Raw genomic sequence first — 70,896 nt, forward strand, 5'->3', positions numbered from 1 at the left:
CCGCTCCATACCGACGTGTTTGTCAAATTTGGGGAGTTTTGAAGCATGTTAAGGGGGTCAAATTAGGGTGCGAAGGTGCGAGCGCGCCTTGGGTTGCTGTCCCCGAGCCCCATGGTCGAAGAAGCCTTGCTGCCACTATTTAATGCATTGTGAAAGTAATGCAGTTGTTGTATTGAAGTGAAAATATCAAGCTCCCTGTTGATTTTTGCCAAAGTATGTTAATTATTCAAATGTAGGTCTAAGTCAGACCTACATAGTGGTTTTTGTTTCATGTCTCTCTGACATTCCTACCGGAAGTTACAAGCAGTTTTGTCTTTGTTTTCTTCCTAGGAGTAGTTTGTCTGTGTTGTATTCCTAGGGGGCGCTAGAGCACAATTTTGAGTTTTGGGGTTTGGTTTTTTCATCAGCTCGCAATTGTTGCCAGTCCTGATGTGTGTGCCAAGTTTGGTGAGTTTTGAAGCATTTTAAGGGGGTCAAATTACAGCTCAAAGAGGTAAAAATTATCTTTTTTAGGAAAATTTGCGCAGGGGATCTTTGAAGGCGCGTAAAATCAAAACCTTAAAACTTATCAAAATTTTGATCTATACTTTTAATCAGAAGGGTTCAAACTCTCTCCTGTGCGAGTTTGAAGCCGAAACAACAAACGCGCTCAGAGGAGATAACTTTTGAAGAAAGGTGACGGGTTTTCACAAAACTTTTATTTTGAAGGGGTAATTGCCAACTTCCTGTTGATTATTTCTGCTAGCTGTCAATTACTAAAATGTAGGTTTAAGTGAGACCTACATAGAAGTTTTTGTTTCATGTCTTTCCGGCATTCCTACCCGAAGTTACAAGCAGTTTTGTCTGTGTTTTCTTCCTGGAAGCAGTTTTTTCTGTGTTTTATTAAAAAATTGCGCTAGAGCGCATTTTTTGATTCTTTTTTTTTTTTTTTTCATTAGAACGCAATTTCTGCCAGTCCAGATGTGTGTGCCAAGTTTGGTGAGTTTTGAAGCATTTTAAGGGGGTCAAATTACAGCTCAAAGAGGCAAAAATAGCATTTTTTTGCGAAAAATTTGCTTTGAATGGGTTTTTGCAAAATTTTTGTTGATTTTTGCCCCAGAAGGTACAATTATGAAATCTAGGTCTAAGTCAGCCCTACATAGAGGTTTTTGTTTCATGTCTCTACGACATTGCTAGCGGAAGTTACAAGCTGTCTGTTTTTTTTTTCTTCCTAGGGGGCGCTAGCGCGCAATTTTTATTTTTGGGGTTTGGTTGCTTAATAAGTTGGGAAGGCCCACCGTACCAACGTGTGTGTCAAATTTGGTGAGTTTTGAAGCATGTTCAGGGGGTCAAATTAGGGTGCGAAGGAGCGGAATAAACAATAATAATAATAAAACGCAGCAGATTCAATAGGGTCCTTGCATGGCAAAGGACATGGATGTCCTTTGCCATTGCAGGGCGGACCCTAATAATAAGAAAACGTTACAGATTCAATAGGGTCCTTGCATGGCAAAGGACATGGATGTCCTTTGCCATTGCAGGGCGGACCCTAATTAAAGCTGCAAGCAGCGTTGGTCGGGTCCGCCGTTGGCCGCCGCCGCCGCCGCCGTGTCCCGAGTCCCGATCTTAGTCAGACCAACATAGAGGTCTTTGTTTCATGTCTCTACGACATTCCTAACAGAAGTTACAAGCAGTTTTGTCTGGAAAAAGGTGACGGCTTTTTACAAAACTTTTATTTTGAAGGGGTAATTGCCAACTTCCTGTTGATTTTAACTGAAAGATGCCACCTATCAAAATGTAGGTCTACAGACCTACACAGAAGTTTTTGTTTCATGTCTCTACGACATTCGTAACGGAAGTTACAAGCAGTCTGTTTTTTGTCTCTTCCTAGGGGGCGCTAGCGCGCAATTTTCCTTTTTGGAGTTTGGTTGCTTAATAAGTTGGTCTGCCGCTCCATACCGATGTGTGTGTCAATTTTGGTGAGTTTTGAAGCAAGTTAAGGGGGTCAAATTAGGGTGCGAAGGTGCGAGCGCGCCTTGGGTTGCTGTCCCCGAGCCCCAGGGCTTAAGACGCCTTCGTCCCACTATTTAATGCATTGTGAAAGTAATGCAGTTGTTGTATTGAAGTGAAAATATCAAGCTCCCTGTTGATTTTTGCCAAAGTATGTTAATTATTCAAATGTAGGTCTAAGTCAGACCTACATAGTGGTTTTTGTTTCATGTCTCTACGACATTCCTACCGGAAGGTACAAGCAGTTTTGTCTTTGTTTTCTTCCTAGGAGTAGTTTGTCTGTGTTGTATTCCTAGGGGGCGCTAGAGCACAGTTTTTAGTTTTGGGGTTTGGTTTTTTCATTAGCTCGCAATTGTTGCCAGTCCTGATGTGTGTGCCAAGTTTGGTGAGTTTTGAAGCATTTTAAGGGGGTCAAATTACAGCTCAAATAGGCAAAAATGACATTTTTTAGGAAACTTTGCGCAGGGCGTCTTTGAAGGCGCGAAAAATCAAAACCTTAAAACTTATCACAACTTTGATCTATACTTTTAATCAGAAGGGTCCAAACTCTCTCCTGAGCGAGTTTGAAGCCGAAACGACAAACGCGCTCAGAGGAGATAACTTTTGAAGAAAGGTGACGGGTTTTCACAAAACTTTTATTTTGAAGGGGTAATTGCCAACTTCCTGTTGATTATTTCTGCTAGCTGTCAATTACTAAAATGTAGGTCTTAATGAGACCTACATAGAAGTTTTTGTTTCATGTCTTTCCGGCATTCCTACCCGAAGTTACAAGCAGTTTTGTCTGTGGTTACTTCCTGGAAGCAGTTTTTTCTGTGTTTTATTGAAAAATTGCGCTAGAGCACAATTTTGAGATTTTTTTTTTTTTTTTTTCATTAGATCACAATTTCTGCCAGTCCTGATGTGTGTTCCAAGTTTGGTGAGTTTTGAAGCATTTTAAGGGGGTCAAATTGCAGCTCAAAGAGGCAAAAATAGTATTTTTTGGCGAAAATTTTGCTTTGAAAGGGTTTTGCAAAATTTCTGTTGATTTTAGGTATAGGAGTTTCTGATGGGGAATTTAGGTCTAGGTCAGTTCTACATAGAGGATTTTGTTTCATGTCTCTACGACATTCCTACCGGAAGTTACAAGCAGTCTGTTTTTTTTTTTTCGTAGGGGGCGCTAGCGCGCATTTTTCATTTTTGGGGTTTGGTTGCTTAATACGTGTTTTTGGCAAGCCTTACCGATGTGTGTGCCAAATTTGGTGAGTTTTGGAGCATGGTCAGTGGGTCAAATTAGGGTTCGAAGTTGCGGAAAAATAATAATAATAATTAAAGCTGCAAGCAGCGTTGGTCGGGTCCGCCGTTGGCCGCCGCCGCCGCCGTGTCCCGAGTCCCGATCTTAGTCAGACCAACATAGAGGTATTTGTTTCATGTCTCTACGACATTCCTAACAGAAGTTACAAGCAGTTTTGTCTGGAAAAAGGTGACGGCTTTTTACAAAACTTTTATTTTGAAGGGGTAATTGCCAACTTCCTGTTGATTTTAACTGAAAGATGCCACCTATCAAAATGTAGGTCTAAGTGAGACCTACACAGAGGTTTTTGTTTCATGTCTGTCCGACGTTCCTACCAGAAGTTACAAGCAGTTTTATCCGTTTCCTCTTCATAGGAGCAGTTTTTCTTTGTTTTTTTCAAAAATTGCAATAGAGCGCAATTTTGAGGTTTAAGGTTTGGTTTTTTCACTAGATCGCAATTTCTGCCAGTCCTGATGTGTGTGCCAAGTTTGGTGAGTTTTGAAGCATTTTAAGGGGGTCAAATTACAGCTCAAAGAGGCAAAAATAGCATTTTTTGCGTAAATGTTGCTTTGAATGAGTTTTTGCAAAATTTCTGTTGATTTTGGGTATAGACCTTTTTAATTGGAAATGTAGGTCTTAGTCAGACCTACACAGAGGTTTACGTTTCATGTCTCTACGACATTCCTAACGGAAGTTACAAGCAGTCTCTTTTTTGTCTCTTCCTAGGGGGCGCTAGCTTGCAATTTTAATTTTTGGGGTTTGGTTGCTTAATAAGTTGGTCTGCCGCTCCATACCGATGTGTGGGTCAATTTTGGTGAGTTTTGAAGCATGTTAAGGGGGTCAAATTAGGGTGCGAAGGTGCGAGTGCGCCTTGGGTTGCTGTCCCCGAGCCCCAGGGCTTAAGACGCCTTCGTCCCACTATTTAATGCATTGTGAAAGTAATGCAGTTGTTGTATTGAAGTGAAAATATCTAGCTTCCTGTTGATTTTTGCCAAAGTATGTCAATTATTCAAATGTAGGTCTAAGTCAGACCTACATAGTGGTTTTCGTTTCATGTCTCTACGACATTCCTACCGGAAGTTACAAGCAGTTTTGTCTTTGTTTTCTTCCTAGGAGTAGTTTGTCTGTGTTGTATTCCTAGGGGGCGCTAGAGCACAATTTTGAGTTTTGGGGTTTGGTTTTTTTATCAGCTCGCAATTTCTGCCAGTCCTGATGTGTGTGCCAAGTTTGGTGAGTTTTGAAGCATTTTAAGGGGGTCAAATTACAGCTCAAAGAGGCAAAAATGAAATTTTTTAGGAAACTTTGCGCAGGGGATCTTTGAAGGCGCGTAAAATCAAAACCTTAAAACTTATCACAACTTTGATCTATACTTTTAATCAGAAGGGTTCAAACTCTCTCCTGTGCGAGTTTGAAGCCGAAACGACAAACGCACTGGGAGGAGTATCGATTTGAAAAAGGTGACGGGTTTTTACAAAAACTTTTATTTTGAAGGGGTAATTGTCAACTTCCTGTTGATTTTTTCTGCTAGCTGTCATTATTAAAATGTAGGTCTAAGTGAGACCTACATAGAAGTTTTTGTTTCATGTCCTTCCGGCATTCCTACCGGAAGTTACAAGCAGTTTTGTCTGTGCTTTCCTCCTGGAAGCAGTTTTTTCTTTGTTTTATTCAAAAATTGCCCTAGAGCGCAATTTTGAGTTTTATTAATTTTTTTTTCATTAGATTGAAATTTCTATTAGTTCTGATGTGTCTGCCAAGTTTGGTGAGTTTTGAAGCATTTTAAGGGGGTCAAATTACAGCTCAAAGAGGCAAAAATAGCATTTTTTAAGGAAAATTTTGCTTTTAACGAGTTTTTGCAAAATTTCTGTTGATTTTGGGTATAGGCATTTCTAATGGGGAATTGAGGTCTAAGTCAGTTCTACATAGAGGATTTTGTTTCATGTCTCTACGACATTCCTAACGGAAGTTACAAGCAGTCTGTTTTCAATCTCTTCCTAGGGGGCGCTAGCGCGCAATTTTCATTTTTGGGGTTTGGTTGCTTAATATGTTGTGGTGTCACGGTAGACCGACGTGTGTGTCAACTTTGGTGAGTTTTGAAGCATGCTAAGGGGGTGAAATTGGGGTGCGACGGTGCGGAATAATAATAAAGATTAAAGCTGCAAGCAGCGTTGGTCGGGTCCGCCGCCGCCGCCGCCGTGTCCCGTATCCCGATCTTAGTCAGACCAACATAGAGGTCTTTGTTTCATGTCTCTACGACATTCTTAACAGAAGTTACAAGCAGTTTTGTCTGGAAAAAGGTGACGGCTTTTTACAAAACTTTTATTTTGAAGGGGTAATTGCCAACTTCCTGTTGATTTTAACTGAAAGATGCCACCTATCAAAATGTAGGTCTAAGTGAGACCTACATAGAGGTTTTTGTTTCATGTCTGTCCGGCGTTCCTACCAGAAGTTACAAGCAGTTTTATCCGTTTCCTCTTCCTAGGAGCAGTTTTTCTGTGTTTTTGTCAAAAATTGCAATAGAGCGCAATTTTGAGTTTTAAGGTTTGGTTTTTTCACTAGATCGCAATTTCTGCCAGTCCTGATGTGTGTGCCAAGTTTGGTGAGTTTTGAAGCATTTTAAGGGGGTCAAATTGCAGCTCAAAGAGGCAAAAATAGCATTTTTTTGCGAAAATTTTGCTTTGAATGAGTTTTTGCAAGATTTCTGTTGATTTTGGGTATAGACATTTTTTATTGGAAATGTAGGTCTTAGTCGGACCTACACAGAGGTTTTTGTTTCATGTCTCTACGACATTCCTAACGGAAGTTACAAGCGGTTTGTTTTTGTTTTTTGCTAGGGGGCGCTAGCGCGCAATTTTCATTTTTGGGGTTTGGTTACCTAATATGTTGGTCTGCCGCTCCATACCGATGTGTGTGTCAAATTAGGTGAGTTTTGAAGCATGTTAAGGGGGTCAAATTAGGGTATTGTCTGTGTTGTATTCATAGGGGGCGCTAGAGCACAATTTTGAGTTTTGGGGTTTGGTTTTTTCACTAGATCGCAATTTTTGCCAGTCCTGATGTGTGTGCCAAGTTTGGTGAGTTTTGAAGCATTTTAAGGGGGTCAAATTACAGCTCAAAGAGGTAAAAATGATATTTTTTGGGAAAATTTGCGCAGGGGTTCTTTGAAGGCGCGTAAAAGCCAACCCTTAAAACTTATCACAACTTTGATCTATACTTTTAATCAGAAGGGTCCAAACTCTCTCCTGAGCGAGTTTGAAGCCGAAACGACAAACGCGCTCAGAGGAGATAACTTTTGAAGAAAGGTGACGGGTTTTCCCAAAACTTTTATTTTGAAGGGGTAATTGCCAACTTCCTGTTGATTATTTCTGATAGCTGTCAATTATTAAAATGTAGGTCTAAGTGAGACCTACATAGAAGTTTTTGTTTCATGTCTTTCCAACATTCCTACCGGAAGTTACAAGCAGTTTTGTCTGTGGTTTCTTCCTGGAAGCAGTTTTTTCTGTGTTTTATTGAAAAATTGCGCTAGAGCGCAATTTTGAGTTTTTTTTTTATTTTTTTTCATTAGATTGCAATTTCTGCAAGTCCTGATGTGTCTGCCAAGTTTGGTGAGTTTTGAAGCATTTTAAGGGGGTCAAATTACAGCTCAAAGAGGCAAAAATAGCATTTGTTTGTAAAAATTTTGCTTTGAATGGGTTTTTGCAAAATTTCTGTTCATTTTTGCCCGAGAACATACTATTATGAAATGTAGGTCTAAGTCAGACCTACACAGAGGTTTTCGTTTCATGTTTCTACGACATTCCTAACGGAAGTTACAAGCAGTATGGTTTTTTTTTTTCATAGGGGGCGCTAGCGCGCAATTTTGATTTTTCTGGTTTGGCTCCCTAATATGTTGGGAAGGCATGAAAGACCGACGTGTGTGTCAAATTTGGTGAGTTTTGAAATATGTTAAGAGGGTGAAATTGGGGCGCGACGGTGCAGAAGAAAGAAAGAAAGAAAGAAAGAATAATAATTAAAGCTGCAAGCAGCGTTGGTCGGGTCCGCCGTTGGCCGCCGCCGCCGCTGCCGTGTCCCGAGTCCCGATCTTAGTCAGACCTACATAGAAGTTTTTGTTTCATCACTCTACGACATTCCTAACAGAAGTTACAAGCAGTTTTGTCTGGAAAAAGGAGACGGCTTTTTACAAAACTTTTATTTTGAAGGGGTAATTGGCAACTTCCTGTTGATTTTAACTGAAAGATGCCAATTATCAAAATGTAGGTCTAAGTCAGACCTACACAGAGGTTTTTGTTTCATGTCTCTACGACATTCCTAACGGAAGTTACAAGCAGTCTGTTTTTTGTATCTTCCTAGGGGGCGCTAGCGCGCAATTTTCATTTTTGGGGTTTGGTTACCTAATATGTTGGTCTGCCGCTCCATACCGATGTGTGTGTCAAATTTGGTGAGTTTTGAAGCATGTTAAGGGGGTCAAATTAGGGTATTGTCTGTGTTGTATTCATAGGGGGCGCTAGAGCACAATTTTGAGTTTTGGGGTTTGGTTTTTTCACTAGATCGCAATTTTTGCCAGTCCTGATGTGTGTGCCAAGTTTGGTGAGTTTTGAAGCATTTTAAGGGGGTCAAATTACAGCTCAAAGAGGTAAAAATGATATTTTTTTGGAAAATTTGCGCAGGGGTTCTTTGAAGGCGCGTAAAATCAAAACCTTAAAACTTATCACAACTTTGATCTATACTTTTAATCAGAAGGGTCCAAACTCTCTCCTGTGCGAGTTTGAAGCCGAAACGACAAACGCGCTCAGAGGAGATAACTTTTGAAGAAAGGTGACGGGTTTTCACAAAACTTTTATTTTGAAGGGGTAATTGCCAACTTCCTGTTGATTTTTTCTGCTAGCTGTCAATTATTAAAATGTAGGTCTAAGTGAGACCTACATAGAAGTTTTTGTTTCATGTCTTTCCGGCATTCCTACCCGAAGTTACAAGCAGTTTTGTCTGTGTTTTCTTCCTGGAAGCAGTTTTTTCTGTGTTTTATTGAAAAATTGCGTTAAAGCGCAATTTTGAGTTTTTTTTTTTTTTTTTTCATTAGATTGCAATTTCTGCCAGTCCTGATGTGTCTTCCAAGTTTGGTGAGTTTTGAAGCATGTTAAGGGGGTCAAATTACAGCTCAAAGGGGCAAAAATAGCATTTTTTAGCGAAAATTTTGCTTTGAATGGGTTTTTGCCAAATTTCTGTTGATTTTAGGTATAGGCATTTCTAATGGGGAATTTAGGTCTAAGTCAGACCTACATAGAGGTTTTTGTTCGATGTCTTTACGACATTCCTAACGGAAGTTACAAGCAGTCTGGTTTTTTTTTTTCGTAGGGGGCGCTAGCGCGCATTTTTCATTTTTGGGGTTTGGTTGCTTAATATGTGTTTTTGCCAAGCCTTACCGATGTGTGTGCCAAATTTGGTGAGTTTTGGAGCATGGTCAGTGGGTCAAATTAGGGTTCAAAGTTGCGGAAGAATAATAATAATAATTAAAGCTGCAAGCAGCGTTGGTCGGGTCCGCCGTTGGCCGCCGCCGCCGTGTCCCGAGTCCCGATCTTAGTCAGACCTCCATAGAAGTTTTTGTTTCATCACTCTACGACATTCCTAATAGAATTTACAAGCAGTTTTATCAGTTTATTTTCCTAGGGGGCGCTAGAGCACAATTTTCATTTTTGGGGTTTGGTTTTTTATTGGATCGCAATTTTCACCATTCCTGATGTGTGTGTAAAATTTGGTGAGTTTTGAAGCATGTTAAGGGGGTCAAATTATAGATTTGCGTTTCTGGATGTTGTTGATAAATGGCTTTCGCTTGGCATTGTATAGCTCTAACTTGCACTTTGAAGCATTTTAAGGGGGTCAAATTTCAGTTCAAAGAGGCAAAAAAGGCATATTTTGCGAAAATTTTGTTTTGAAGGGGTTTTTGCCAACTTCCTGTTGATTTTAGGTACAGAAGTGTTTATTGGAAATGTAGGTCTAAGTCAGACCTACACAGAGGTTTTTGTTTCATGTCTCTACGACATTCCTAACGGAAGTTACAAGCAGTCTGTTTTTTGTCTCTTCCTAGGGGGCGCTAGCGGGCAATTTTCATTTTTGGGGTTTGGTTGCTTAATAAGTTGGTCTGCCGCTCCATACCGATGTGTGTGTCAATTTTGGTGAGTTTTGAAGCATGTTAAGGGGGTCAAATTAGGGTGCGAAGGTGCGAGCGCGCCTTGGGTTGCTGTCCCCGAGCCCCACGGCAGGAGAAGCCTTGCTGCCACTATTTAATGCATTGTGAAAGTAATGCAGTTGTTGTATTGAAGTGAAAATATCAAGCTCCCTGTTGATTTTTGCCAAAGTATGTTAATTATTCAAATGTAGGTCTAAGTCAGACCTACATAGTGGTTTTCGTTTCATGTCTCTACGACATTCCTACCGGAAGTTACAAGCAGTTTTGTCTTTGTTTTCTTCCTAGGAGTAGTTTGTCTGTGTTGTATTCCTAGGGGGCGCTAGAGCGCAATTTTGAGTTTTGGAGTTTGGTTTTTTCATCAGCTCGCAATTGTTGCCAGTCCTGATGTGTGTGCCAAGTTTGGTGAGTTTCGAAGCATTTTAAGGGGGTCAAATTACAGCTCAAAGAGGCAAAAATTTTCTTTTTTAGGAAAATTTGCGCAGGGGATCTTTGAAGGCGCGTAAAATCAAACCCTTAAAACTTATCAAAATTTTGATCTATACTTTTAATCAGAAGGGTTCAAACTCTCTCCTGTGCGAGTTTGAAGCCGAAACGACAAACTCGCTCAGAGGAGATAACTTTTGAAAAAAGGTGACGGGTTTTCACAAAACTTTTATTTTGAAGGGGTAATTGCCAACTTCCTGTTGATTTTTTCTGCTAGCTGTCAATTATTAAAATGTAGGTCTAAGCGAGACCTACATAGAAGTTTTTGTTTCATGTCTTTCCGACATTCATACCGGAAGTTACAAGCAGTTTTGTCTGTGTCTTCTTCCTAGAAGCAGTTTTTTCTGTGTTTCATTCCAAAAATTTTGTAGAACGCAATTTTGAGTTTTAGAATTTTTTTTTTTCATTAGATCACAATTTCTGCCAGTCCTAATGTGTCTGCCAAGTTTGGTGAGTTTTGAAGCATTTTAAGGGGGTCAAATTACAGCTCAAAGAGGCAAAAATAGCATTTTTGGTGAAAATTTTGCTTTGAAAGGGTTTTGCAAAATTTCTGTTGATTTTGGGTATAGGAGTTTCTGATGGGGAATTTAGGTCTAGGTCAGTTCTACATAGAGGATTTTGTTTCATGTCTCTACGACATTCCTACCGGAAGTTACAAGCAATCCATTTTTTGTCTTTTCCTAGGGGGCGCTATTGCGCAATTTTGATTTTTCTGGTTCGGGTCCCTAATATGTTGGGAAGAAACTCCTCACCGACGCGTGTGTCAAATTTGGTGTGCTTTGAGGCATGGTCAGTGGGTCAAAATACAGCGCATATGCGAGTATCGGTGCGGAAGAAAGAAAGAATAATAATAAGAATAATAAAACGCTACAGATTCAATAGGGTCCTTGCATGGCAAAGGACATGGATGTCCTTTGCCATTGCAGGGCGGACCCTAATAAAACGCAGCAGATTCAATAGGGTCCTTGCATGGCAAAGGACATGGATGTCCTTTGCCATTGCAGGGCGGACCCTAATAATAATAAAACGCAGCAGATTCAATAGGGTCCTTGCATGGCAAAGGACATGGATGTCCTTTGCCATTGCAGGGCGGACCCTAATAATAAAACAAAGCAGATTCAATAGGGTCCTTGCCATGGCAAAGGACAGAGTCCTTTGCTGGCAGTGCGGACCCTAATTAAAGCTGCAAGCAGCGTTGGTCGGGTCCGCCGTTGGCCGCCGCCGCCGTGTCCCGAGTCCCGATCTTAGTCAGACCAACATAGAGGTCTTTGTTTCATCACTCTACGACATTCCTAACGGAAGTTACAAGCAGTCTGTTTTTTGTCTCTTCCTAGGGGGCGCTAGCGCGCAATTTTCATTTTTGGAGTTTGGTTGCTTAATAAGTTGGTCTGCCGCTCCATACCGATGTGTGTGTCAAATTTGGTGAGTTTTGAAGCATGTTAAGGGGGTCAAATTAGGGTGCGAAGGTGCGAGCGCGCCTTGGGTTGCTGTCCCCGAGCCCCAGGGCTTAAGACGCCTTCGTCCCACTATTTAATGCATTGTGAAAGTAATGCAGTTGTTGTATTGAAGTGAAAATATCAAGCTCCCTGTTGATTTTTGCCAAAGTATGTTAATTATTCAAATGTAGGTCTAAGTCAGACCTACATAGTGGTTTTTGTTTCATGTCTCTACGACATTCCTACCGGAAGTTACAAGCAGTTTTGTCTTTGTTTTCTTCCTAGGAGCAGTTTGTCTGTGTTGTATTCCTAGGGGGCGCTAGAGCACAATTTTGAGTTTTGGAGTTTGGTTTTTTTATCAGCTCGCAATTGTTGCCAGTCCTGATGTGTGTGCCAAGTTTGGTGAGTTTTGAAGCATTTTAAGGGGGTCAAATTACAGCTCAAATAGGCAAAAATGACATTTTTTAGGAAACTTTGCGCAGGGCGTCTTTGAAGGCGCGAAAAATCAAAACCTTAAAACTTATCACAACTTTGATCTATACTTTTAATCGGAAGGGTCCAAACTCTCTCCTGAGCGAGTTTGAAGCCGAAACGACAAACGCGCTCAGAGGAGATAACTTTTGAAGAAAGGTGACGGGTTTTCACAAAACTTTTATTTTGAAGGGGTAATTGCCAACTTCCTGTTGATTATTTCTGCTAGCTGTCAATTACTAAAATGTAGGTCTTAATGAGACCTACATAGAAGTTTTTGTTTCATGTCTTTCCGGCATTCCTACCCGAAGTTACAAGCAGTTTTGTCTGTGGTTTCTTCCTGGAAGCAGTTTTTTCTGTGTTTTATTGAAAAATTGCGCTAGAGCACAATTTTGAGATTTTTTTTTTTTTTTTTTCATTAGATCACAATTTCTGCCAGTCCTGATGTGTGTGCCAAGTTTGGTGAGTTTTGAAGCATTTTAAGGGGGTCAAATTGCAGCTCAAAGAGGCAAAAATAGCGTTTTTTGGCGAAAATTTTGCTTTGAAAGGGTTTTGCAAAATTTCTGTTGATTTTAGGTATAGGAGTTTCTGATGGGGAATTTAGGTCTAGGTCAGTTCTACATAGAGGATTTTGTTTCATGTCTCTACGACATTCCTACCGGAAGTTACAAGCAGTCTGTTTTTTTTTTTTCGTAGGGGGCGCTAGCGCGCATTTTTCATTTTTGGGGTTTGGTTGCTTAATACGTGTTTTTGGCAAGCCTTACCGATGTGTGTGCCAAATTTGGTGAGTTTTGGAGCATGGTCAGTGGGTCAAATTAGGGTTCGAAGTTGCGGAAAAATAATAATAATTAAAGCTGCAAGCAGCGTTGGTCGGGTCCGCCGTTGGCCGCCGCCGCCGCCGCCGTGTCCCGAGTCCCGATCTTAGTCAGACCAACATAGAGGTCTTTGTTTCATGTCTCTACGACATTCCTAACAGAAGTTACAAGCAGTTTTGTCTGGAAAAAGGTGACGGCTTTTTACAAAACTTTTATTTTGAAGGGGTAATTGCCAACTTCCTGTTGATTTTAACTGAAAGATGCCACCTATCAAAATGTAGGTCTACAGACCTACACAGAAGTTTTTGTTTCATGTCTCTACGACATTCCTAACGGAAGTTACAAGCAGTCTGTTTTTTGTCTCTTCCTAGGGGGCGCTAGCGCGCAATTTTCATTTTTGGAGTTTGGTTGCTTAATAAGTTGGTCTGCCGCTCCATACCGATGTGTGTGTCAATTTTGGTGAGTTTTGAAGCATGTTAAGGGGGTCAAATTAGGGTGCGAAGGTGCGAGCGCGCCTTGGGTTGCTGTCCCCGAGCCCCACGGCAGGAGAAGCCTTGCTGCCACTATTTAATGCATTGTGAAAGTAATGCAGTTGTTGTATTGAAGTGAAAATATCAAGCTCCCTGTTGATTTTTGCCAAAGTATGTTAATCATTCAAATGTAGGTCTAAGTCAGACCTACATAGTGGTTTTTGTTTCATGTCTCTACGACATTCCTACCGGAAGTTACAAGCAGTTTTGTCTTTGTTTTCTTCCTAGGAGCAGTTTGTCTGTGTTGTATTCCTAGGGGGCGCTAGAGCACAATTTTGAGTTTTGGAGTTTGGTTTTTTCATCAGCTCGCAATGGTTGCCAGTCCTGATGTGTGTGCCAAGTTTGGTGAGTTTTGAAGCATTTTAAGGGGGTCAAATTACAGCTCAAATAGGCAAAAATGACATTTTTTAGGAAACTTTGCGCAGGGCGTCTTTGAAGGCGCGAAAAATCAAAACCTGAAAACTTATCACAACTTTGATCTATACTTTTAATCAGAAGGGTCCAAACTCTCTCCTGAGCGAGTTTGAAGCCGAAACGACAAACGCGCTCAGAGGAGATAACTTTTGAAGAAAGGTGACGGGTTTTCACAAAACTTTTATTTTGAAGGGGTAATTGCCAACTTCCTGTTGATTATTTCTGCTAGCTGTCAATTACTAAAATGTAGGTCCAAGTGAGACCTACATAGAAGTTTTTGTTTCATGTCTTTCCGGCATTCCTACCCGAAGTTACAAGCAGTTTTGTCTGTGGTTTCTTCCTGGAAGCAGTTTTTTCTGTGTTTTATTGAAAAATTGCGCTAGAGCACAATTTTGAGATTTTTTTTTTTTTTTTTTCATTAGATCACAATTTCTGCCAGTCCTGATGTGTGTGCCAAGTTTGGTGAGTTTTGAAGCATTTTAAGGGGGTCAAATTGCAGCTCAAAGAGGCAAAAATAGCGTTTTTTGGCGAAAATTTTGCTTTGAAAGGGTTTTGCAAAATTTCTGTTGGTTTTAGGTATAGGAGTTTCTGATGGGGAATTTAGGTCTAGGTCAGTTCTACATAGAGGATTTTGTTTCATGTCTCTACGACATTCCTACCGGAAGTTACAAGCAGTCTGTTTTTTTTTTTTCGTAGGGGGCGCTAGCGCGCATTTTTCATTTTTGGGGTTTGGTTGCTTAATACGTGTTTTTGGCAAGCCTTACCGATGTGTGTGCCAAATTTGGTGAGTTTTGGAGCATGGTCAGTGGGTCAAATTAGGGTTCAAAGTTGCGGAAAAATAATAATAATAATTAAAGCTGCAAGCAGCGTTGGTCGGGTCCGCCGTTGGCCGCCGCCGCCGTGTCCCGAGTCCCGATTTTAGTCAGACCTCCATAGACGTTTTTATTTCATCACTCTACGACATTCCTAACAGAATTTACAAGCAGTTATGTCAGTTTTTTTTCCTAGGGGGAGCTAGAGCACAATTTTCCTTTTTGGGGTTTGGTTTTTTATTGGATCGCAATTTTCACCATTCCAGATGTGTGTGTAAAATTTGGTGAGTTTTGAAGCATGTTAAGGGGGTCAAATTATAGATTTGCGTTTCTGGATGTTGTTGATAAATGGCTTTCGCTTGGCATTGTATAGCTTTAACTTGCACTTTGAAGCATTTTAAGGGGGTCAAATTTCAGTTCAAAGAGGCAAAAAAGGCATATTTTGCAAAAAATTTGTTTTGAAGGGGTTTTTGCCAACTTCCTGTTGATTGTAGGTATAGAAGTGTTTATTGGAAATGTAGGTCTAAGTCAGACCTACACAGAGGTTTTTGTTTCATGTCTCTACGACATTCCTAACGGAAGTTACAAGCAGTCTGTTTTTTGTGTCTTCCTAGGGGGCGCTAGCGCGCAATTTTCATTTTCGGGGTTTGGTTGCTTAATAAGTTGGTCTGCCGCTCCATACCGATGTGAGTGTCAAATTTGGTGAGTTTTGAAGCATGTTAAGGGGGTCAAATTAGGGTGCGAAGGTGGGAGCGCGCCTCTGTTTCCTCTTCCTAGGAGCAGTTTTTTCTGTGTTTTATTCAAAAATTGCAATAGAGCGCAATTTTGAGTTTTAAGGTTTGGTTTTTTCACTAGATCACAATTTCTGCCAGTCCTGATGTGTGTGCCAAGTTTGGTGAGTTTTGAAGCATTTTAAGGGGGTCAAATTAAAGCTCAAAGAGGCAAAAATAGCGTTTTTTGCGAAAATGTTGCTTTGAATGAGTTTTTGCTAAATTTCTGTTGATTTTGGGTATAGACATTTTTTATTGGAAATGTAGGTCTAAGTCAGACCTACACAGAGGTTTTTGTTTCATGTCTCTACGACATTCCTAACGGAAGTTACAAGCAGTCTGTTTTTTGTCTCTTCCTAGGGGGCGCTAGCGCGCAATTTTAATTTTTGGGGTTTGGTTGCTTAATAAGTTGGTCTGCCGCTCCATACCAACGTGTGTGTCAATTTTGGTGAGTTTTGAAGCATGTTAAGGGGGTCAAATTAGGGTGCGAAGATGCGAGCGCGCCTTGGGTTGCTGTCCCCGAGCCCCACGGCAGGAGAAGCCTTGCTGCCACTATTTAATGCATTGTGAAAGTAATGCAGTTGTTGTATTGAAGTGAAAATATCAAGCTCCCTGTTGATTTTTGCCAAAGTATGTTAATTATTCAAATGTAGGTCTAAGTCAGACCTACATAGTGGTTTTTGTTTCATGTCTCTACGACATTCCTACCGGAAGTTACAAGCAGTTTTGTCTTTGTTTTCTTCCTAGGAGCAGTTTGTCTGTGTTGTATTCCTAGGGGGCGCTAGAGCACAATTTTGAGTTTTGGGGTTTGGTTTTTTCACTAGCTCGCAATTGTTGCCAGTCCTGATGTGTGTGCCAAGTTTGGTGAGTTTTGAAGCATTTTAAGGGGGTCAAATTACAGCTCAAAGAGGTAAAAATTATCTTTTTTAGGAAAATTTGCGCAGGGGATCTTTGAAGGCGCGTAAAATCAAACCCTTAAAACTTATCAAAATTTTGATCTATACTTTTAATCAGAAGGGTTCAAACTCTCTCCTGTGCGAGTTTGAAGCCGAAACGACAAACTCGCTCAGAGGAGATAACTTTTGAAAAAAGGTGACGGGTTTTCACAAAACTTTTATTTTGAAGGGGTAATTGCCAACTTCCTGTTGATTTTTTCTGCTAGCTGTCGGTTATTAAAATGTAGGTCTAAGCGAGACCTACATAGAAGTTTTTGTTTCATGTCTTTCCGACATTCATACCGGAAGTTACAAGCAGTTTTGTCTATGTTTTCTTCCTAGAAGCAGTTTTTTCTGTGTTTCATTCCAAAAATTTTGTAGAGCGCAATTTTGAGTTTTAGAATTTTTTTTTTTCATTAGATCACAATTTCTGCCAGTCCTGATGTGTGTGCCAAGTTTGGTGAGTTTTGAAGCATTTTAAGGGGGTCAAATTACAGCTCAAAGAGGCAAAAGTAGCATTTTTGGTGAAAATTTTGCTTTGAAAGGGTTTTGCAAAATTTCTGTTGATTTTAGGTATAGGACTTTCTAATGGGGAATTTAGGTCTAGGTCAGGTCTACATAGAGGATTTCGTTTCATGTCTCTACGACATTCCTACCGGAAGTTACAAGCAATCCATTTTTTGTCTTTTCCTAGGGGGCGCTAGCGCGCAATTTTGATTTTTCTGGTTCGGCTCCCTAATATGTTGGGGGGAATTTCCTCACCGACGCGTGTGTCAAATTTGGTGTGCTTTGAGGCATGGTCAGTGGGTCAAAATACAGCGCATAGGCGAGTATCCGTGCGGAAGAAAGAAAGAATAATAATAATAAAACGGACCAGATTCAATAGGGTCCTTGCCTATGGCAAAGGACTCCTGTGGAGTCCTTTGCCATAGGCAGGGCGGACCCTAATAATAAGAAACGTTACAGATTCAATAGGGTCCTTGCATGGCAAAGGACATGGATGTCCTTTGCCATTGCAGGGCGGACCCTAATAATTAAAGCTGCAAGCAGCGTTGGTCGGGTCCGCCGTTGGCCGCCGCCGCCGCCGCCGTGTCCCGAGTCCCGATCTTAGTCAGACCTCCATAGAAGTTTTTGTTTCATCACTCTACGACATTCCTAACAGAATTTACAAGCAGTTTTATCAGTTTATTTTCCTAGGGGGCGCTAGAGCACAATTTTCATTTTTGGGGTTTGGTTTTTTTATTGGATGGCAATTTTCACCAGTCCTGATGTGTGTGTAAAATTTGGTGAGTTTTGAAGCATGTTAAGGGGGTCAAATTATAGATTTGCGTTTCTGGATGTTGTTGATAAATGGCTTTCGCTTGGCATTGTATAGCTTTAACTTGCAATTTGAAGCATTTTAAGGGGGTCAAATTTCAGTTCAAAGAGGCAAAAAAGGCATATTTTGCGAAAATTTTGTTTTGAAGGGGTTTTTGCCAACTTCCTGTTGATTTAGGTATAGAAGTGTTTATTGGAAATGTAGGTCTAAGTCAGACCTACACAGAGGTTTTTGTTTCATGTCTCTACGACATTCCTAACGGAAGTTACAAGCAGTCTGTTTTTTGTCTCTTCCTAGGGGGCGCTAGCGGGCAATTTTCATTTTCGGGGTTTGGTTGCTTAATAAATTGGTCTGCCGCTCCATACCGATGTGTGTGTCAAATTTGGGGAGTTTTGAAGCATGTTAAGGGGGTCAAATTAGGGTGCGAAGGTGCCAGCGCGCCTCTGTTTCCTCTTCCTAGGAGCAGTTTTTTCTGTGTTTTATTCAAAAATTGCAATAGAGCGCAATTTTGAGTTTTAAGGTTTGGTTTTTTTAACTAGATCGCAATTTCTGCCAGTCCTGATGTGTGTGCCAAGTTTGGTGAGTTTTGAAGCATGTTAAGGGGGTCAAATTAGGGTGCGAAGGTGCGAGCGCGCCTTGGGTTGCTGTCCCCGAGCCCCACGGCAGGAGAAGCCTTGCTGCCACTATTTAATGCATTGTGAAAGTAATGCAGTTGTTGTATTGAAGTGAAAATATCAAGCTTCCTGTTGATTTTTGCCAAAGTATGTTAATTATTCAAATGTAGGTCTAAGTCAGACCTACATAGTGGTTTTTGTTTCATGTCTCTACGACATTCCTACCGGAAGTTACAAGCAGTTTTGTCTTTGTTTTCTTCCTAGGAGTAGTTTGTCTGTGTTGTATTCCTAGGGGGCGCTAGAGCACAATTTTGAGTTTTGGAGTTTGGTTTTTTCATCAGCTCGCAATTGTTGCCAGTCCTGATGTGTGTGCCAAGTTTGGTGTGTTTTGAAGCATTTTAAGGGGGTCAAATTACAGCTCAAAGAGGTAAAAATTATCTTTTTTAGGAAAATTTGCGCAGGGGATCTTTGAAGGCGCGTAAAATCAAACCCTTAAAACTTATCAAAATTTTGATCTATACTTTTAATCAGAAGGGTTCAAACTCTCTCCTGTGCGAGTTTGAAGCCGAAACGACAAACTCGCTCAGAGGAGATAACTTTTGAAAAAAGGTGACGGGTTTTCACAAAACCTTTATTTTGAAGGGGTAATTGCCAACTTCCTGTTGATTTTTTCTGCTAGCTGTCAATTATTAAAATGTAGGTCTAAGTGAGACCTACATAGAAGTTTTTGTTTCATGTCTTTCCGACATTCATACCGGAAGTTACAAGCAGTTTTGTCTGTGTTTTCTTCCTAGAAGCAGTTTTTTCTGTGTTTCATTCCAAAAATTTTGTAGAGCGCAATTTTGAGTTTTAGAATTTTTTTTTTTCATTAGATCACAATTTCTGCCAGTCCTGATGTGTGTGCCAAGTTTGGTGAGTTTTGAAGCATTTTAAGGGGGTCAAATTACAGCTCAAAGAGGCAAAAATAGCATTTTTGGTGAAAATTTTGCTTTGAAAGGGTTTTGCAAAATTTCTGTTGATTTTAGGTATAGGACTTTCTGATGGGGAATTTAGATCTAGGTCAGGTCTACGTAGAGGATTTTGTTTCATGTCTCTACGACATTCCTACCGGAAGTTACACGCAATCCATTTTTTGTCTTTTCCTAGGGGGCGCTATTGCGCAATTTTGATTTTTCTGGTTCGGCTCCCTAATATGTTGGGGAGAAACTCCTCACCGACGCGTGTGTCAAATTTGGTGTGCTTTGAGGCATGGTCAGTGGGTCAAAATACAGCGCATATGCGAGTATCGGTGCGGAAGAAAGAAAGAATAATAATTAAAGCTGCAAGCAGCGTTGGTCGGGTCCGCCGTTGGCCGCCGCCGCCGCCGCCGTGTCCCGAGTCCCGATCTTAGTCAGACCAACATAGAGGTCTTTGTTTCATGTCTCTACGACATTCCTAACAGAAGTTACAAGCAGTTTTGTCTGGAAAAAGGTGACGGCTTTTTACAAAACTTTTATTTTGAAGGGGTAATTGCCAACTTCCTGTTGATTTCAACTGAAAGATGCCAATCATCAAAATGTAGGTGTAAGTGAGACCTACGTAGAGTTTTTTGTTTCATGTCTGTCCGACGTTCCTACCAGAAGTTACAAGCAGTTTTATCCGTTTCCTCTTCCTAGGAGCAGTTTTTCTGTGTTTTTTTCAAAAATTGCAATAGAGCGCAATATTGAGTTTTAAGGTTTGGTTTTTTCACTAGATCGCAATTTCTGCCAGTCCTGATGTGTGTGCCAAGTTTGGTGAGTTTTGAAGCATTTTAAGGGGGTCAAATTGCAGCTCAAAGAGGCAAAAATAGCATTTTTTTGCGAAAATTTTGCTTTGAATGAGTTTTTGCAAGATTTCTGTTGATTTTGGGTATAGACATTTTTTATTGGAAATGTAGGTCTAAGTCAGACCTACACAGAGGTTTTTGTTTCATGTCTCTACGACATTCCTGACGGAAGTTACAAGCGATTTGTTTTTGTTTTTTGCTAGGGGGCGCTAGCGCGCAATTTTCATTTTTGGGGTTTGGTTGCTTAATATGTTGGGGAGGGACACCGTACCGACGTGTGTGTCAACTTTGGTGAGTTTTGAAGCATGTTAAGGGGGTCAAATTAGGGTATTGTTTGTGTTGTATTCCTAGGGGGCGCTAGAGCACAATTTTGAGTTTTTGGGTTTGGTTTTTTCATTAGCTCGCAATTGTTGCCAGTCCTGATGTGTGTGCCAAGTTTGGTGAGTTTTGAAGCATTTTAAGGGGGTCAAATTACAGCTCAAAGAGGTAAAAATGATATTTTTTTGGAAAATTTGCGCAGGGGTTCTTTGAAGGCGCGTAAAATCAAAACCTGAAAACTTATCACAACTTTGATCTATACTTTTAATCAGAAGGGTCCAAACTCTCTCCTGAGCGAGTTTGAAGCCGAAACGACAAACGCGCTCAGAGGAGATAACTTTTGAAGAAAGGTGACGGGTTTTCACAAAACTTTTATTTTGAAGGGGTAATTGCCAACTTCCTGTTGATTTTTTCTGCTAGCTGTCAATTATTAAAATGTAGGTCTAAGTGAGACCTACATAGAAGTTTTTGTTTCATGTCTTTCCGGCATTCCTACCCGAAGTTACAAGCAGTTTTGTCTGTGTTTTCTTCCTGGAAGCAGTTTTTTCTGTGTTTTATTGAAAAATTGCGCTAAAGCGCAATTTTGAGTTTTTTTTTTTTTTTTTTTCATTAGATTGCAATTTCTGCCAGTCCTGATGTGTCTTCCAAGTTTGGTGAGTTTTGAAGCATGTTAAGGGGGTCAAATTACAGCTCAAAGGGGCAAAAATAGCATTTTTTTGCGAAAATTTTGCTTTGAATGGGTTTTTGCAAAATTTCTGTTGATTTTAGGTATAGGCATTTCTAATGGGGAATCTAGGTCTAAGTCAGACCTACATAGAGGTTTTTGTTCCATGTCTTTACGACATTCCTAACGGAAGTTACAAGCAGTCTTTTTTTTTTTTTTCGTAGGGGGCGCTAGCGCGCATTTTTCATTTTTGGGGTTTGGTTGCTTAATATGTGTTTTTGCCAAGCCTTACCGATGTGTGTGCCAAATTTGGTGAGTTTTGGAGCATGGTCAGTGGGTCAAATTAGGGTTCAAAGTTGCGGAAGAATAATAATAATAATAATTAAAGCTGCAAGCAGCGTTGGTCGGGTCCGCCGTTGGCCGCCGCCGCCGTGTCCCGAGTCCCGATCTTAGTCAGACCTACATAGAGGTCTTTGTTTCATGTCTCTACGACATTCCTAACAGAAGTTACAAGCAGTTTTGTCTGGAAAAAGGTGACGGCTTTTTACAAAACTTTTATTTTGAAGGGGTAATTGCCAACTTCCTGTTGATTTCAACTGAAAGATGCCAATCATCAAAATGTAGGTCTAAGTGAGACCTACATAGAGGTTTTTGTTTCATGTCTGTCCGACGTTCCTACCAGAAGTTACAAGCAGTTTTATCTGTTTCCTCTTCCTAGGAGCAGTTTTTCTGTGTTTTTTTCAAAAATTGCAATAGAGCGCAATTTTGAGTTTTAAGGTTTGGTTTTTTCACTAGATCGCAATTTCTGCCAGTCCTGATGTGTGTGCCAAGTTTGGTGAGTTTTGAAGCATTTTAAGGGGGTCAAATTGCAGCTCAAAGAGGCAAAAATAGCATTTTTTTGCGAAAATTTTGCTTTGAATGAGTTTTTGCAAGATTTCTGTTGATTTTGGGTATAGACATTTTTTATTGGAAATGTAGGTCTTAGTCAGACCTACACAGAGGTTTTTGTTTCATGTCTCTACGACATTCCTGACGGAAGTTACAAGCGGTTTGTTTTTGTTTTTTGCTAGGGGGCGCTAGCGCGCAATTTAAATTTTTGGGGTTTGGTTGCTTAATATGTTGGGGAGGGACACCGTACCGACGTGTGTGTCAACTTTGGTGAGTTTTGAAGCATGTTAAGGGGGTCAAATTAGGGTATTGTCTGTGTTGTATTCCTAGGGGGCGCTAGAGCACAATTTTGAGTTTTGGGGTTTGGTTTTTTCACTAGATCGCAATTTTTGCCAGTCCTGATGTGTGTGCCAAGTTTGGTGAGTTTTGAAGCATTTTAAGGGGGTCAAATTACAGCTCAAAGAGGTAAAAATGATATTTTTTGGGAAAATTTGCGCAGGGGTTCTTTGAAGGCGCGTAAAATCAAAACCTTAGAACTTATCACAACTTTGTCCGACCACTTTTTTTAAAAGGGTTCAATCTCTCTCCTGTGCGAGTTTGAAGCCGAAACGACAAACGCACTGGGAGGAGTTTCGATTTGAAAAAGGTGACGGGTTTTTACAAAACTTTTATTTTGAAGGGGTAATTGCCAACTTCCTGTTGATTATTTCTGCTAGCTGTCAATTACTAAAATGTAGGTCTTAATGAGACCTACATAGAAGTTTTTGTTTCATGTCTTTCCGGCATTCCTACCCGAAGTTACAAGCAGTTTTGTCTGTGGTTTCTTCCTGGAAGCAGTTTTTTCTGTGTTTTATTGAAAAATTGCGCTAGAGCACAATTTTGAGATTTTTTTTTTTTTTTTTTCATTAGATCACAATTTCTGCCAGTCCTGATGTGTGTTCCAAGTTTGGTGAGTTTTGAAGCATTTTAAGGGGGTCAAATTGCAGCTCAAAGAGGCAAAAATAGCGTTTTTTGGCGAAAATTTTGCTTTGAAAGGGTTTTGCAAAATTTCTGTTGATTTTAGGTATAGGAGTTTCTGATGGGGAATTTAGGTCTAGGTCAGTTCTACATAGAGGATTTTGTTTCATGTCTCTACGACATTCCTACCGGAAGTTACAAGCAATTCTTTTTTTTTTTTTCGTAGGGGGCGCTAGCGCGCATTTTTCATTTTTGGGGTTTGGTTGCTTAATACGTGTTTTTGGCAAGCCTTACCGATGTGTGTGCCAAATTTGGTGAGTTTTGGAGCATGGTCAGTGGGTCAAATTAGGGTTCAAAGCTGCGGAAGAATAATAATAATTAAAGCTGCAAGCAGCGTTGGTCGGGTCCGCCGTTGGCCGCCGCCGCCGTGTCCCGAGTCCCGATCTTAGTCAAACCAACATAGAGGTTTTTATTTCATGTCTCTACGACATTTCTAACAGAAGTTACATGCAGTTTTGTCTGGGTTTTTTCCTAGGGGGCGCTAAGCGCAATTTAGATTTTTGGGGTTTGGTTTTTTATTAGATGGCAGTTTTTGCCAGTCCTGATATGTGTGTAAAATTTGGTGAGTTTTGAATAATGTTAAGGGGGTGAAATTACAGATCGGCGATTCTGGATGTTGTTGATAAATGGCTTTCGGTCTGCATAACAGAGCTTTAACTAGCACTTTGAAGCATTTTAAGTGGGTCAAATTACAGCTCAAAGAGGCAAAAACGTCATTTTTTAGGAAAAGTTGCGCAGGGGTTTTTTGAAGGCGCGTAAAATCAAAACCTTAAAACTTATGAAAACTTTGATCTATACTTTTGATCAAAAGGGTTCAAAGTCTCCCCTGTGCGAGTTTGAAGCCGAAACGACAAACGGGCTCAGAGGAGATAACTTTTGAAGAAAGGTGACGGGTTTTCACAAAACTTTTATTTTGAAGGGGCAATTTTTAACTTCCTGTTGATTTTTGCCGAAGGATGTCAATTATCGAAATGTAGGTCTAAGTCAGACCTACCTAGAAGTTTTTGTTTAATGTCTTTCCGACATTCCTACCGGAAGTTACAAGGAGTTTTGTCTGTGTTTTCTTCTTGGAAGCAGTTTTTTCTGTGTTTTATTGAAAAATTGCGCTAGAGCGCAATTTTTAGTTTTATTATTATTTTTTTTCATTAGATTGCAATTTCTGCCAGTCCTGATGTGTCTGCCAAGTTTGGTGAGTTTTGAAGCATTTTAAGGGGGTCAAATTACAGCTCAAAGGGGCAAAAATAGCATTTTTTAGCGAAAATTTTGCTTTAAATGGGTTTTTGCAAAATTTCTGTTGATTTTAGGTATAGGCATTTCTAATGGGGAATCTAGGTCTAAGTCAGACCTACATAGAGGTTTTTGTTCCATGTCTTTACGACATTCCTAACGGAAGTTACAAGCAGTCTGTTTTTTTTTTTTCGTAGGGGGCGCTAGCGCGCATTTTTAATTTTTGGGGTTTGGTTGCTTAATATGTGTTTTTGCCAAGCCTTACCGATGTGTGTTTAAAATTTGGTGAGTTTTGGACCATGGTCAGTGGGTCAAATTAGGGTTCGAAGCTGCGGAAGAATAATAATAATTAAAGCTGCAAGCAGCGTTGGTCGGGTCCGCCGTTGGCCGCCGCCGCCGCCGCCGTGTCCCGAGTCCCGATCTTAGTCAGACCAACATAGAGGTCTTTGTTTCATGTCTCTACGACATTCCTAACAGAAGTTACAAGCAGTTTTGTCTGGAAAAAGGTGACGGCTTTTTACAAAACTTTTATTTTGAAGGGGTAATTGCCAACTTCCTGTTGATTTTAACTGAAAGATACCACCTATCAAAATGTAGGTCTAAGTGAGACCTACATAGAGGTTTTTGTTTCATGTCTGTCAAACGTTCCTACCAGAAGTTACAAGCAGTTTTATCCGTTTCCTCTTCCTAGGAGCAGTTTTTCTGTGTTTTTTTCAAAAATTGCAATAGAGCGCAATTTTGAGTTTTAAGGTTTGGTTTTTTCACTAGATCGCAATTTCTGCCAGTCCTGATGTGTGTGCCAAGTTTGGTGAGTTTTGAAGCATTTTAAGGGGGTCAAATTACAACTCAAAGAGGCTAAAATAGCATTTTTTGCGTAAATATTGCTTTGAATGAGTTTTTGCAAAATTTCTGTTGATTTTGGGTATAGACGTTTTCATTGGAAATGTAGGTCTACGACATTCCTAACGGAAGTTACAAGCAGTCTGTGTTTTGTCTCTTACTAGGGGGCGCTAGCGTGTAATTTTCATTTTTGGGGTTTGGTTGCTTAATAAGTTGGTCTGCCGCTCCATACCGATGTGAGTGTCAAATTTGGTGAGTTTTGAAGCATGTTAAGGGGGTCAAATTAGGGTGCGAAAGTGCGAGCGCGCCTTGGGTTGCTGTCCCCGAGCCCCACGGCAGGAGAAGCCTTGCTGCCACTATTTAATGCATTGTGAAAGTAATGCTGTTGTTGTATTGAAGTGAAAATATCAAGCTCCCTGTTGATTTTTGCCAAAGTATGTTAATTATTCAAATGTAGGTCTAAGTCAGACCTACATAGTGGTTTTTGTTTCATGTCTCTCTGACATTCCTACCGGAAGTTACAAGCAGTTTTGTCTTTGTTTTCTTCCTAGGAGCAGTTTGTCTGTGTTGTATTCCTAGGGGGCGCTAGAGCGCAATTTTGAGTTTTGGAGTTTGGTTTTTTCATCAGCTCGCAATTGTTGCCAGTCCTGATGTGTGTGCCAAGTTTGGTGAGTTTTGAAGCATTTTAAGGGGGTCAAATTACAGCTCAAATAGGCAAAAATGACATTTTTTAGGAAAATTTGCGCAGGGGTTCTTTGAACGCGCGTAAAATCAAAACCGGAAAACTTATCACAATTTTGTCCGACCACTTTTTTTAAAAGGGTTCACTCTCTCTCCTGTGCAAGTTTGAAGCCGAAACGACAAACGCACTGGGAGGAGTTTCGATTTGAAAAAGGTGACGGGTTTTCACGAAAACTTTTATTTTGAAGGGGTAATTGCCAACTTCCTGTTGATTTTTTCTGCTAGCTGTCAGTTATTAAAATGTAGGTCTAAGTAAGACCTACATAGAAGTTTTTGTTTCATGTCTTTCCGACATTCCTACCGGAAGTTACAAGCAGTTTTGTCTGTGTTTTCTTCCTAGAAGCAGTTTTTTCTGTGTTTCATTCCAAAAATTTTGTAGAGCGCAATTTTGAGTTTTAGAAAAAAAATTTTTCATTACATCACAATTTCTGCCAGTCCTGATGTGTCTGCCAAGTTTGGTGAGTTTTGAAGCATTTTAAGGGGGTCAAATTACAGCTCAAATAGGCAAAAATAGCATTTTTGGCGAAAATTTTGCTTTGAAAGGGTTTTGCAAAATTTCTGTTGATTTTGGGTATAGGAGTTTCTGATGGGGAATTTAGGTCTCGGTCAGTTCTACATAGAGGATTTTGTTTCATGTCTCTACGACATTCCTACCGGAAGTTACAAGCAATCCATTTTTTGTCTTTTCCTAGGGGGCGCTAGAGCGCAATTTTGATTTTTCTGGTTCGGCTCCCTAATATGTTGGGGAGAAACTCCTCACCGACGCGTGTGTCAAATTTGGTGTGCTTTGAGGCATGGTCAGTGGGTCAAAATACAGCGCATAGGCGAGTATCGGTGCGGAAGAAAGAAAGAATAATAATAAAACGCAGCAGGAACAATAGGGTCCTTGCCATGGCAAAGGACAGAGTCCTTTGCTGGCAGTGCGGACCCTAATAATAATAATAATAATAATAATAATAAGAAACCTTACAGATTCAATAGGGTCCTTGCCATGGCAAAGGACATGGAGTCCTTTGCTGGCAGGGCGGACCCTAATAAGAAAACGTTACAGATTCAATAGGGTCCTTGCATGGCAAAGGACATGGATGTCCTTTGCCATTGCAGGGCGGACCCTAATAAGAATAATAATAATAAAACGCAGCAGATTCAATAGGGTCCTTGCATGGCAAAGGACATGGATGTCCTTTGCCATTGCAGGGCGGACCCTAATTAAAGCTGCAAGCAGCGTTGGTCGGGTCCGCCGTTGGCCGCCGCCGCCGTGTCCCGAGTCCCGATCTTAGTCAGACCTCCATAGAAGTTTTTGTTTCATCACTCTACGACATTCCTAACAGAATTTACAAGCAGTTTTATCAGTTTATTTTCCTAGGGGGCGCTAGAGCACAATTTTCATTTATGGGGTTTGGTTTTTTTATTGGATGGCAATTTTCACCAGTCCTGATGGGTGTGTAAAATTTGGTGAGTTTTGAAGCATGTTAAGGGGGTCAAATTATAGATTTGCGTTTCTGGATGTTGTTGATAAATGGCTTTCGCTTGGCATTGTATAGCTCTAACTTGCACTTTGAAGCATTTTAAGGGGGTCAACTTTCAGTTCAAAGAGGCAAAAAAGGCATATTTTGCGAAAATTTTGATTGAAGGGGTTTTTGCCAACTTCCTGTTGATTTTAGGTACATAAGTGTTTATTGGAAATGTAGGTCTAAGTCAGACCTACACAGAGGTTTTTGTTTCATGTCTCTACGACATTCCTAACGGAAGTTACAAGCAGTCTGTTTTTTGTCTCTTCCTAGGGGGCGCTAGCGGGCAATTTTCATTTTTGGGGTTTGGTAGCTTAATAAGTTGGTCTGCCGCTCCATACCGACGTGTGTGTCAAATTTGGTGAGTTTTGAAGCATGTTAAGGGGGTCAAATTACAGATTGGCGTTTCTGGATGTTGTTGATAAATGGCTTTCGCTTGGCATAGTATAGCTTTAACTTACACTTTGAAGCATTTTAAGGGGGCCAAATATTAGTTCAAAGAGGCAAAAAAGGCATTTTTTGCAAAAATTTAGTTTTGAAGGGGTTTTTTCCAACTTCCTGTTGATTTTAGGTACAGAAGTGTTTATTGGAAATGTAGGTCTAAGTCAGACCTACACAGAGGTTTTTGTTTCATGTCTCTACGACATTCCTAACGGAAGTTACACGCAGTCTGATTTTTGTCCCTTCCTAGGGGGCGCTAGCGCGCAATTTTAATTTTTGGGGTTTGGTTGCTTAATAAGTTGGTCTGCCGCTCCATACCGATGTGTGTGTCAAATTTGGTGAGTTTTGAAGCATGTTAAGGGGGTCAAATTAGGGTGCGAAGGTGCGAGCGCGCCTTGGGTTGCTGTCCCCGAGCCCCATGGTCGAAGAAGCTCTGCTGCCACTATTTAATGCATTGTGAAAGTAATGCAGTTGTTGTATTGAAGTGAAAATATCAAGCTTCCTGTTGATTTTGGCCAAAGTATGTTAATTATTCAAATGTAGGTCTAAGTCAGACCTACATAGTGGTTTTTGTTTCATGTCTCTCTGACATTCCTACCGGAAGTTACAAGCAGTTTTGTCTTTGTTTTCTTCCTAGGAGCAGTTTGTCTGTGTTGTATTCCTAGGGGGCGCTAGAGCACAATTTTGAGTTTTGGGGTTTGGTTTTTTCATTAGCTCGCAATTGTTGCCAGTCCTGATGTGTGTGCCAAGTTTGGTGAGTTTTGAAGCATTTTAAGGGGGTCAAATTACAGCTCAAAGAGGTAAAAATTATCTTTTTTAGGAAAATTTGCGCAGGGGATCTTTGAAGGCGCGTAAAATCAAACCCTTAAAACTTATCAAAATTTTGATCTATACTTTTAATCAGAAGGGTTCAAACTCTCTCCTGTGCGAGTTTGAAGCTGAAACGACAAACACGCTCAGAGGAGATAACTTTTGAAGAAAGGTGACGGGTTTTCACAAAACTTTTATTTTGAAGGGGTAATTGACAACTTCCTGTTGATTTTTTCTGCAGGCTGTCAATTATTAAAATGTAGGTCTAAGTGAGACCTACATCGTCGTTTTTGTTTCATGTCTTTCCGGCATTCCTACCGGAAGTTACAAGCAGTTTTGTCTGTGTTTTCCTCCTGAAAGCAGTTTTGTCTGTGTTTTATTCAAAAATTGCGCTAGAGCGCAATTTTGAGTTTTATTAATTTTTTTTTTCATTAGATCGCAATTTCTGCCAGTCCTGGTGTGTCTGCCAAGTTTGGTGAGTTTTGAAGCATTCTAAGGGGGTCAAATTGCAGCTCAAAGAGGCAAAAATAGCATTTTTTTGCGAAAATGTTGCTTTGAATGAGTTTTTGCAAAATTTCTGTTGATTTTGGGTATAGACATTTTTTATTGGAAATGTAGGTCTAAGTCAGACCTACACAGAGGTTTTTGTTCCATGTCTCTACGACATTCCTGACGGAAGTTACAAGCAGTCTGTTATTTTTTTTTTCCTAGGGGGCGCTAGTGCGCAATTTTCATTTTTGGGATATGGTTGCTTAATATGTTGGTCTGTCCCAGTAGACCGACGTGTGTGTCAACTTTGGTGAGTTTTGAAGCATGTTAAGGGGGTCAAATTAGGGTGAGAAGGTGCGGAATAAACAATAATAATAATTAAAGCTGCAAGCAGCGTTGGTCGGGTCCGCCGTTGGCCGCCGCCGCCGCCGTGTGCCGAGTCCCGAGTCCTGATCTTAGTCAGACCAACATAGAGGTCTTTGTTTCATGTCTCTACGACATTCCTAACAGAAGTTACAAGCAGTTTTGTCTGGAAAAAGGTGACGGCTTTTTACAAAACTTTTATTTTGAAGGGGTAATTGCCAACTTCCTGTTGATTTTAACTGAAAGATGCCACCTATCAAAATGTAGGTCTAAGTGAGACCTACATAGAAGTTTTTGTTTCATGTCTGTCCGACGTTCCTACCAGAAGTTACAAGCAGTTTTATCCGTTTCCTCTTCCTAGGAGCAGTTTTTCTGTGTTTTTTTCAAAAATTGCAATAGAGCGCAATTTTGAGTTTTAAGGTTTGGATTTTTCACTAGATCGCAATTTCTGCCAGTCCTGATGTGTGTGCCAAGTTTGGTGTGTTTTGAAGCATGTTAAGGGGGTCAAATTACAGATTGGCGTTTCTGGATGTTGTTGATAAATGGCTTTCGCTTGGCATAGTATAGCTTTAACTTGCACTTTGAAGCATTTTAAGGGGGTCAAATCTCAGTTCAAAGAGGCAAAAAAGGCAATTTTTGCCAAAATTTTGTTTTGAAGGGGTTTTTGCCAACTTCCTGTTGATTTTAGGTACAGAAGTTTTACATTGGAAATGTAGGTGTAAGTCAGACCTACATAGAGGTTTTTGTTTCATGTCTCTACGACATTCCTAACGGAAGTTACAAGCAGTCTGTTTTTTGTCCCTTCCTAGGGGGCGCTAGCGCGCAATTTTCATTTTTGGGGTTTGGTTGCTTAATAAGTTGGTCTGCCGCTCCATACCGACGTGTGTGTCAAATTTGGGGAGTTTTGAAGCATGTTAAGGGGGTCAAATTACAGATTGGCGTTTCTGGATGTTGTTGGTAAATGGTTTTCGCTTGGCATAGTATAGCTTTAACTTGCACTTTGAAGCATTTTAAGGGGGCCAAATATCAGTTCAAAGAGGCAAAAAAGGCATTTTTTGCAAATATTTTGTTTTGAAGGGGTTTTTGCCAACTTCCTGTTGATTTTAGGTATAGAAGTATTTTATGAAATGTAGGTCTAAGTCAGACCTACATAGAGGTTTTTGTTTCATGTCTCTACGACATTCCTAACGGAAGTTACAAGCAGTTTTTTCTGGGTTTTTTCCTAGGGGGCGCTGGAGCGCAATTTTGATTTTTGGGGTTTGCTTTTTTATTAGATGGCAATTTTCGGCAGTCCTGATGTGTGTGTAAAATTTGGTGAGTTTTGAATTATGTTAAGGGGGTGAAATTACAGATCAGGGATTCTGGATGTTGTTGATAAATGGCTTTCGGTCTGCATAACAGAGCTTTAACTTGCACTCTGACGCATTTTAAGGGGGTCAAATTATAGCTCAAAGAGGCAAAAAATACATTTTTTAGGAAAATTTGCACAGGGGTTTTTTGAAGGCGCGTAAAATCCAAACCGGAGCAGTAATCAAAACTCCTTCGACAACTTTTAATCAGAAGGGTTCAAACTCTCTCCTGTGCGAGTTTGAAGCCAAAACGACAAACGGACTCAGAGGAGATAATGTTTGAAAAAAGGCGACGGGTGTTTACAAAACTTTTATTTTGAAGGGGTAATTTTATACTTCCTGTTGATTTTTCTGCGGGATTTCAAATATAAAAATGTAGGTCAAAGTGAGACCTACATAGTGGTTTTTGTTTCATGTCTGTCCGACATTCCTACTGGAAGTTACAAGCAGTTTTGTCTGTTTTCTCTTCCTAGGAGCAGTTTTTTCTGTGTTTTATTCAAAAATTGCGCTAGAGCGCAATTTTGAGTTTTATTATTTTTTATTTTCATTAGATCGCAATTTCTGCCAGTCCTGAGGTGTGTGCCAAGTTTGGTGAGTTTTGAAGCATTTTAAGGGGGTCAAATTACAGCTCAAAGAGGCAAAAATAGCATTTTTTGCGAAAATTTTGCTTTGAAGACGTTTTTGCCAACTTCCTGTTGATTTTAGGTATAGAACATTTTTATTGGAAATGTTCATCTAAGTCAGACCTACATATAGGTTTTTGTTTCAAGTCTCTACGACATTCCTAATGGAAGTTACAAGCAGTCCGTTTTTTGTTTCTTCCTAGGGGGCGCTAGCGCGCAATTTTGATTTTTAGTGCTCGGTTTTTTTATTAGATGGCAATTTTCGCAGATCCTGATGTGTGTGTCAAATATGGTGAGTTTTGAAGCATGTTAAGTGGGTCAAATTTCAGCTGGAAACGGCGGCGGAATAATAAAGAATAATAATAATTAAAGCTGCAAGCAGCGTTGGTCGGGTCCGCCGTTGGCCGCCGCCGCCGCCGCCGTGTCCCGAGTCCCGATCTTAGTCAGACCAACATAGAGGTCTTTGTTTCATGTCTCTACGACATTCCTAACAGAAGTTACAAGCAGTTTTGTCTGGAAAAAGGTGACGGCTTTTTACAAAACTTTTATTTTGAAGGGGTAATTGGCAACTTCCTGTTGATTTTAACTGAAAGATGCCAATTATCAAAATGTAGGTCTAAGTCAGACCTACACAGAGGTTTTTGTTTCATGTCTCTACGACATTCCTAACGGAAGTTACAAGCAGTCTGTTTTTTGTATCTTCCTAGGGGGCGCTAGCGCGCAATTTTCATTTTTGGGGTTTGGTTACCTATAATGTTGGTCTGCCGCTCCATACCGACGTGTGTGTCAAATTTGGTGAGTTTTGAAGCATGTTAAGGGGGTCAAATTAGGGTATTGTCTGTGTTGTATTCCTAGGGGGCGCTAGAGCACAATTTTGAGTTTTGGAGTTTGGTTTTTTCATCAGCTCGCAATTTTTGCCAGTCCTGATGTGTGTGCCAAGTTTGGTGAGTTTTGAAGCATTTTAAGGGAGTCAAATTACAGCTCAAAGAGGTAAAAATGATATTTTTTTGGAAAATTTGCGCAGGGGTTCTTTGAAGGCGCGTAAAATCAAAACCTTAGAACTTATCACAACTTTGTCCGACCACTTTTTTTAAAAGGGTTCAATCTCTCTCCTGTGCGAGTTTGAAGCCGAAACGACAAACGCACTGGGAGGAGTTTCGATTTGAAAAAGGTGACGGGTTTTTACAAAACTTTTATTTTGAAGGGGTAATTGCCAACTTCCTGTTGATTATTTCTGCTAGCTGTCAATTACTAAAATGTAGGTCTTAATGAGACCTACATAGAAGTTTTTGTTTCATGTCTTTCCGGCAGTCCTACCCGAAGTTACAAGCAGTTTTGTCTGTGGTTTCTTCCTGGAAGCAGTTTTTTCTGTGTTTTATTGAAAAATTGCGCTAGAGCACAATTTTGAGATTTTTTTTTTTTTTTTTTCATTAGATCACAATTTCTGCCAGTCCTGATGTGTGTGCCAAGTTTGGTGAGTTTTGAAGCATGTTAAGGGGGTCAAATTGCAGCTCAAAGAGGCAAAAATAGCGTTTTTTGGCGAAAATTTTGCTTTGAAAGGGTTTTGCAAAATTTCTGTTGATTTTAGGTATAGGAGTTTCTGATGGGGAATTTAGGTCTAGGTCAGTTCTACATAGAGGATTTTGTTTCATGTCTCTACGACATTCCTAACGGAAGTTACGAGCAATCTGTTTTTTGATTTTCGTAGGGGGCGCTAGAGCGCATTTTTCATTTTTCGGGTTTGGTTTTTTTATTAGATGGCAATTTTCGCCAGTTCTGATGAGTGTGTGAAATTTGGTGAGTTTTGGAGCATGGTCAGTGGGTCAAATTAAGGTTCAAAGAGGCGGCGGAATAATAATAATAATAAATAATAATAAACGCAGCAGATTCAATAGGGTCCTTGCATGGCAAAGGACATGGATGTCCTTTGCCATTGCAGGGCGGACCCTAATAATTAAAGCTGCAAGCAGCGTTGGTCGGGTCCGCCGTTGGCCGCCGCCGCCGCCGCCGTGTCCCGAGTCCCGATCTTAGTCAGACCAACATAGAGGTCTTTGTTTCATGTCTCTACGACATTCCTAACAGAAGTTACAAGCAGTTTTGTCTGGAAAAAGGTGACGGCTTTTTACAAAACTTTTATTTTGAAGGGGTAATTGGCAACTTCCTGTTGATTTTAACTGAAAGATGCCAATTATCAAAATGTAGGTCTAAGTCAGACCTACACAGAGGTTTTTCTTTCATGTCTCTACGACATTCCTGACGGAAGTTACAAGCGGTTTGTTTTTGTTTTTTGCTAGGGGGCGCTAGCGCGCAATTTTCATTTTTGGGGTTTGGTTGCTTAATATGTTGGGGTGGGACACCGTACCGACGTGTGTGTCAACTTTGGTGAGTTTAGAAGCATGTTAAGGGGGTCAAATTAGGGTATTGTCTGTGTTGTATTCCTAGGGGGCGCTAGAGCACAATTTTGAGTTTTGGGGTTTGGTTTTTTCATTAGCTCGCAATTGTTGCCAGTCCTGATGTGTGTGCCAAGTTTGGTGAGTTTTGAATTATTTTAAGGGGGTCAAATTACAGCTCAAATAGGCAAAAATGACATTTTTTAGGAAAATTTGCGCAGGGCGTCTTTGAAGGCGCGTAAAATCAAAACCTTAAAACTTATCACAATTTTGTCCGACCACTTTTTTTAAAAGGGTTCAATCTCTCTCCTGTGCGAGTTTGAAGCCGAAACGACAAACGCACTGGGAGGAGTTTTGATTTGAAAAAGGTGACGGGTTTTCACGAAAACTTTTATTTTGAAGGGGTAATTGCCAACTTCCTGTTGATTTTTTCTGCTAGCTGTCAATTACTAAAATGTAGGTCTAAGTAAGACCTACCTAGAAGTTTTTGTTTCATGTCTTTCCGACATTCCTACCGGAAGTTACAAGTAGTTTTGTCTGTGTTTTCTTCCTAGAAGCAGTTTTTTCTGTGTTTCATTCAAAAAATTTTGTAGAGCGCAATTTTGAGTTTTATAATTTTTATTTTTCATTAAATCACAATTTCTGCCAGTCCTGATGTGTCTGCCAAGTTTGGTGAGTTTTGAAGCATTTTAAGGGGGTCAAATTACAGCTCAAAGAGGCAAAAATAGCATTTTTTGCAAAAATTTTGCTTTGAAAGGGTTTTGCAAAATTTCTGTTGATTTTAGGTATAGGAGTTTCTGATGGGGAATTTAGGTCTAGGTCAGTTCTACATAGAGGATTTTGTTTCATGTCTCTACGACATTCCTACCGGAAGTTACAAGCAATTCTTTTTTTTTTTTTCCTAGGGGGCGCTAGAGCGCAATTTTGATTTTTCTGGTTTGGCTCCCTAATATGTTGGGGAGAAACTCCTCACCGACGCGTGTGTCAATTTTGGTGTGCTTTGAGGCATGGTCAGTGGGTCAAATACAGCGCTTTGGCGAGTATCGTTGCGGAAGAAAGAATAATAATAGTGAAGAATAATAAAACGCAGCAGATTCAATAGGGTCCTTGCCTTAGCAAAGGACATGGATGTCCTTTGCTGGCAGGGCGGACCCTAATAAAACGCAGCAGATTCAATAGGGTCCTTGCATGGCAAAGGACATGGATGTCCTTTGCCATTGCAGGGCGGACCCTAATAAAACGCAGCAGATTCAATAGGGTCCTTGCATGGCAAAGGACATGGATGTCCTTTGCCATTGCAGGGCGGACCCTAATTAAAGCTGCAAGCAGCGTTGGTCGGGTCCGCCGTTGGCCGCCGCCGCCGCCGCCGTGTCCCGAGTCCCGATCTTAGTCAGACCAACATAGAGGTCTTTGTTTCATGTCTCTACGACATTCCTAACAGAAGTTACAAGCAGTTTTGTCTGGAAAAAGGTGACGTCTTTTTACAAAACTTTTATTTTGAAGGGGTAATTCCCAACTTCCTGTTGATTTTAACTGAAAGATGCCACCTATCAAAATGTAGGTCTAAGTGAGACCTACATAGAGGTTTTTGTTTCATGTCTGTCCGACATTCCTACCAGAAGTTACAAGCAGTTTTATCCGTTTCCTCTTCCTAGGAGCAGTTTTTCTGTGTTTTTTTCAAAAATTGCAATAGAGCGCAATGTTGAGTTTTATGGTTTGGTTTTTTCACTAGATCGCAGTTTTTGCCAGTCCTGATGTGTGTGCCAAGTTTGGTGAGTTTTGAAGCATTTTAAGGGGGTCAAATTACAGCTCAAAGAGGCAAAAATAGCATTATTTGCGTAAATGTTGCTTTGAATTAGTTTTTGCAAAATTTCTGTTGATTTTGGGTACAGACGTTTTTATTGGAAATGTAGGTCTAAGTCAGACCTACACAGAGGTTTTTGTTTCATGTCTCTACGACATTCCTAACGGAAGTTACAAGTAGTCTGTGTTTTGTCTCTTACTAGGGGGCGCTAGCGCGCAATTTTCATTTTTGGGGTTTGGTTGCTTAATAAGTTGGTCTGCCGCTCCATACCGATGTGAGTGTCAAATTTGGTGAGTTTTGAAGCATGTTAAGGGGGTCAAATTAGGGTGCGAAGCTGCGAGCGCGCCTTGGGTTGCTGTCCCCGAGCCCCAGGGCTTAAGACGCCTTCGTCCCACTATTTAATGCATTGTGAAAGTAATGCAGTTGTTGTATTGAAGTGCAAATATCTAGCTTCCTGTTGATTTTTGCCAAAGTATGTTAATTATTCAAATGTAGGTCTAAGTCAGACCTACATAGTGGTTTTTGTTTCATGTCTCTCTGACATTCCTACCGGAAGTTACAAGCAGTTTTGTCTTTGTTTTCTTCCTAGGAGCAGTATGTCTGTGTTGTATTCGTAGGGGGCGCTAGAGCACAATTTTGAGTTTTGGAGTTTGGTTTTTTCATTAGCTCGCAATTGTTGCCAGTCCTGATGTGTGTGCCAAGTTTGGTGAGTTTTGAAGCATTTTAAGGGGGTCAAATTACAGCTCAAAGAGGCAAAAATTAAATTTTTTTGGAAAATTTGCGCAAGGGTTCTTTGAAGGCGCGTAAAATCAAAACCGGAGAATTTATCACAAATTTGTTCGACCACTTTTTTTAAAAGGGTTTAATCTCTCTCCTGTGCGAGTTTGAAGGCGAAACGACAAACGCACTGGGAGGAGTTTCGATTTGAAAAAGGTGACGGGTTTTCACGAAAACTTTTATTTTGAAGGGGTAATTGCCAACTTCCTGTTGATTTTTTCTGCTAGCTGTCAACTATTAAAATATAGGTCTAAGTAAGACCTACATATAAGTTTTTGTTTCATGTCTTTCCGACATTCCTACCGGAAGTTACAAGCAGTTTTGTCTGTGTTTTCTTCCTAGAAGCAGTTTTTTCTGTGTTTCATTCAAAAAATTTTGTAGAGCGCAATTTTGAGTTTTATAATTTTTTTTTTTCATTAAATCACAATTTCTGCCAGTCCTGATGTGTCTGCCAAGTTTGGTGAGTTTTGAAGCATTTTAAGGGGGTCAAATTACAGCTCAAAGAGGCAAAAATAGCATTTTTTGTGAAAATTTTGCTTTGAAAGGGTTTTGCAAAATTTATGTTGATTTTAGGTATAGGCATTTCTGATGGGGAATTTAGGTCTTAGTCAGACCTACATAGAGGATTTTGTTTCATGTCTCTACGACATTCCTAACCGAAGTTACAAGCAATTCATTTTTTGTCTTTTCCTAGGGGGCGCTAGAGCGCAATTTTGATTTTTGGGGTTTGGCTCCCTAATATGTTGGGAAGAAACTCCTCACCGACGCGTGTGTAAAATTTGGTGAGTTTTGAAGCATGGTCAGGGGGTCAAAATACAGCGCATAGGCGAGTATCGGTGCGGAAGAAAGAAAGAATAATAAAACGCTACAGATTCAATAGGGTCCTTGCCATGGCAAAGGACATGGAGTCCTTTGCTGGCAGGGCGGACCCTAATTAAAGCTGCAAGCAGCGTTGGTCGGGTCCGCCGTTGGCCGCCGCCGCCGTGTCCCGAGTCCCGATCTTAGTCAGACCAACATAGAGGTCTTTGTTTCATCACTCTACGACATTCCTAACGGAAGTTACAAGCAGTCTGTTTTTTGTCTCTTCCTAGGGGGCGCTAGCGCGCAATTTTCATTTTTGGAGTTTGGTTGCTTAATAAGTTGGTCTGCCGCTCCATACCGATGTGTGTGTCAAATTTGGTGAGTTTTGAAGCATGTTAAGGGGGTCAAATTAGGGTGCGAAGGTGCGAGCGCGCCTTGGGTTGCTGTCCCCGAGCCCCAGGGCTTAAGACGCCTTCGTCCCACTATTTAATGCATTGTGAAAGTAATGCAGTTGTTGTATTGAAGTGAAAATATCAAGCTCCCTGTTGATTTTTGCCAAAGTATGTTAATTATTCAAATGTAGGTCTAAGTCAGACCTACATAGTGGTTTTTGTTTCATGTCTCTACGACATTCCTACCGGAAGTTACAAGCAGTTTTGTCTTTGTTTTCTTCCTAGGAGCAGTTTGTCTGTGTTGTATTCCTAGGGGGCGCTAGAGCACAATTTTGAGTTTTGGAGTTTGGTTTTTTTATCAGCTCGCAATTGTTGCCAGTCCTGATGTGTGTGCCAAGTTTGGTGAGTTTTGAAGCATTTTAAGGGGGTCAAATTACAGCTCAAATAGGCAAAAATGACATTTTTTAGGAAACTTTGCGCAGGGCGTCTTTGAAGGCGCGAAAAATCAAAACCTTAAAACTTATCACAACTTTGATCTATACTTTTAATCGGAAGGGTCCAAACTCTCTCCTGAGCGAGTTTGAAGCCGAAACGACAAACGCGCTCAGAGGAGATAACTTTTGAAGAAAGGTGACGGGTTTTCACAAAACTTTTATTTTGAAGGGGTAATTGCCAACTTCCTGTTGATTATTTCTGCTAGCTGTCAATTACTAAAATGTAGGTCTTAATGAGACCTACATAGAAGTTTTTGTTTCATGTCTTTCCGGCATTCCTACCCGAAGTTACAAGCAGTTTTGTCTGTGGTTTCTTCCTGGAAGCAGTTTTTTCTGTGTTTTATTGAAAAATTGCGCTAGAGCACAATTTTGAGATTTTTTTTTTTTTTTTTTCATTAGATCACAATTTCTGCCAGTCCTGATGTGTGTGCCAAGTTTGGTGAGTTTTGAAGCATTTTAAGGGGGTCAAATTGCAGCTCAAAGAGGCAAAAATAGCGTTTTTTGGCGAAAATTTTGCTTTGAAAGGGTTTTGCAAAATTTCTGTTGATTTTAGGTATAGGAGTTTCTGATGGGGAATTTAGGTCTAGGTCAGTTCTACATAGAGGATTTTGTTTCATGTCTCTACGACATTCCTACCGGAAGTTACAAGCAGTCTGTTTTTTTTTTTTCGTAGGGGGCGCTAGCGCGCATTTTTCATTTTTGGGGTTTGGTTGCTTAATACGTGTTTTTGGCAAGCCTTACCGATGTGTGTGCCAAATTTGGTGAGTTTTGGAGCATGGTCAGTGGGTCAAATTAGGGTTCGAAGTTGCGGAAAAATAATAATAATTAAAGCTGCAAGCAGCGTTGGTCGGGTCCGCCGTTGGCCGCCGCCGCCGTGTCCCGGGTCCCGATCTTAGTCAAACCAACATAGAGGTTTTTATTTCATGTCTTTACGACATTTCTAACAGAAGTTACATGCAGTTTTGTCTGGGTTATTTCCTAGGGGGCGCTAAGCGCAATTTAGATTTTTGGGGTTTGGTTTTTTATTAGATGGCAGTTTTTGCCAGTCCTGATATGTGTGTAAAATTTGGTGAGTTTTGAAGCATGTTAAGGGGGTGAAATTACAGATCGGCGATTCTGGATGTTGTTGATAAATGGCTTTCGGTCTGCATAACACAGCTTTAACTAGCACTTTGAAGCATTTTAAGTGGGTCAAATTACAGCTCAAAGAGGCAAAAACGTCATTTTTTAGGAAAAGTTGCGCAGGGGTTTTTTGAAGGCGCGTAAAATCCAAACCGGAGCAGTAATCAAAACTTTGATCTATACTTTTAATCAGAAGTGTCCAAACTCTCTCCTGTGCGAGTTTGAAGCCGAAACGACAAACGGGCTCAGAGGAGATAACTTTTGAAGAAAGGTGACGGGTTTTCACAAAACTTTTATTTTGAAGGGGCAATTTTTAACTTCCTGTTGATTTTTGCCGAAGGATGTCAATTATCGAAATGTAGGTCTAAGTCAGACCTACCTAGAAGTTTTCGTTTCATGTCTTTCCGGCATTCCTACCGGAAGTTACAAGCAGTTTTGTCTGTGTTTTCTTCCTGGAAGCAGTTTTTTCTGTGTTTTATTGAAAAATTGCGCTAGAGCGCAATTTTGAGTTTTATTATTATTTTTTTTCATTAGATCGCAATTTCTGCCAGTCCTGATGTGTGTGCCAAGTTTGGTGAGTTTTGAAGCATTTTAAGGGGGTCAAATTGCAGCTCAAAGAGGCAAAAATAGCATTTTTGGCGAAAATTTTGCTTTGAATGAGTTTTTGGAAAATTTCTGTTGATTTTGGGTATAGGCATTTCTGATGGGGAATCTAGGTCTAAGTCAGACCTACATAGAGGTTTTTGTTCCATGTCTTTACGACATTCCTAATGGAAGTTACAAGCAGTCTGTTTTTTTTTTTTCGTAGGGGGCGCTAGCGCGCATTTTTCATTTTTGGAGTTTGGTTTTTTTATTAGATGGCAATTTTCGCCAGTTCCGATGAGTGTGTGAAATTTGGTGAGTTTTGAGGCATGGTCAGTGGGTCAAATTAAGGTTCAAAGAGGCGGCGGAATAATAATAATAATTAAAGCTGCAAGCAGCGTTGGTCGGGTCCGCCGTTGGCCGCCGCCGCCGTGTCCCGGGTCCCGATCTTAGTCAAACCAACATAGAGGTTTTTATTTCATGTCTCTACGACATTTCTAACAGAAGTTACATGCAGTTTTGTCTGGGTTTTTTCCTAGGGGGCGCTAAGCGCAATTTAGATTTTTGGGGTTTGGTTTTTTATTAGATGGCAGTTTTTGCCAGTCCTGATATGTGTGTAAAATTTGGTGAGTTTTGAAGCATGATAAGGGGGTGAAATTACAGATCGGCGATTCTGGATGTTGTTGATAAATGGCTTTCGGTCTGCATAACAGAGCTTTAACTAGCACTTTGAAGCATTTTAAGTGGGTCAAATTACAGCTCAAAGAGGCAAAAACGTCATTTTTTAGGAAAAGTTGCGCAGGGGTTTTTTGAAGGCGCGTAAAATCAAAACCTTAAAACTTATGAAAACTTTGATCTATACTTTTAATCAGAAGGGTTCAAAGTCTCCCCTGTGCGAGTTTGAAGCCGAAACGACAAACGGGCTCAGAGGAGATAACTTTTGAAGAAAGGTGATGGGTTTTCACAAAACTTTTATTTTGAAGGGGCAATTTTTAACTTCCTGTTGATTTTTGCCGAAGGATGTCAATTATCGAAATGTAGGTCTAAGTCAGACCTACCTAGAAGTTTTTGTTTCATGTCTTTCCGGCATTCCTACCGGAAGTTACAAGGAGTTTTGTCTGTGTTTTCTTCTTGGAAGCAGTTTTTTCTGTGTTTTATTGAAAAATTGCGCTAGAGCGCAATTTTTAGTTTTATTATTATTTTTTTTCATTAGATTGCAATTTCTGCCAGTCCTGATGTGTGTGCCAAGTTTGGTGAGTTTTGAAGCATTTTAAGGGGGTCAAATTACAGCTCAAAGGGGCAAAAATAGCATTTTTTAGCGAAAATTTTGCTTTAAATGGGTTTTTGCAAAATTTCTGTTGATTTTAGGTATAGGCATTTCTAATGGGGAATCTAGGTCTAAGTCAGACCTACATAGAGGTTTTTGTTCCATGTCTTTACGACATTCCTAACGGAAGTTACAAGCAGTCTGTTTTTTTTTTTTCGTAGGGGGCGCTAGCGCGCATTTTTAATTTTTGGGGTTTGGTTGCTTAATATGTGTTTTTGCCAAGCCTTACCGATGTGTGTTTAAAATTTGGTGAGTTTTGGAGCATGGTCAGTGGGTCAAATTAGGGTTCGAAGCTGCGGAAGAATAATAATAATAATAATAATTAAAGCTGCAAGCAGCGTTGGTCGGGTCCGCCGTTGGCCGCCGCCGCCGCCGCCGTGTCCCGAGTCTCGATCTTAGTCAGACCTACATAGAAGTTTTTGTTTCATCACTCTACGACATTCCTAACAGAATTTACAAGCAGTTTTATCAGTTTATTTTCCTAGGGGGCGCTAGAGCACAATTGTCATATTTGTGGTTTGGTTTTTTTATTGGATGGCAATTTTCACCATTCCTGATGTGTGTGTAAAATTTGGTGAGTTTTGAAGCATGTTAAGGGGGTCAAATTACAGATTTGCGTTTCTGGATGTTGTTGATAAATGGCTTTCGCCTGGCATTGTATAGCTTTAACTTGCACTTTGAAGCATTTTAAGGGGGTCAAATTGCAGCTCAAAGAGGCAAAAATAGCATTTTTTGGCGAAAATTTTGCTTTGAATGAGTTTTTGCAAAATTTCTGTTGATTTTGGGAATAGACGTTTTTTATTGGAAATGTAGGTCTAAGTCAGACCTACACAGAGGTTTTTGTTTCATGTCTCTACGACATTCCTAACGGAAGTTACAAGCAGTTTTGTCTGGGTTTTTTCCTAGGGGGCGCTAAGCGCAATTTAGATTTTTGGGGTTTGGTTTTTTATTAGATGGCAGTTTTTGCCAGTCCTGATATGTGTGTAAAATTTGGTGAGTTTTGAAGCATGTTAAGGGGGTGAAATTACAGATTGGCGATTCTGGATGTTGTTGATAAATGGCTTTCGGTCTGCATAACAGAGCTTTAACTAGCACTTTGAAGCATTTTAAGTGGGTGAAATTACAGCTCAAAGAGTCAAAAACGTCATTTTTTAGGAAAAGTTGCGCAGGGGTTTTTTGAAGGCGCGTAAAATCCAAACCGGAGCAGTAATCAAAACTTTGATCTATACTTTTAATCAGAAGTGTCCAAACTCTCTCCTGTGCGAGTTTGAAGCCGAAACGACAAACGCACTGGGAGAAGTGTCGATTTGAAAAAGGTGACGGGTTTTCACAAAACTTTTATTTTGAAGGGGCAATTTTTAACTTCCTGTTGATTTTTGCCGAAGGATGTAAATTATCGAAATGTAGGTCTAAGTCAGACCTACCTAGAAGTTTTTGTTTCATGTCTGTCCGACATTCCTACTGGAAGTTACAAGCAGTTTTGTCTGTTTTCTCTTCCTAGGAGCAGTTTTTTCTGTGTTTTATTCAAAAATTGCGCTAGAGCGCAATTTTGAGTTTTATTATTTTTTATTTTCATTAGATCGCAATTTCTGCCAGTCCTGAGGTGTGTGCCAAGTTTGGTGAGTTTTGAAGCATTTTAAGGGGGTCAAATTACAGCTCAAAGAGGCAAAAATAGCATTTTTTGCGAAAATTTTGCTTTGAAGGCGTTTTTGCCAACTTCCTGTTGATTTTAGGTATAGAACATTTTTATTGGAAATGTTCATCAAAGTCAGACCTTCATATAGGTTTTTGTTTCAAGTCTCTACGACATTCCTAATGGAAGTTACAAGCAGTCCGTTTTTTGTTTCTTCCTAGGGGGCGCTAGCGCGCAATTTTGATTTTTAGTGCTCGGTTTTTTTATTAGATGGCAATTTTCGCAGATCCTGATGTGTGTGTCAAATATGGTGAGTTTTGAAGCATGTTAAGTGGGTCAAATTTCAGCTGGAAACGGCGGCGGAATAATAAAGAATAATAATAAAACGCAGCAGATTCAATAGGGTCCTTGCATGGCAAAGGACATGGATGTCCTTTGCCATTGCAGGGCGGACCCTAATTAAAGCTGCAAGCAGCGTTGGTCGGGTCCGCCGTTGGCCGCCGCCGCCGCCGCCGCCGCCGCCGTGTCCCGAGTCCCGATCTTAGTCAGACCAACATAGAGGTCTTTGTTTCATGTCTCTACGACATTCCTAACAGAAGTTACAAGCAGTTTTGTCTGGAAAAAGGTGACGGCTTTTTACAAAACTTTTATTTTGAAGGGGTAATTGCCAACTTCCTGTTGATTTTAACTGAAAGATGCCACCTATCAAAATGTAGGTCTACAGACCTACACAGAAGTTTTTGTTTCATGTCTCTACGACATTCCTAACGGAAGTTATAAGCAGTCTGTTTTTTGTCTCTTCCTAGGGGGCACTAGCGCGCAATTTTCATTTTTGGAGTTTGGTTGCTTAATAAGTTGGTCTGCCGCTCCATACCGATGTGTGTGTCAATTTTGGTGAGTTTTGAAGCAAGTTAAGGGGGTCAAATTAGGGTGCGAAGGTGCGAGCGCGCCTTGGGTTGCTGTCCCCGAGCCCCACGGCAGGAGAAGCCTTCGTCCCACTATTTAATGCATTGTGAAAGTAATGCAGTTGTTGTATTGAAGTGAAAATATCAAGCTCCCTGTTGACTTTTGCCAAAGTATGTTAATTATTCAAATGTAGGTCTAGGTCAGACCTACATAGTGGTTTTTGTTTCATGTCTCTACGACATTCCTACCGGAAGTTACAAGCAGTTTTGTCTTTGTTTTCTTCCTAGGAGTAGTTTGTCTGTGTTGTATTCCTAGGGGGCGCTAGAGCACAATTTTGAGTTTTGGGGTTTGGTTTTTTCATTAGCTCGCAATTGTTGCCAGTCCTGATGTGTGTGCCAAGTTTGGTGAGTTTTGAAGCATTTTAAGGGGGTCAAATTACAGCTCAAATAGGCAAAAATGACATTTTTTAGGAAACTTTGCGCAGGGCGTCTTTGAAGGCGCGAAAAATCAAAACCTTAAAACTTATCACAACTTTGATCTATACTTTTAATCAGAAGGGTCCAAACTCTCTCCTGAGCGAGTTTGAAGCCGAAACGACAAACGCGCTCAGAGAAGATAACTTTTGAAGAAAGGTGACGGGTTTTCACAAAACTTTTATTTTGAAGGGGTAATTGCCAACTTCCTGTTGATTATTTCTGCTAGCTGTCAATTACTAAAATGTAGGTCTTAATGAGACCTACATAGAAGTTTTTGTTTCATGTCTTTCCGGCATTCCTACCCGAAGTTACAAGCAGTTTTGTCTGTGGTTTCTTCCTGGAAGCAGTTTTTTCTGTGTTTTATTGAAAAATTGCGCTAGAGCACAATTTTGAGATTTTTTTTTTTTTTTTTTCATTAGATCACAATTTCTGCCAGTCCTGATGTGTGTGCCAAGTTTGGTGAGTTTTGAAGCATTTTAAGGGGGTCAAATTGCAGCTCAAAGAGGCAAAAATAGCGTTTTTTGGCGAAAATTTTGCTTTGAAAGGGTTTTGCAAAATTTCTGTTGGTTTTAGGTATAGGAGTTTCTGATGGGGAATTTAGGTCTAGGTCAGTTCTACATAGAGGATTTTGTTTCATGTCTCTACGACATTCCTACCGGAAGTTACAAGCAGTCTGTTTTTTTTTTTTCGTAGGGGGCGCTAGCGCGCATTTTTCATTTTTGGGGTTTGGTTGCTTAATACGTGTTTTTGGCAAGCCTTACCGATGTGTGTGCCAAATTTGGTGAGTTTTGGAGCATGGTCAGTGGGTCAAATTAGGGTTCAAAGTTGCGGAAAAATAATAATAATTAAAGCTGCAAGCAGCGTTGGTCGGGTCCGCCGTTGGCCGCCGCCGCCGTGTCCCGGGTCCCGATCTTAGTCAAACCAACATAGAGGTTTTTATTTCATGTCTCTACGACATTTCTAACAGAAGTTACATGCAGTTTTGTCTGGGTTTTTTCCTAGGGGGCGCTAAGCGCAATTTAGATTTTTGGGGTTTGGTTTTTTATTAGATGGCAGTTTTTGCCAGTCCTGATATGTGTGTAAAATTTGGTGAGTTTTGAAGCATGTTAAGGGGGTGAAATTACAGATCGACAATTCTGGATGTTGTTGATAAATGGCTTTTGCTTGGCATAGTAGGGCTTTAACTTGCACTTTGAAGCATTTTAAGTAGGTCAAATTACAGTTTAAAGAGGCAAAAAATACATTTTTTAGGAAACTTTGCGCACAGGTTTTTTGAAGGCGCGTAAAATCCAAACCGGAGAACTTATCAAAAATTTGTTCGACCACTTTTTTTAAAAGGGTTCAATCTCTCTCCTGTGCGAGTTTGAAGCCGAAACGACAAACGCACTGGGAGGAGTTTCGATTAGAAAAAGGTGACGGGTTTTCACAAAACTTTTATTTTGAAGGGGCAATTTTTAACTTCCTGTTGATTTTTGCCGAAGGATGTCGATTATCGAAATGTAGGTCTAAGTCAGACCTACCTAGAAGTTTTTGTTTCATGTCTTTCCGACATTCCTACCGGAAGTTACAAGCAGTTTTGTCTGTGTTTTCTTCCTGGAAGCAGTTTTTTCTGTGTTTTATTAAAAAATTGCGCTACAGCGCAATTTTGAGTTTTTTTTTTTTTTTTTTTCATTAGATCGCAATTTCTGCCAGTCCTGATGTGTCTGCCAAGTTTGGTGAGTTTTGAAGTATTTTAAGGGGGGCAAATTGCAGTTCAAAGAGGCAAAAATTGCATTTTTTGTGAAAATTTTGCTTTGAATGGGTTTTTGAAAATTTTTTGTTGATTTTGGCCCCAGAAGATACAATTATGGAATTTAGATCTCAGTCAGACCTACACAGAGGTTTTTGTTTCATGTCTCTGCGACATTCCTAACGGAAGTTACAAGCAGTCTGTTTTGTGTTTCCTTTTAGGGGGCGCTAGAGCGCAATTTTCATTTTTGGGGTTTGGTTGCTTAATATGTTGTGGTGTCACGGTAGACCGACGTGTGTGTCAAGTTTGGTGAGTTTTGAAGCATGTTAAGGGGGTGATGTTGGGGCGCGACGGTGCGGAATAAAGAAAGAAAGAATAATAATTAAAGCTGCAAGCAGCGTTGGTCGGGTCCGCCGTTGGCCGCCGCCGCCGCCGTGTCCCGAGTCCCGATCTTAGTCAGACCTACATAGAAGTTTTTGTTTCATCACTCTACGACATTCCTAACAGAAGTTACAAGCAGTTTTGTCTGGAAAAAGGTGACGGCTTTTTACAAAACTTTTATTTTGAAGGGGTAATTGGCAACTTCCTGTTGATTTTAACTGAAAGATGCCAATTATCAAAATGTAGGTCTAAGTCAGACCTACACAGAGGTTTTTGTTTCATCTCTCTACGACATTCCTAACGGAAGTTACAAGCAGTCTGTTTTTTGTATCTTCCTAGGGGGCGCTAGCGCGCAATTTTCATTTTTGGGGTTTGGTTACCTAATATGTTGGTCTGCCGCTCCATACCGATGTGTGTGTCAACTTTGGTGAGTTTTGAAGCATGTTAAGGGGGTCAAATTAGGGTATTGTCTGTGTTGTATTCCTAGGGGGCGCTAGAGCACAAATTTGAGTTTTGGGGTTTGGTTTTTTCATCAGCTCGCAATTGTTGCCAGTCCTGATGTGTGTGCCAAGTTTGGTGAGTTTTGAAGCATTTTAAGGGGGTCAGATTACAGCTCAAAGAGGTAAAAATGATATGTGTTTGGAAAATTTGCGCAGGGGTTCTTTGAAGGTGCGTAAAATCCAAACCTTAGAACTTATCACAAATTTGTCCGACCACTTTTTTTAAAAGGGTTCAATCTCTCTCCTGTGCGAGTTTGAAGCCGAAACGACAAACGCACTGGGAGGAGTTTCGATTTGAAAAAGGTGACAGGTTTTTACAAAACTTTTATTTTGAAGGGGTAATTGCCAACTTCCTGTTGATTATTTCTGCTAGCTGTCAATTACTAAAATGTAGGTCTTAATGAGACCTACATAGAAGTTTTTGTTTCATGTCTTTCCGGCATTCCTACCCGAAGTTACAAGCAGTTTTGTCTGTGGTTTCTTCCTGGAAGCAGTTTTTTCTGTGTTTTATTGAAAAATTGCGCTAGAGCGCAATTTTGAGATTTTTTTTTTTTTTTTTTCATTAGATCACAATTTCTGCCAGTCCTGATGTGTGTGCCAAGTTTGGTGAGTTTTGAAGCATTTTAAGGGGGTCAAATTGCTGCTCAAAGAGGCAAAAATAGCGTTTTTTGGCGAAAATTTTGCTTTGAAAGGGTTTTGCAAAATTTCTGTTGATTTTAGGTATAGGAGTTTCTGATGGGGAATTTAGGTCTAGGTCAGTTCTACATAGAGGATTTTGTTTCATGTCTCTACGACATTCCTACCGGAAGTTACAAGCAGTCTGTTTTTTTTTTTTCGTAGGGGGCGCTAGCGCGCATTTTTCATTTTTGGGGTTTGGTTGCTTAATATGTTGTGGTGTCACGGTAGACCGACGCGTGTGTCAACTTTGGTGAGTTTTGGAATATGTTAAAGGGGTGATATTGGGGCGCGACGGTGCGGAAGAATAATAATAAAGAATTAAAGCTGCAAGCAGCGTTGGTCGGGTCCGCCGTTGGCCGCCGCCGCCGCTGCCGTGTCCCGAGTCCCGATCTTAGTCAGACCAACATAGAGGTCTTTGTTTCATGTCTCTACGACATTCCTAACAGAAGTTACAAGCAGTTTTGTCTGGAAAAAGGTGACGGCTTTTTACAAAACTTTTATTTTGAAGGGGTAATTGCCAACTTCCTGTTGATTTCAACTGAAAGATGCCAATCATCAAAATGTAGGTCTAAGTGAGACCTACATAGAGGTTTTTGTTTCATGTCTGTCCGACGTTCCTACCAGAAGTTACAAGCAGTTTTATCCGTTTCCTCTTCCTAGGAGCAGTTTTTCTGTGTTTTTTTCAAAAATTGCAATAGAGCGCAATTTTGAGTTTTAAGGTTTGGTTTTTTCACTAGATCGCAATTTCTGCCAGTCCTGATGTGTGTGCCAAGTTTGGTGAGTTTTGAAGCATTTTAAGGGGGTCAAATTGCAGCTCAAAGAGGCAAAAATAGCATTTTTTTGCGAAAATTTTGCTTTGAATGAGTTTTTGCAAGATTTCTGTTGATTTTGGGTATAGACATTTTTTATTGGAAATGTAGGTCTTAGTCAGACCTACACAGAGGTTTTTGTTTCATGTCTCTACGACATTCCTGACGGAAGTTACAAGCGATTTGTTTTTGTTTTTTGCTAGGGGGCGCTAGCGCGCAATTTTCATTTTCGGGGTTTGGTTGCTTAATATGTTGGGGAGGGACACCGTACCGACGTGTGTGTCAACTTTGGTGAGTTTTGAAGCATGTTAAGGGGGTCAAATTAGGGTATTGTTTGTGTTGTATTCCTAGGGGGCGCTAGAGCACAATTTTGAGTTTTTGGGTTTGGTTTTTTCATTAACTCGCAATTGTTGCCAGTCCTGATGTGTGTGCCAAGTTTGGTGAGTTTTGAAGCATTTTAAGGGGGTCAAATTACAGCTCAAAGAGGTAAAAATGATATTTTTGGGGAAAATTTGCGCAGGGGTTCTTTGAAGGCGCGTAAAATCAAAACCTTAGAACTTATCACAATTTTGTCCGACCACTTTTTTTAAAAGGGTTCAATCTCTCTCCTGTGCGAGTTTGAAGCCGAAACGACAAACGCACTGGGAGGAGTTTCGATTTGAAAAAGGTGACGGGTTTTTACAAAACTTTTATTTTGAAGGGGTAATTGCCAACTTCCTGTTGATTATTTCTGCTAGCTGTCAATTACTAAAATGTAGGTCTTAATGAGACCTACATAGAAGTTTTTGTTTCATGTCTTTCCGGCATTCCTACCCGAAGTTACAAGCCGTTTTGTCTGTGGTTTCTTCCTGGAAGCAGTTTTTTCTGTGTTTCATTGAAAAATTGCGCTAGAGCACAATTTTGAGATTTTTTTTTTTTTTTTTTCATTAGATCACAATTTCTGGCAGTCCTGATGTGTGTGCCAAGTTTGGTGAGTTTTGAAGCATTTTAAGGGGGTCAAATTACAGCTCAAAGAGGCAAAATTAGCATTTTTTGCGAAAATTTTGCTTTGAAAGGGTTTTGCAAAATTTCTGTTGATTTTAGGTATAGGACTTTCTGATGGGGAATTTAGGTCTAGGTCAGTTCTACATAGAGGATTTTGTTTCATGTCTCTACGACATTCCTAACGGAAGTTACGAGCAATCTGTTTTTTGATTTTCGTAGGGGGCGCTAGAGCGCATTTTTCATTTTTCGGGTTTGGTTTTTTTATTAGATGGCAATTTTCGCCAGTTCTGATGAGTGTGTGAAATTTGGTGAGTTTTGGAGCATGGTCAGTGGGTCAAATTAAGGTTCAAAGAGGCGGCGGAATAATAATAATAATTAAAGCTGCAAGCAGCGTTGGTCGGGTCCGCCGTTGGCCGCCGCCGCCGTGTCCCGAGTCCCGATCTTAGTCAGACCAACATAGAGGTCTTTGTTTCATGTCTCTACGACATTCCTAACAGAAGTTACAAGCAGTTTTGTCTGGAAAAAGGTGACGGCTTTTTACAAAACTTTTATTTTGAAGGGGTAATTGCCAACTTCCTGTTGATTTTAACTGAAAGATGCCACCTATCAAAATGTAGGTCTAAGTGAGACCTACACAGAGGTTTTTGTTTCATGTCTGTCCGACGTTCCTACCAGAAGTTACAAGCAGTTTTATCCGTTTCCTCTTCCTAGGAGCAGTTTTTCTGTGTTTTTTTCAAAAATTGCAATAGAGCGCAATTTTGAGTTTTAAGGTTTGGTTTTTTCACTAGATCGCAATTTCTGCCAGTCCTGATGTGTGTGCCAAGTTTGGTGAGTTTTGAAGCATTTTAAGGGGGTCAAATTAAAGCTCAAAGCGGCAAAAATAGCGTTTTTTGCGAAAATGTTGCTTTGAATGAGTTTTTGCAAAATTTCTGTTGATTTTGGGTATAGACCTTTTCAATTGGAAATGTAGGTCTAAGTCAGACCTACACAGAGGTTTTTGTTTCATGTCTCTACGACATTCCTAACGGAAGTTACAAGCAGTCTGTTTTTTGTCTCTTCCTAGGGGGCGCTAGCGCGCAATTTTAATTTTCGGGGTTTGGTTGCTTAATAAGTTGGTCTGCCGCTCCATACCGATGTGTGTGTCAATTTTGGTGAGTTTTGAAGCATGTTAGGGGGGTCAAATTAGGGTGCGAAGGTGCGAGCGCGCCTTGGGTTGCTGTCCCCGAGCCCCACGGCAGGAGAAGCCTTGCTGCCACTATTTAATGCATTGTGAAAGTAATGCAGTTGTTGTATTGAAGTGAAAATATCAAGCTTCCTGTTGATTTTTGCCAAAGTATGTTAATTATTCAAATGTAGGTCTAAGTCAGACCTACATAGTGGTTTTTGTTTCATGTCTCTACGACATTCCTACCGGAAGTTACAAGCAGTTTTGTCTTTGTTTTCTTCCTAGGAGTAGTTTGTCTGTGTTGTATTCCTAGGGGGCGCTAGAGCACAATTTTGAGTTTTGGGGTTTGGTTTTTTTATCAGCTCGCAATTGTTGCCAGTCCTGATGTGTGTGCCAAGTTTGGTGAGTTTTGAAGCATTTTAAGGGGGTCAAATTACAGCTCAAAGAGGTAAAAATTATCTTTTTTAGGAAAATTTGCGCAGGGGATCTTTGAAGGCGCGTAAAATCAAACCCTTAAAACTTATCACAATTTTGTCCGACCACTTTTTTTAAAAGGGTTCAATCTCTCTCCTGTGCGAGTTTGAAGCCGAAACGACAAACGCACTGGGAGGAGTTTCGATTTGAAAAAGGTTACGGGTTTTCACGAAAACTTTTATTTTGAAGGGGTAATTGTCAACTTCCTGTTGATTTTTTCTGCTAGCTGTCAATTATTAAAATGTAGGTCTAAGTCAGACCTACATAGAAGTTTTTGTTTCATGTCTTTCCGACATTCCTACCGGAAGTTACAAGCAGTTTTGTCTATGTTTTCTTCCTAGAAGCAGTTTTTTCTGTGTTTTATTCAAAAAATTTTGTAGAGCGCAATTTTGAGTTTTAAGGTTTGGTTTTTTCACTAGATCGCAATTTCTGCCAGTCCTGATGTGTGTGCCAAGTTTGGTGAGTTTTGAAGCATTTTAAGGGGGTCAAATTACAGCTCAAAGAGGCAAAAATAGCATTTTTTGTGAAAATTTTGCTTTGAAAGGGTTTTGCAAAATTTTTGTTGATTTTTGCCCCAGAAGATACAATTATGAAATTTAGGTATAAGTCAGCCCTACATAGAGGTTTTTGTTTCATGTCTCTACGACATTCCTAACGGAAGTTACAAGCAGTCTCTTTTTTTTTTCTTCCTAGGGGGCGCTATTGCGCAATTTTGATTTTTATGATTTGGCTGCCTAATATGTTGGGAAGGCATGAAAGATCGACGTGTGTGTCAAATTTGGTGAGTTTTGAAATATGTTAAGAGGGTGAAATTGGGGCGCGACGGTGCGGAAGAAAGAAAGAAAGAAAGAAGAATAATAATTAAAGCTGCAAGCAGCGTTGGTCGGGTCCGCCGTTGGCCGCCGCCGCCGCTGCCGTGCCCCGAGTCCCGATCTTAGTCAGACCAACATAGAGGTCTTTGTTTCATGTCTCTACGACATTCCTAACAGAAGTTACAAGCAGTTTTTTTCTGGAAAAAGCTGACGGCTTTTTACAAAACTTTTATTTTGAAGGGGTAATTGCCAACTTCCTGTTGATTTCAACTGAAAGATGCCAATCATCAAAATGTAGGTCTAAGTGAGACCTACATTGAGGTTTTTGTTTCATGTCTGTCCGACGTTCCTACCAGAAGTTACAAGCAGTTTTATCCGTTTCCTCTTCCTAGGAGCAGTTTTTCTGTGTTTTTTTCAAAAATTGCAATAGAGCGCAATTTTGAGTTTTAAGGTTTGGTTTTTTCACTAGATCGCAATTTCTGCCAGTCCTGATGTGTGTGCCAAGTTTGGTGAGTTTTGAAGCATTTTAAGGGGGTCAAATTGCAGCTCAAAGAGGCAAAAATAGCATTTTTTTGCGAAAATTTTGCTTTGAATGAGTTTTTGCAAGATTTCTGTTGATTTTGGGTATAGACATTTTTTATTGGAAATGTAGGTCTTAGTCAGACCTACACAGAGGTTTTTGTTTCATGTCTCTACGACATTCCTGACGGAAGTTACAAGCGGTTTGTTTTTGTTTTTTGCTAGGGGGCGCTAGCGCGCAATTTTAATTTTTGGGGTTTGGTTGCTTAATATGTTGGGGAGGGACACCGTACCGACGTGTGTGTCAACTTTGGTGAGTTTTGAAGCATGTTAAGGGGGTCAAATTAGGGTATTGACTGTGTTGTATTCCTAGGGGGCGCTAGAGCACAATTTTGAGTTTTGGGGTTTGGTTTTTTCACTAGATCGCAATTTTTGCCAGTCCTGATGTGTGTGCCAAGTTTGGTGAGTTTTGAAGCATTTTAAGGGGGTCAAATTACAGCTCAAAGAGGTAAAAATGATATTTTTTGGGAAAATTTGCGCAGGGGTTCTTTGAAGGCGCGTAAAATCAAAACCTTAGAACTTATCACAACTTTGTCCGACCACTTTTTTTAAAAGGGTTCAATCTCTCTCCTGTGCGAGTTTGAAGCCGAAACGACAAACGCACTGGGAGGAGTTTCGATTTGAAAAAGGTGACGGGTTTTTACAAAACTTTTATTTTGAAGGGGTAATTGCCAACTTCCTGTTGATTATTTCTGCTAGCTGTCAATTACTAAAATGTAGGTCTTAATGAGACCTACATAGAAGTTTTTGTTTCATGTCTTTCCGGCATTCCTACCCGAAGTTACAAGCAGTTTTGTCTGTGGTTTCTTCCTGGAAGCAGTTTTTTCTGTGTTTTATTGAAAAATTGCGCTAGAGCACAATTTTGAGATTTTTTTTTTTTTTTTTTCATTAGATCACAATTTCTGCCAGTCCTGGTGTGTGTTCCAAGTTTGGTGAGTTTTGAAGCATTTTAAGGGGGTCAAATTGCAGCTCAAAGAGGCAAAAATAGCGTTTTTTGGCGAAAATTTTGCTTTGAAAGGGTTTTGCAAAATTTCTGTTGATTTTAGGTATAGGAGTTTCTGATGGGGAATTTAGGTCTAGGTCAGTTCTACATAGAGGATTTTGTTTCATGTCTCTCTGACATTCCTACCGGAAGTTACAAGCAGTCTGTTTTTTTTTTTTCGTAGGGGGCGCTAGCGCGCATTTTTCATTTTTGGGGTTTGGTTGCTTAATATGTTGTGGTGTCACGGTAGACCGACGCGTGTGTCAACTTTGGTGAGTTTTGGAATATGTTAAAGGGGTGATATTGGGGCGCGACGGTGCGGAAGAATAATAATAAAGAATAATAATAAGAAACGTTACAGATTCAATAGGGTCCTTGCCTTAGCAAAGGACATGGATGTCCTTTGCTGGCAGGGCGGACCCTAATAAAACGCTACAGATTCAATAGGGTCCTTGCATGGCAAAGGACATGGATGTCCTTTGCCATTGCAGGGCGGACCCTAATAATTAAAGCTGCAAGCAGCGTTGGTCGGGTCCGCCGTTGGCCGCCGCCGCCGCCGTGTCCCGAGTCCCGATCTTAGTCAGACCTCCATAGAAGTTTTTGTTTCATCACTCTACGACATTCCTAACAGAATTTACAAGCAGTTTTATCAGTTTATTTTCCTAGGGGGCGCTAGAGCACAATTTTCATTTTTGGGGTTTGCTTTTTTTATTGGATGGCAATTTTCACCAGTCCTGATGTGTGTGTAAAATTTGGTGAGTTTTGAAGCATGTTAAGGGGGTCAAATTACAGATCTGCGTTTCTGGATGTTGTTGATAAATGGCTTTCACTTGGCATTGTATAGCTTTAACTTGCACTTTGAAGCATTTTAAGGGGGTCAAATATCAGTTCAAAGAGGCAAAAAAGGCATTTTTTGCAAAAAATTTGTTTTGAAGGGGTTTTTGTCAACTTCCTGTTGATTTTAGGTATAGAAGTGTTTAACGGAAATGTAGGTCTAAGTCAGACCTACATAGAGGTTTTTGTTTCATGTCCCTACGACATTCCTAACGGAAGTTACAAGCAGTCTGTTTTTTGTCTCTTCCTAGGTGGCGCTAGCGCGCAATTTTCATTTTTGGTATTTGGTTGCTTAATAAGTTGGTCTGCCGCTCCATACCAATGTGTGTGTCAAATTTGGTGAGTTTTGAAGCATGTTAAGGGGGTCAAATAAGGGTGCGAAAGTGCGAGCGCGCCTTGGGTTGCTGTCCCCGAGCCCCACGGCAGGAGAAGCCTTGGTGACACTATTTAATGCATTGTGAAAGTAATGCAGTTTTTGTATTGAAGTGAAAATATCAAGCTTCCTGTTGATTTTTGCCAAAGTATGTTAATTATTCAAATGTAGGTCTAAGTCAGACCTACATAGTGGTTTTTGTTTCATGTCTCTCTGACATTCCTACCGGAAGTTACAAGCAGTTTTGTATTTGTTTCTTCCTAGGAGCAGTTTGTCTGTGTTGTATTCCTAGGGGGCGCTAGAGCACAATTTTGAGTTTTGGGGTTTGGTTTTTTCATTAGCTCGCAATTGTTGCCAGTCCTGATGTGTGTACCTAGTTTGGTGAGCTTTGAAGCATTTTAAGGGGGTCAAATTACAGCTCAAAGAGGCAAAAACGAAATTTTTTACGAAAATTTGCGCAGGGGTTCTTTGAAGGCGCGTAAAATCAAACCCTTAAAACTTATCACAATTTTGTCCGACCACTTTTTTTAAAAGGGTTCAATCCCTCCCCTGTGCAAGTTTGAAGCCGAAACGACAAACGCACTGGGAGGAGTTTCGATTTGAAAAAGGTGACGGGTTTTCACGAAAACTTTTATTTTGAAGGGGTAATTGCCAACTTCCTGTTGATTTTTTCTGCTAGCTGTCAATTATTAAAATGTAGGTCTAAGTAAGACCTACATAGAAGTTTTTGTTTCATGTCTTTCCGACATTCCTACCGGAAGTTACAAGCAGTTTTGTCTGTGTTTTCTTCCTAGAAGCAGTTTTTTCTGTGTTTCATTCCAAAAATTTTGTAGAGCGCAATTTTGAGTTTTAGAAATTTTTTTTTTCATTAGATCACAATTTCTGCCAGTCCTGATGTGTCTGCCAAGTTTGGTGAGTTTTGAAGCATTTTAAGGGGGTCAAATTACAGCTCAAAGAGGCAAAAATAGCATTTTTGGCAAAAATTTTGCTTTGAAAGGGTTTTGCAAAATTTCTGTTGATTTTAGGTATAGGAGTTTCTGATGGGGGATTTAGGTCTCGGTCAGTTCTACATAGAGGATTTTGTTTCATGTCTCTACGACATTCCTACCGGAAGTTACAAGCAATCCATTTTTTGTCTTTTCCTAGGGGGCGCTAGAGCGCAATTTTGATTTTTCTGGTTCGGCTCCCTAATATGTTGGGAAGAAACTCCTCACCGACGCGTGTGTCAAATTTGGTGTGCTTTGAGGCATGGTCAGTGGGTCAAAATACAGCGCATAGGCGAGTATCGGTGCGGAAGAAAGAAAGAATAATAATAAGAATAATTAAAGCTGCAAGCAGCGTTGGTCGGGTCCGCCGTTGGCCGCCGCCGCCGCCGCCGTGTCCCGAGTCCCGATCTTAGTCAGACCAACATAGAAGTTTTTGTTTCATCAGTCTACGACATTCCTAACAGAATTTACAAGCAGTTTTATCAGTTTATTTTCCTAGGGGGCGCTAGAGCACAATTTTCATTTTTGGGGTTTGGTTTTTTTATTGGATGTCAATTTTCACCAGTCCTGATGTGTGTGTAAAATTTGGTGAGTTTTGAAGCATGTTAAGGGGGTCAAATTATAGATTTGCGTTTCTGGATGTTGTTGATAAATGGCTTTCGCTTGGCATTGTATAGCTCTAACTTGCACTTTGAAGCATTTTAAGGGGGTCAAATTTCAGTTCAAAGAGGCCAAAAAGGCATATTTTGCGAAAATTTTGTTTTGAAGGGGTTTTTGCCAACTTCCTGTTGATTTTAGGTACAGAAGTGTTTATTGGAAATGTAGGTGTAAGTCAGACCTACACAGAGGTTTTTGTTTCATGTCTCTACGACATTCCTAACGGAAGTTACAAGCAGTCTGTTTTTTGTCTCTTCCTAGGGGGCGCTAGCTTGCAATTTTAATTTTTGGGTTTTGGTTGCTTAATAAGTTGGTCTGCCGCTCCATACCGATGTGTGTGTCAATTTTGGTGAGTTTTGAAGCAAGTTAAGGGGGTCAAATTAGGGTGCGAAGGTGCGAGCGCGCCTTGGGTTGCTGTCCCCGAGCCCCACGGCAGGAGAAGCCTTGTTGACACTATTTAATGCATTGTGAAAGTAATGCAGTTGTTGTATTGAAGTGAAAATATCAAGCTCCCTGTTGATTTTTGCCAAAGTATGTTAATTATTCAAATGTAGGTCTAAGTCAGACCTACATAGTGGTTTTTGTTTCATGTCTCTCTGACATTCCTACCGGAAGTTACAAGCAGTTTTGTCTTTGTTTTCTTCCTAGGAGTAGTTTGTCTGTGTTGTATTCCTAGGGGGCGCTAGAGCACAATTTTGAGTTTTGGGGTTTGGTTTTTTTATCAGCTCGCAATTGTTGCCAGTCCTGATGTGTGTGCCAAGTTTGGTGAGTTTTGAAGCATTTTAAGGGGGTCAAATTACAGCTCAAAGAGGTAAAAATTATCTTTTTTAGGAAAATTTGCGCAGGGGATCTTTGAAGGCGCGTAAAATCAAACCCTTAAAACTTATCACAATTTTGTCCGACCACTTTTTTTAAAAGGGTTCAATCTCTCTCCTGTGCAAGTTTGAAGCCGAAACGACAAACGCACTAGGAGGAGTTTCGATTTGAAAAAGGTGACGGGTTTTCACGAAAACTTTTATTTTGAAGGGGTAATTGCCAACTTCCTGTTGATTTTTTCTGCTAGCTGTCAATTATTAAAATGTAGGTCTAAGTAAGACCTACATAGAACTTTTTGTTTCATGTCTTTCCGACATTCCTACCGGAAGTTACAAGCAGTTTTGTCTGTGTTTTCTTCCTAGAAGCAGTTTTTTCTGTGTTTCATTCCAAAAATTTTGTAGAGCGCAATTTTGAGTTTTAGAAATTTTTTTTTTCATTAGATCACAATTTCTGCCAGTCCTGATGTGTCTGCCAAGTTTGGTGAGTTTTGAAGCATTTTAAGGGGGTCAAATTACAGCTCAAAGAGGCAAAAATAGCATTTTAGGCGAAAATTTTGCTTTGAAAGGGTTTTGCAAAATTTCTGTTGAATTTAGGTATAGGAGTTTCTGATGGGGAATTTAGGTCTAGGTCAGTTCTACATAGAGGATTTTGTTTCATGTCTCTACGACATTCCTACCGGAAGTTACAAGCAATCCATTTTTTGTCTTTTCCTAGGGGGCGCTAGAGCGCAATTTTGATTTTTCTGGTTCGGCTCCCTAATATGTTGGGGAGAAACTCCTCACCGACGCGTGTGTCAAATTTGGTGTGCTTTGAGGCATGGTCAGTGGGTCAAAATACAGCGCATATGCGAGTATCGGTGCGGAAGAAAGAAAGAATAATAATAAGAATAAAACGCTACAGATTCAATAGGGTCCTTGCATGGCAAAGGACATGGATGTCCTTTGCCATTGCAGGGCGGACCCTAATAATAAAACGCTACAGATTCAATAGGGTCCTTGCATGGCAAAGGACATGGATGTCCTTTGCCATTGCAGGGCGGACCCTAATAAAACGCAGCAGATTCAATAGGGTCCTTGCCATGGCAAAGGACATGGATGTCCTTTGCCATTGCAGGGCGGACCCTAATAATAATAAACGCAGCAGATTCAATAGGGTCCTTGCATGGCAAAGGACATGGATGTCCTTTGCCATTGCAGGGCGGACCCTAATAATAATTAAAGCTGCAAGCAGCGTTGGTCGGGTCCGCCGTTGGCCGCCGCCGCCGCCGCCGTGTCCCGAGTCCCGATCTTAGTCAGACCTCCATAGAAGTTTTTGTTTCATCAGTCTACGACATTCCTAACAGAATTTACAAGCAGTTTTATCAGTTTATTTTCCTAGGGGGCGCTAGAGCACAATTTTCATTTTTGGGGTTTGGTTTTTTTATTGGATGGCAATTTTCACCAGTCCTGATGTGTGTGTAAAATTTGGTGAGTTTTGAAGCATGTTAAGGGGGTCAAATTACAGATTGGTGTTTCTGGATGTTGTTGATACATGGCTTTCGCTTGGCATAGTATAGCTTTAACTGGCACTTTGAAGCATTTTAAGGGGGTCAAATATCAGTTCAAAGAGGCAAAAAAGGCATTTTTTGCAAATATTTTGTTTTGAAGGGGTTTTTGTCAACTTCCTGTTGATTTTAGGTATAGAAGTGTTTAATGGAAATGTAGATCTAAGTCAGACCTACATAGAGGTTTTTGTTTCATGTCCCTACGACATTCCTAACGGAAGTTACAAGCAGTTTTGTCTGGAAAAAGGTGACGGCTTTTTACAAAACTTTTATTTTGAAGGGGTAATTGCCAACTTCCTGTTGATTTTAACTGAAAGATGCCAATTATCAAAATGTAGGTCCAAGTGAGACCTACATTGAGGTTTTTGTTTCATGTCTGTCCGACATTCCTACCAGAAGTTACAAGCAGTTTGATCTGTTTCCTCTTCCTAGGAGCAGTTTTTTCTGTGTTTTATTCAAAAATTGCAATAGAGCGCAATTTTGAGTTTAAAGGTTTGTTTTTTTCACTAGATCGTAATGTTTGCCAGTCCTGATGTGTGTGGCAAGTTTGGTGAGTTTTGAAGCATTTTAAGGGGGTCAAATTTCAGTTCAAAGAGGCAGAAATTGACTTTTTTGCGAAAATTTTGTTTTGAAGGGGTTTTTGCCAACTTCCTGTTGATTTTTGCTATAGAAGTGCTTCATAGGAAATGTAGGTCTAAGTCTGATCTACATAGAGGTTTTTGTTCCATGTCTCTACGACATTCCCAACGGAAGTTACAAGCAGTCAGTTTTTTGTCTCTTCCTAGGGGGCGCTAGCGCGCAATTTTAATTTTTGGGGTTTGGTTACCTAATAAGTTGGTCTGCCGCTCCATACCGATGTGTGTGTCAAATTTGGTGAGTTTTGAAGCATGTTAAGGGGGTCAAATTAGGGTATTGTTTGTGTTGTATTCCTAGGGGGCGCTAGAGCACAATTTTGAGTTTTTGGGTTTGGTTTTTTCATTAACTCGCAATTGTTGCCAGTCCTGATGTGTGTGCCAAGTTTGGTGAGTTTTGAAGCATTTTAAGGGGGTCAAATTACAGCTCAAAGAGGCAAAAATGACATTTTTTAGGCAAATTTGCGCAGGGGTTCTTTGAAGGCGCGTAAAATCAAAACCTGAAAACTTATCAAAACTTTGATCTATACTTTTAATCAGAAGGGTTCAAACTCTCTCCTGTGCGAGTTTGAAGCCGAAACGACAAACGCACTGGGAGAAGTGTCGATTTGAAAAAGGTGACGGGTTTTTACAAAACTTTTATTTTGAAGGGGTAATTGCCAACTTCCTGTTTATTTTTTCTGCTAGCTGTCAATTATTAAAATGTAGGTCTAAGTGAGACCTACATAGAAGTTTTTGTTTCATGTCTTTCCGGCATTCCTAACGGAAGTTACAAGCAGTTTTGTCCGTGGTTTCTTCCTGGAAGCAGTTTTTTCTGTGTTTTATTGAAAAATTGCGCTAGAGCGCAATTTTGAGTTTTGTTATTTTTTTTTTTCATTAGATTGCAATTTCTGCAAGTCCTGATGTGTCTGCCAAGTTTGGTGAGTTTTGAAGCATTTTAAGGGGGTCAAATTACAGCTCAAAGAGGCAAAAATAGCGTTTTTTAGCGAAAATTTTGCTTTGAATGGGTTTTTGCCAAATTTCTGTTGATTTTAGGTATAGGCGTTTCTGATGGGGAATCTAGGTCTAAGTCAGACCTACATAGAGGTTTTTGTTCCATGTCTTTACGACATTCCTAACGGAAGTTACAAGCAGTCTGTTTTTTTTTTTTCGTAGGGGGCGCTAGCGCGCATTTTTCATTTTTGGGGTTTGGTTGCTTAATATGTGTTTTTGCCAAGCCTTACCGATGTGTGTGCCAAATTTGGTGAGTTTTGGAGCATGGTCAGTGGGTCAAATTATGGTTCGAAGTTGCGGAAGAATAATAATAATAATTAAAGCTGCAAGCAGCGTTGGTCGGGTCCGCCGCCGCCGCCGCCGCCGCCGCCGCCGTGTCCCGAGTCCCGATCTTAATCAGACCTCCATAAAAGTTTTTGTTTCATCACTCTATGACATTCCTAACAGAATTTACAAGCAGTTTTGTCAGTTTTTTTTCCTAGGGGGAGCTAGAGCACAATTTTCATTTTTGGGGTTTGTTTTTTTATTGGATGGCAATTTTCACCAGTCCTGATGTGTGTGTAAAATTTGGTGAGTTTTGAAGCATGTTAAGGGGGTCAAATTACAGATTGGTGTTTCTGGATGTTGTTGATAAATGGCTTTCGCTTGGCATAGTATAGCTTTAACTGGCACTTTGAAGCATTTTAATGGGGTCAAATATCAGTTCAAAGAGGCAAAAAAGGCATTTTTTGCAAATATTTTGTTTTGAAGGGGTTTTTGTCAACTTCCTGTTGATTTTAGGTATAGAAGTGTTTAATGGAAATGTAGGTCTAAGTCAGACCTACATAGAGGTTTTTGTTTCATGTCCCTACGACATTCCTAACGGAAGTTACAAGCAGTTTTGTCTGGAAAAAGGTGACGGCTTTTTACAAAACTTTTATTTTGAAGGGGTAATTGCCAACTTCCTGTTGATTTTAACTGAAAGATGCCAGTTATCAAAATGTAGGTCCAAGTGAGACCTACATTGAGGTTTTTGTTTCATGTCTGTCCGACATTCCTACCAGAAGTTACAAGCAGTTTGATCTGTTTCCTCTTCCTAGGAGCAAATTTTTCTGTGTTTTATTCAAAAATTGCAATAGAGCGCAATTTTGAGTTTAAAGGTTTGTTTTTTTCACTAGATCGCAATGTTTGCCAGTCCTGATGTGTGTGGCAAGTTTGGTGAGTTTTGAAGCATTTTAAGGGGGTCAAATTTCAGTTCAAAGAGGCAGAAATTGACTTTTTTGCGAAAATTTTGATTTGAAGGGGTTTTTGCCAACTTCCTGTTGATTTTTGCTATAGAAGTGCTTCATTGGAAATGTAGGTCTAAGTCTGATCTACATAGAGGTTTTTGTTCCATGTCTCTACGACATTCCCAACGGAAGTTACAAGCAGTCTGTTTTTTGTCTCTTCCTAGGGGGCGCTAGCGCGCAATTTTAATTTTGGGGGTTTGGTTACCTAATAAGTTGGTCTGCCGCTCCATACCGATGTGTGTGTCAAATTTGGTGAGTTTTGAAGCATGTTAAGGGGGTCAAATTAGGGTATTGTTTGTGTTGTATTCCTAGGGGGCGCTAGAGCACAATTTTGAGTTTTTGGGTTTGGTTTTTTCATTAACTCGCAATTGTTGCCAGTCCTGATGTGTGTGCCAAGTTTGGTGAGTTTTGAAGCATTTTAAGGGGGTCAAATTACAGCTCAAAGAGGAAAAAATGAAATTTTTTAGGCAAATTTGCGCAGGGGTCCTTTGAAGGCGCGTAAAATCAAAACCTGAAAACTTATCAAAACTTTGATCTATACTTTTAATCAGAAGGGTTCAAACTCTCTCCTGTGCGAGTTTGAAGCCGAAACGACAAACGCACTGGGAGAAGTGTCGATTTGAAAAAGGTGACGGGTTTTTACAAAACTTTTATTTTGAAGGGTTAATTGCCAACTTCCTGTTTATTTTTTCTGCTAGCTGTCAATTATTAAAATGTAGGTCTAAGTGAGACCTACATAGAAGTTTTTGTTTCATGTCTTTCCGGCATTCCTACCGGAAGTTACAAGCAGTTTTGTCCGTGGTTTCTTCCTGGAAGCAGTTTTTTCTGTGTTTTATTGAAAAATTGCGCTAGAGCGCAATTTTGAGTTTTATTATTATTTTTTTTCATTATATTGCAATTTCTGCAAGTCCTGATGTGCCTGCCAAGTTTGGTGAGTTTTGAAGCATTTTAAGGGGGGCAAATTACAGCTCAAAGAGGCAAAAATAGCATTTTTTTGCGAAAATTTTGCTTGGAATGGGTTTTTGCAATATTTCTGTTGATTTTTGCCCCAGAACATACTATTATGAAATGTAGGTCTAAGTCAGATTTACATAGAGGTTTTCGTTTCATGTCTCTACGACATTCCTAACGGAAGTTACAATCAGTATGTTTTTTTTTTTTCATAGGGGGCGCTAGCGCGCAATTTTGTTTTTTGGGGTTTGGTTGCTTAATATGTGTTTTTGCCAAGCCTTACCGATGTGTGTGCCAAATTTGGTGAGTTTTGAAGCATGTTAAGGGGGTCAAATTAGGGTGCGAAGCTGCGGAATAATAATAATAATAATTAAAGCTGCAAGCAGCGTTGGTCGGGTCCGCCGCCGCCGCCGCCGTGTCCCGAGTCCCGATCTTAGTCAGACCTCCATAGAAGTTTTTGTTTCATCACTCTACGACATTCCTAACAGAATTTACAAGCAGTGTTATCAGTTTATTTTCCTAAGGGGCGCTAGAGCACAATTTTCATTTTTGGGGTTTGCTTTTTTTATTGGATGGCAATTTTCACCAGTCCTGATGTGTGTGTAAAATTTGGTGAGTTTTGAAGCATGTTAAGGGGGTCAAATTACAGATCTGCGTTTCTGGATGTTGTTGATAAATGGCTTTCACTTGGCATAGTATAGCTTTAACTTGCACTTTGAAGCATTTTAAGGGGGTCAAATATCAGTTCAAAGAGGCAAAAAAGGCATTTTTTGCCAAAAATTTGTTTTGAAGGGGTTTTTGTCAACTTCCTGTTGATTTTAGGTATAGAAGTGTTTAACGGAAATGTAGGTCTAAGTCAGACCTACATAGAGGTTTTTGTTTCATGGCCCTACGACATTCCTAACGGAAGTTACAAGCAGTCTGTTTTTTGTCTCTTCCTAGGTGGCGCTAGCGCGCAATTTTCATTTTTGGTATTTGGTTGCTTAATAAGTTGGTCTGCCGCTCCATACCGATGTGTGTATCAATTTTGGTGAGTTTTGAAGCATGTTAAGGGGGTCAAATTAGGGTGCGAAAGTGCGAGCGCGCCTTGGGTTGCTGCCCCCGAGCCCCACGGCAGGAGAAGCCTTGGTGACACTATTTAATGCATTGTGAAAGTAATGCAGTTGTTGTATTGAAGTGAAAATATCAAGCTTCCTGTTAATTTTTGCCAAAGTATGTTAATTATTCAAATGTAGGTCTAAGTCAGACCTACATAGTGGTTTTTGTTTCATGTCTCTCCGACATTCCTACCGGAAGTTACAAGCAGTTTTGTCTGTGTTTCTTCCTAGGAGCAGTTTGTCTGTGTTGTATTCCTAGGGGGCGCTAGAGCACAATTTTGAGTTTTGGGGTTTGGTTTTTTTATTAGCTCGCAATTTCTGCCAGTCCTGATGTGTGTACCTAGTTTGGTGAGTTTTGAAGCATTTTAAGGGGGTCAAATTACAGCTCAAAGAGGCAAAAATGACATTTTTTACAAAAATTTGCGCAGGGGTTCTTTGAAGGCGCGTAAAATCAAAACCTGAAAAGTTATCAAAAATTTGATCTATACTTTTAATCAGAAGGGTTCAAACTCTCTCCTGTGCGAGTTTGAAGCCGAAACGACAAACGCACTGGGAGGAGTTTTTATTTGAAAAAGGTGACGGGTTTTTACAAAACTTTTATTTTGAAGGGGTAATTTTTAACTTCCTGTTGATTTTTCTGCAGGATTTCAAATATCAAATTGTAGGTCTAAGTGAGACCTACATAGAGGTTTTTGTTTCATGTCTGTCCGACATTCCTACTGGAAGTTACAAGCAGTTTTGTCCATTTTCTCTTCCTAGGAGCAGTTTTTTCTGTGTTTTATTCAAAAATTGCCCTAGAGCACATTTTTTAATTTTCGGGTTTGGTTTTTTCATTAGATCAAAATTTCTGCCAGTCCTGATGTGTGTGCCAAGTTTGGTGAGTTTTGAAGCATGTTAAGGGGGTCAAATTGCAGCTCAAAGAGGCAAAAATAGCATTTTTTGCGAAAATTTTGCTTTGAATGAGTTTTTGCTAAATTTCTGTTGATTTTAGGTATAGGCATTTCTAATTGGAAATGTAGATCTAAGTCAGACCTACGTAGAGGTTTTTGTTTCATGTCTCTACGACATTCCTAACGGAAGTTACAAGCAGTCCGTTTTTTTTCTCTTCCTAGGGGGCGCTAGCGCGCAATTTTCATTTTTGGGGTTTGGTTGCTTAATAGGTTGGGAAGGTCCACCGCACCGATGTGTGTGTCAAATTTGGTGAGTTTTGGAGCATGTTGAGGGGGTGAAATTGGGGTGCGACGGTGCGGTATAATAAAGAATAATAATAATTAAAGCTGCAAGCAGCGTTGGTCGGGTCCGCCGTTGGCCGCCGCCGCCGCCGCCGTGTCCCGAGTCCCGATCTTAGTCAGACCAACATAGAGGTCTTTGTTTCATGTCTCTACGACATTCCTAACAGAAGTTACAAGCAGTTTTGTCTGGAAAAAGGTGACGGCTTTTTACAAAACTTTTATTTTGAAGGGGTAATTGCCAACTTCCTGTTGATTTAAACTGAAAGATGCCACCTATCAAAATGTAGGTCTACAGACCTACACAGAAGTTTTTGTTTCATGTCTCTACGACATTCCTAACGGAAGTTACAAGCAGTCTGTTTTTTGTCTCTTCCTAGGGGGCGCTAGCGCGCAATTTTCATTTTTGGAGTTTGGTTGCTTAATAAGTTGGTCTGCCGCTCCATACCGATGTGTGTGTCAATTTTGGTGAGTTTTGAAGCAAGTTAAGGGGGTCAAATTAGGGTGCGAAGGTGCGAGCGCGCCTTGGGTTGCTGTCCCCGAGCCCCACGGCAGGAGAAGCCTTCGTCCCACTATTTAATGCATTGTGAAAGTAATGCAGTTGTTGTATTGAAGTGAAAATATCAAGCTCCCTGTTGATTTTTGCCAAAGTATGTTAATTATTCAAATGTAGGTCTAGGTCAGACCTACATAGTGGTTTTTGTTTCATGTCTCTCTGACATTCCTACCGGAAGTTACAAGCAGTTTTGTCTTTGTTTTCTTCCTAGGAGCAGTTTGTCTGTGTTGTATTCCTAGGGGGCGCTAGAGCACAATTTTGAGTTTTGGAGTTTGGTTTTTTCATCAGCTCGCAATGGTTGCCAGTCCTGATGTGTGTGCCAAGTTTGGTGAGTTTTGAAGCATTTTAAGGGGGTCAAATTACAGCTCAAATAGGCAAAAATGACATTTTTTAGGAAACTTTGCGCAGGGCGTCTTTGAAGGCGCGAAAAATCAAAACCTTAAAACTTATCACAACTTTGATCTATACTTTTAATCAGAAGAGTCCAAACTCTCTCCTGAGCGAGTTTGAAGCCGAAACGACAAACGCGCTCAGAGGAGATAACTTTTGAAGAAAGGTGACGGGTTTTCACAAAACTTTTATTTTGAAGGGGTAATTGCCAACTTCCTGTTGATTATTTCTGCTAGCTGTCAATTACTAAAATGTAGGTCTTAATGAGACCTACATAGAAGTTTTTGTTTCATGTCTTTCCGGCATTCCTACCCGAAGTTACAAGCAGTTTTGTCTGTGGTTTCTTCCTGGAAGCAGTTTTTTCTGTGTTTTATTGAAAAATTGCGCTAGAGCACAATTTTGAGATTTTTTTTTTTTTTTTTTTCATTAGATCACAATTTCTGCCAGTCCTGATGTGTGTGCCAAGTTTGGTGAGTTTTGAAGCATTTTAAGGGGGTCAAATTGCAGCTCAAAGAGGCAAAAATAGCGTTTTTTGGCGAAAATTTTGCTTTGAAAGGGTTTTGCAAAATTTCTGTTGGTTTTAGGTATAGGAGTTTCTGATGGGGAATTTAGGTCTAGGTCAGTTCTACATAGAGGATTTTGTTTCATGTCTCTACGACATTCCTACCGGAAGTTACAAGCAGTCTGTTTTTTTTTTTTCGTAGGGGGCGCTAGCGCGCATTTTTCATTTTTGGGGTTTGGTTGCTTAATACGTGTTTTTGGCAAGCCTTACCGATGTGTGTGCCAAATTTGGTGAGTTTTGGAGCATGGTCAGTGGGTCAAATTAGGGTTCAAAGTTGCGGAAAAATAATAATAATTAAAGCTGCAAGCAGCGTTGGTCGGGTCCGCCGTTGGCCGCCGCCGCCGTGTCCCGAGTCCCGATATTAGTCAAACCAACATAGAGGTTTTTATTCCATGTCTATACGACATTTCTAACAGAAGTTACATGCAGTTTTGTCTGGGTTTTTTCCTAGGGGGCGCTAAGCGCAATTTCGATTTTTGGGGTTTGGTTTTTTGTTAGTTGGCAGTTATTGCCAGTCCTGATGTGTGTGCAAAATTTGGTGAGTTTTGAAGCATGTTAAGGGGCTGAAATTACAGATCGGCGATTCTGGATGTTGTTGATAAATGGCTTTCGGTCTGCATAACAGAGCTTTAACTTGCACTTTGAAGCATTTTAAGTAGGTCAAATTACAGCTCAAAGAGGCAAAAACGACATTTTTTAGGAAAAATTGCGCAGGGGTTCTTTGAAGGCGCGTAAAATCAAAACCTGAGAACTTATCAAAACTTTGATCTATACTTTTAATCAGAAGGGTTCAAACTCTCTCCTGTGCGAGTTTGAAGCCGAAACGACAAACGCACTGGGAGGAGTTTCGATTTGAAAAAGGTGACGGGTTTTCACAAAACTTTTATTTTGAAGGGGCGATTTTTAACTTCCTGTTGATTTTTGCCGAAGGATGTCGATTATCGAAATGTAGGTCTAAGTCAGACCTACCTAGAAGTTTTTGTTTCATGTCTTTCCGACATTCCTACCGGAAGTTACAAGCAGTTTTGTCTGTGTTTTCTTCCTGGAAGCAGTTTTTTCTGTGTTTTATTAAAAAATTGCGCTACAGCGCAATTTTGAGTTTTTTTTTTTTTTTTTTTTCATTAGATCGCAATTTCTGCCAGTCCTGATGTGTGTGCCAAGTTTGGTGAGTTTTGAAGCATTTTAAGGGGGGCAAATTGCAGCTCAAAGAGGCAAAAATTGCATTTTTTGTGAAAATTTGGCTTTGAATGGGTTTTTGAAAATTTTTTGTTGATTTTGGCCCCAGAAGATACAATTATGGAATTTAGGTCTAAGTCAGACCTACATAGAGGTTTTTGTTTCATGTCTCTACGACATTCCTAACGGAAGTTACAAGCAGTCTGTTTTTTGTTTCCTTTTAGGGGGCGCTAGAGCGCAATTTTCATTTTTGGGGTTTGGTTGCTTAATATGTTGTGGTGGCACGGTAGACCGACGTGTGTGTCAAGTTTGGTGAGTTTTGAAGCATGTTAAGGGGGTGATGTTGGGGCGCGACGGTGCGGAATAAAGAAAGAAAGAATAATAATAATTAAAGCTGCAAGCAGCGTTGGTCGGGTCCGCCGTTGGCCGCCGCCGCCGCCGCCGTGTCCCGAGTCTCGATCTTAGTCAGACCTACATAGAAGTTTTTGTTTCATCACTCTACGACATTCCTAACAGAATTTACAAGCAGTTTTATCAGTTTATTTTCCTAGGGGGCGCTAGAGCACAATTGTCATATTTGTGGTTTGGTTTTTTTATTGGATGGCAATTTTCACCATTCCTGATGTGTGTGTAAAATTTGGTGAGTTTTGAAGCATGTTAAGGGGGTCAAATTACAGATTTGCGTTTCTGGATGTTGTTGATAAATGGCTTTCGCCTGGCATTGTATAGCTTTAACTTGCACTTTGAAGCATTTTAAGGGGGTCAAATTGCAGCTCAAAGAGGCAAAAATAGCATTTTTTGGCGAAAATTTTGCTTTGAATGAGTTTTAGCAAAATTTCTGTTGATTTTGGGAATAGACGTTTTTTATTGGAAATGTAGGTCTAAGTCAGACCTACACAGAGGTTTTTGTTTCATGTCTCTACGACATTCCTAACGGAAGTTACAAGCAGTTTTGTCTGGGTTTTTTCCTAGGGGGCGCTAAGCGCAATTTAGATTTTTGGGGTTTGGTTTTTTATTAGATGGCAGTTTTTGCCAGTCCTGATATGTGTGTAAAATTTGGTGAGTTTTGAAGCATGTTAAGGGGGTGAAATTACAGATTGGCGATTCTGGATGTTGTTGATAAATGGCTTTCGGTCTGCATAACAGAGCTTTAACTAGCACTTTGAAGCATTTTAAGTGGGTGAAATTACAGCTCAAAGAGTCAAAAACGTCATTTTTTAGGAAAAGTTGCGCAGGGGTTTTTTGAAGGCGCGTAAAATCCAAACCGGAGCAGTAATCAAAACTTTGATCTATACTTTTAATCAGAAGTGTCCAAACTCTCTCCTGTGCGAGTTTGAAGCCGAAACGACAAACGCACTGGGAGAAGTGTCGATTTGAAAAAGGTGACGGGTTTTCACAAAACTTTTATTTTGAAGGGGCAATTTTTAACTTCCTGTTGATTTTTGCCGAAGGATGTAAATTATCGAAATGTAGGTCTAAGTCAGACCTACCTAGAAGTTTTTGTTTCATGTCTGTCCGACATTCCTACTGGAAGTTACAAGCAGTTTTGTCTGTTTTCTCTTCCTAGGAGCAGTTTTTTCTGTGTTTTATTCAAAAATTGCGCTAGAGCGCAATTTTGAGTTTTATTATTTTTTATTTTCATTAGATCGCAATTTCTGCCAGTCCTGAGGTGTGTGCCAAGTTTGGTGAGTTTTGAAGCATTTTAAGGGGGTCAAATTACAGCTCAAAGAGGCAAAAATAGCATTTTTTGCGAAAATTTTGCTTTGAAGGCGTTTTTGCCAACTTCCTGTTGATTTTAGGTATAGAACATTTTTATTGGAAATGTTCATCAAAGTCAGACCTTCATATAGGTTTTTGTTTCAAGTCTCTACGACATTCCTAATGGAAGTTACAAGCAGTCCGTTTTTTGTTTCTTCCTAGGGGGCGCTAGCGCGCAATTTTGATTTTTAGTGCTCGGTTTTTTTATTAGATGGCAATTTTCGCAGATCCTGATGTGTGTGTCAAATATGGTGAGTTTTGAAGCATGTTAAGTGGGTCAAATTTCAGCTGGAAACGGCGGCGGAATAATAAAGAATAATAATAAAACGCAGCAGATTCAATAGGGTCCTTGCATGGCAAAGGACATGGATGTCCTTTGCCATTGCAGGGCGGACCCTAATAATAAATTAAAGCTGCAAGCAGCGTTGGTCGGGTCCGCCGTTGGCCGCCGCCGCCGCCGCCGTGTCCCGAGTCCCGATCTTAGTCAGACCTCCATAGAAGTTTTTGTTTCATCACTCTACGACATTCCTAACAGAATTTACAAGCAGTTTTATCAGTTTATTTTCCTAGGGGGCGCTAGAGCACAATTTTCATTTTTGGGGTTTAGTTTTTTTATTGGATGGCAATTTTCACCAGTCCTGATGTGTGTGTAAAATTTGGTGAGTTTTGAAGCATGTTAAGGGGGTCAAATTATAGATTTGCGTTTCTGGATGTTGTTGATAAATGGCTTTCGCTTGGCATTGTATAGCTCTAACTTGCACTTTGAAGCATTTTAAGGGGGTCAAATTTCAGTTCAAAGAGGCAAAAAAGGCATATTTTACGAAAATTTTGTTTTGAAGGGGTTTTTGCCAACTTCCTGTTGATTTTAGGTACAGAAGTGTTTATTGGAAATGTAGGTCTAAGTCAGACCTACACAGAGGTTTTTGTTTCATGTCTCTACGACATTCCTAACGGAAGTTACAAGCAGTCTGTTTTCTGTCTCTTCTTAGGGGGCGCTAGCGCGCAATTTTAATTTTTGGGGTTTGGTTGCTTAATAAGTTGGTCTGCCGCTCCATACCGATGTGTGTGTCAATTTTGGTGAGTTTTGAAGCATGTTAAGGGGGTCAAATTAGGGTGCGAAGGTGCGAGCGCGCCTTGGGTTGCTGTCCCCGAGCCCCACGGCAGGAGAAGCCTTGGTGACACTATTTAATGCATTGTGAAAGTAATGCAGTTGTTGTATTGAAGTGAAAATATCAAGCTCCCTGTTGATTTTTGCCAAAGTATGTTAATTATTCAAATGTAGGTCTAAGTCAGACCTACATAGTGGTTTTTGTTTCATGTCTCTACGACATTCCTACCGGAAGTTACAAGCAGTTTTGTCTTTGTTTTCTTCCTAGGAGCAGTTTGTCTGTGTTGTATTCCTAGGGGGCGCTAGAGCACAATTTTGAGTTTTGGGGTTTGGTTTTTTCACTAGATCGCAATTGTTGCCAGTCCTGATGTGTGTGCCAAGTTTGGTGAGTTTTGAAGCATTTTAAGGGGGTCAAATTACAGCTCAAAGAGGCAAAAATGAAATTTTTAGGAAACTTTGCGCAGGGGATCTTTAAAAGCGCGTAAAATCAAAACCTTAAAACTTATCAAAACTTTGATCTATACTTTTAATCAGAAGGGTCCAAACTCTCTCCTGTGCGAGTTTGAAGCCGAAACGACAAACGCACTGGGAGGAGTATCGATTTGAAAAAGGTGACGGGTTTTTACAAAAACTTTTATTTTGAAGGGGTAATTGTCAACTTCCTGTTGATTTTTTCTGCTAGCTGTCAATTATTCAAATGTAGGTCTTAATGAGACCTACCTAGAAGTTTTTGTTTCATGTCTTTCCGACATTCCTACCGGAAGTTACAAGCAGTTTTGTCTGTGTTTTCTTCCTGGAAGCAGTTTTTTCTGTGTTTTATTAAAAAATTGCGCTACAGCGCAATTTTGAGTTTTTTTTTTTTTTTTTTCATTAGATCGCAATTTCTGCCAGTCCTGATGTGTGTGCCAAGTTTGGTGAGTTTTGAAGCATTTTAAGGGGGTCAAATTACAGCTCAAAGAGGCAAAAATTGCATTTTTTGTGAAAATTTGGCTTTGAATGGGTTTTTGAAAATTTTTTGTTGATTTTGGCCCCAGAAGATACAATTATGGA

The sequence above is a fragment of the Nerophis ophidion genome, linkage group LG03 (genome assembly GCF_033978795.1).
Source record: "Nerophis ophidion isolate RoL-2023_Sa linkage group LG03, RoL_Noph_v1.0, whole genome shotgun sequence".
Taxonomy (NCBI): Eukaryota; Metazoa; Chordata; class Actinopteri; order Syngnathiformes; family Syngnathidae; genus Nerophis; species Nerophis ophidion.